General features: G+C 32.2%; 2 protein-coding genes and 2 long non-coding RNA genes across 13 annotated transcripts in view; 3 read left to right on the top strand and 1 right to left on the bottom strand.

The window, feature by feature from the left end:
* The first annotated feature begins 12020 nt into the window (after window positions 1-12020).
* On the top strand, window positions 12021-15372 carry LOC134708280 (glyoxalase domain-containing protein 5-like). The gene is made up of 3 exons (XM_063568699.1): window positions 12021-12291; window positions 12571-12726; window positions 15208-15372. Exons 1-3 carry the CDS (start codon window positions 12127-12129, stop codon window positions 15325-15327), a joined length of 441 nt encoding a protein of 146 aa, XP_063424769.1. The 5' UTR covers window positions 12021-12126; the 3' UTR covers window positions 15328-15372.
* A 1596-nt stretch (window positions 15373-16968) lies between these two features.
* Window positions 16969-58084, top strand: LOC134725805 (heat shock 70 kDa protein 12A-like). Of its 10 annotated transcripts, none has more exons than XM_063589983.1 (13): window positions 16969-16999; window positions 41192-41308; window positions 41874-41954; window positions 42397-42462; window positions 42944-43009; window positions 44591-44656; window positions 45450-45515; window positions 47155-47211; window positions 48957-49022; window positions 50391-50707; window positions 51409-51627; window positions 56395-56542; window positions 56821-58084. In XM_063589983.1, the coding sequence occupies exons 2-13, from the start codon at window positions 41212-41214 to the stop codon at window positions 57876-57878; spliced, it is 2307 nt and encodes a 768-aa protein (XP_063446053.1). In that variant the 5' UTR covers window positions 16969-16999; window positions 41192-41211; the 3' UTR covers window positions 57879-58084. The 10 variants fall into 10 exon arrangements, with proteins under 10 accessions (XP_063446053.1, XP_063446093.1, XP_063446082.1 ...); XM_063590023.1 differs by lacking the exon at window positions 16969-16999 and adding an exon at window positions 39058-39154; XM_063590012.1 differs by lacking the exon at window positions 16969-16999 and adding an exon at window positions 39386-39567.
* Window positions 17848-52934, bottom strand: LOC134725845 (uncharacterized). The gene is made up of 3 exons (XR_010108606.1): window positions 52739-52934; window positions 32474-32551; window positions 17848-18362 (listed from the first exon to the last, which is right to left on the bottom strand). It is a non-coding gene; the product is annotated as an uncharacterized LOC134725845 (long non-coding RNA).
* Window positions 58085-63481: 5397 nt separating the features above from the next.
* Window positions 63482-64923, top strand: part of LOC134708274 (uncharacterized) — a 3165-nt gene continuing 1723 nt past the window's right edge. The window contains exon 1 of the long non-coding RNA XR_010105825.1: window positions 63482-63594. This is a non-coding gene — a long non-coding RNA (uncharacterized LOC134708274). The remainder of the gene's footprint in view (window positions 63595-64923) is intronic.

Here is a 64923-nt window from a genome sequence, read left to right as displayed (position 1 = left end):
AATTCATCATATGCTAGAATAATTTTTGACCTTGATTTCTCGCCATAAATATGCAAAAAATTATTGCCATTGGATGTTAGCAAGCTGAAATGAATGATTCATTCATTTCAGCTTGCTAACATCCAATGGCAATGATTCATTCATTTCAGCTTGCTAACATCCAATGGCAATAATTTTTTGCATATTTATGGCGAGAAATCAAGGTCAAAAATGGAAAGCCTGACCCAAAATTAAAAACTTTTGTATACTAGCCTCAAATTTTGATGTAAATCACATTGAAATTTTTATCTTGAAAAACTATCATTCATTTAGAGAAACTTTAATAGAAATAATCGGCAAGATGGGATCTGCATATATTAAACATGGTCAAAAGTGAGTCGACTACTTATAGGAGTTATTGCCCTTGAATGATAATTTTGTTTATAATTTTTTTTAATTTTTGCCTTCTTATCTTGAAAATGATAATTGATAGAGAGAGAAATTCTAATAGCAAAATTAATCAGCAAGGCATGATCTTAAAAAGAAGGCAGAAAATGATCAGCAAGATAGCTAGGATCTACAAATAAGTAAACATGGACAATAACGTTAGTAGACTCCTTATATTAAGAGTTATTGGCCTAAATGACAATTTTTTAAAAACATGTGCAAACATGGACAAAAATTACTTCAACTTCTTAACTAAAAAAAAATATATAAAAAAAGATGATGGAGAGAAACTTTGATAGCAAAAATTATCAGAAAGACAAGATCTAAAAATAAGTAAAGAAGGCTGAAAAATGATCAGCAAGAAACTGAACAAGACACAATATTTTCGAATAAGATACATAGAAAAATGTGTCAGTCACCTCCTTATTTTGTCTTAAATGATGAATATTTTACCCATATTTAGCATTTAAACAGCAAAAAACATTAGCTATGTTAAGATAATGTTGGTGAGGGCAATTCACTGTTTAAGAATATAATTTGCATTTTAGGTAGTGTTTTCAAATGTGTATGTACTAAAACATTAGAATTGGCTAATAATGTCCTAAACCATTAAATATCAACTAATAATTTGTCATTATTTGTGACGTCATTTTCTTTTTGGTGTATAAATGAAATCACCAATATTTCTTTAGATTCTAAAAAGATGAATTGTTGAAGATGCACACTGATCAACATGAGAACATCCTGCTCTTCAGACCTGATGTGAAGTCTGCTTACTAGATGTAAAGTATAGAGTGCCACTCAATTGTAACTTCACTCTTGTTGACATACTCCCTTTAGTTTTATCATACTAGCAAGATGTCTGTTCATTAGTTAATGCTATTACACAATATCTTTTTTCGCTATATGCAATAGGAACCTAAATGTTTGCTAGTGTTGTAGTGATTGTTTGTTTAATTGTTGATGGGAAGTGCATATTAATACAAAATATTTTGACTTGTGTAAAAAATATTCTTGGGAAGGTTTGAATGATTACGCACCTATTTCTAAGGGATGCTTATTTCAAAAAGCAAGAAAAAATTATGCAAGCCATCATAATTAGTTTATGAGTAATAGGTCGACATAGGCTCTTCCAATGTTTAAACTTGCATTTAATCCTGTAAATGACATTTAATTTTGTTTTTTTAGGAGTGAATGTTTTGTTAAACACTAATAAATGAAAAGATCATTAGATGATATATGAAAGGGATATAATCTAAGTTGTGATTAGTATTTCAATTGCATATCACTGATTTATCTCTCTTTGATATAAGATTTATTTAGTAAAACTTATTCACATGACAAGAACATAATGACATTTTATAAGAAAACATTTAAAACCAGGTTTAATCCACCATTTTCTACATTTGAAAATGCCTGTACCAAGTCAGGAATATGACAGTTGTTGTCCATTCGTTTTTGATGTGTTTTGTCATTTGATTTTGCCATGTGAGTAGGGACTTTCCGATTTGATTTTCCTCTGAGTTCAGTATTTTTGTGACTTTATGATTTTATAACTCAATGGATAGTTTTCATTATAAAACTTATGTACATATACTTTATTCTAAAGAAAATTCTTTAATTTTTTTATTTTCATTGTTTCTTCCAGGAGGCAATTCTCCAACATATTTCCATATTCAAAATTACCTCCGTGTGACCCCTCTCGTAAAAATCCGGTGAACGCAATACGCATGGATGTCCTTGAAATAAACTATTATCTGAATGTACATGTTAAACAAGTGCTCTATATCCATGCTTGTTGATTGTTGACAAACAGGTGACAATCGTTAAACTTCGGCTTCAAAACACGAACTTCAATTACCTGCCATATTTTCACAACACTGACCAATTGAAAAAAAAATTGACGATTATACGAAATTTATGCAAAAAAAATGATTAAATCGTGCACAGAAGAGTAAGCTTATGATGTTTGTATGCATTGGTTCAAGAAGTGGAATAACATTATTTTTCACTGGTCACTCGTTTATTATGACTTTAATGCTCAAAACAGTATGTATGTATTAATGGAAAGAAACAATAAAAGCCAAGTCACATTACTAAAAAGTAATTGTGTACAAAAACTAATTAAAAAAAAACACTACATGCAGTTATCAAATCAACAAAGTAGCAACAGAACAACATGTATTTCCTGTCCTTTATCTCCATATTTATTGAAGTTGTCAACTTGAAGCAAATGCATTACTGTGAGTTCAGATGCAACTCAGGAGGTATGGTATCAATTTTATAATAATTGTTATGCATACAAGTAAGATAAAAAATTGTGTTTAATAGCATTCCTCATTTCCCAGCCAATATAAAAAGTTTCAAAATTTAAAAAAATAAATAAAAAATAATAACAAAAAAACGCCAGCTACCATTCGATTTTTAGGGGTAGGGAAGAAATTAATTAAATGCCGGATAAGATTTTTGAGTAAAAAAAAAAAGGCAGGATAAGCAGCTTTGCCAAAAAAAGGAAGGATGACAATTTAAAAAAAAAAATCGAGATAAACTAATAAAATAATGACAGGACTGAAATAGACTGAAAAATAATAAGACAGGACAGAGATTACAAGTAAAAAAAGATGCAGACACGATTTTTCATCCTCCCCCTCCACCCCCCCAAAAAAATAAAAAATAAAATTAGATTGAAAATCCCTTAATTAATTAGTTTCTTGTTTTCCAATCATCATATAGCTTGCATCCATATACATGTTTTTGTTTTTGTAAAAAATGAACAAATATTGAAGTTTAAATACTTAAAGCATTTTAAAAGCAGCAAAATTTTCATACACTTTATTATTTACTCAACATATTTAACTGTTTTTCAGGATTAGGGATCGGGGTCCAAATCTTCGTCTACATAATGAAACAGCTGTTTGAGATATACAAGATCAAAACAACTAGATTCTACAATTTTGTTCAATGACGCCTAAATGTTTCCGTAGATAATTATATAAACCACTGACATCAATGTACCTACACAAAAGTATTTCTCGGGTAAACTCTGCTTTTATCGTGAAATATTACAAATAAATAAACAGAAAAAGAAACTGAAAATAGGTCACAGCGTTCTGTTAATGCAGTATAGAACGATATGTAATTTTGTGTTTAAAATATGCCAGGCTATTTAATTTTCATGCGCTAGCTGTCATTCAGTGTCATTCAGGATCGAAATCTTTTATCAGTTGTCTCCCCTATGAATATTCAAGGATGGACTGTCACCAAATTGCATTTGGTTGAAGTAAATAAAATGAGATATGAGTGTATGTTAATGCGACTGCAATCCAACTATACACACTAATAACCCAAAATAGTGTCTTTTTTGAAACACGTCCGTCAAAAGTATACTCAGAAATTTGATATAAGAACAGTTCAACTTGTACTTCAATTAGGTTACTTATTAGTTACATCCGCAAGCAGAAATTCCACGAAGGACTATTTACATACGCGTATACCAGTGCCTTAATTTAAATAAAAGATTAATCGTATTTACACTAGACAATAATTTGAAATTTAGAATACTCCCTTGACCGCCACATTAAATGCGTCTAATTTAGGGATGTCTATCACAGGTTGGGGTAGTTAGTCCCATAAATTGATTGAACGAGGAAAGAACGAGTATATGTACGCATTTACGTTTGTCCCAATTGTCTGTTATTTCCTTTCATGGCTGTAACAAGTTGATTTTATTTCTGCTATAGAAGGGTGATGTTGAATAGGCACGGCGATCGTTGTGGTGGACTGCCTTATATATGAGGATAATGTCTGATGTTTCGAGTCAGTTTTTTGTACTCGTACTCCAAAAATCAACCAATCACGGCAAAATGTTGTATTTTATGTTTAAAGCATGATTTAAGTGATCTAAGCACTGAGCAAAGTTTTATGACTTCTGATCTTACGTTTTCCAATATTTTTATTTACAATTTCTGTTGTGCCGTCTGTGTTTTTGTAATTATGTGGTTTATTGAGAACAGATCTTGCTGCGTTCTTTTTGACATATTCTAATTTATTGATGTTTGTCTGTTTGTATAAGGATTTCAAATTCTAAAGCAGTTATTCAATTTTGATGAATTTTTGTAAGTTTGGTCAATCTGCAAAATGCACTTCAGATTGTTGCTATGGTTGATAGCTAACGTTTTCAAGAGTTTTGCCTCTCATTTTTTAAGGGAGTTCTGTCTTTGATCTTTTGTGTGTGGGTTGCATTATTGTGCCATTGGAAACGTTTAATTCCATTTCCCATGTACTGGACCAATTTACAAGTGTGTCAAGATCTTCTTGTAGTAACTGATGTTATTGGTGAACACAAGCAATAATGCGGATTCAAGTACTGTTCCCCGGGGAACCCCCGATTACATTGTCGTTTTTTTTTTTTTTCACTTCAGTGTTTCTGTTGTTTCGTTGCCGATATGTACTATATTGCATTGTTTATTTGCATTTTTCTCTGTCCTGAATGTTCGTGCATTTATTTGTACTGTACAAAATTGCCATACAAGCGGGAGGTTTGGCTAGCCACAAAAAAAGGTTCAACCCATCATTTTCCCTCTTAAATGTCCTGTACCAAGTGAGGAAAATGGCCATTGTTATATTATGGTTTGTTTCTGTGTGTGTTACATTTTAGTGTTGTTGTTTTTCTGTTGTGTCGTAGTTCTCATATGTTTGATGTGTTTCCCTCAGTTTTAGTTTGTAACCCGCATTTGTTTTTTTTTTCTCAATCGATTTATGAATCTCGAACAGCGGTATACTACTGTTGCCTTTTTTTTTTAACAAAGGAACACATGGAAGATTCCCCATCTAAAACTCTAAAACTACCTTTTGGGTTCTGTAACTGCGGAATGTGTTCATCCATATTCTGGTTGTTTCGCCAATGCCATAATATTGTATTTTCTCTGATAGCCTTTTGTGAGCAACTTTGGCGAAGGCTTTTGCTTAGTCTAGGATTGCTATGTCGATTTGGATATTGTCGTTTATCCATTTGTTGATGTCGTCGATGGTCATCCGGAGTGGGCTTTTGCATTACCTTTTTGCTCTAAACCTATGTTTTTTTTTATTGAGGATAATTTGATCGTCTAAATAATTCATATTTTATGCTACTAGTATGTGTTCTAAAACTTTTGATGACACTGATGTTAATGACACTGACCTACAGTAAGATGGGTTTGAACGATTTCGTTTTTTAAATACTGGAACAAATTTGGCATTTTTCTAGTCCTGTGGGATTTGGCCTTTGTTACTAGTAAGTGACTGTTGATAAATTCTTATAAGTATTGGTGCAATGATTTTAACTGTTTCAATAAGTAGTGTTAGTGAAATTTTATCAGGTCCGGTTGTTTACCCGGATTAAGTCGATTAAGCAAGTACATTATCTTCTTCTTTTTCACAAATTTTGACGTCATTGGTATAAATGGCGAGTTTCCTCAAATTGATATATGTTTTGTTTTAACGTTGTTAATTCTATGTTAACTGTTAATCAGCATTCGAGCCCTCTCTGTGCCTTTTCCGCTGATACTTCGTTGAGCACCAATTTCCATTGAGTCCTGTTTCTTTTTTATATATTTTCAAATCATATTGGTGTCTTTTTTCAAGTCTAACGTTTCATTTAGCGAGTCCAAGTAGATTTTGTGTAGTTTGTATCGTATCTAGCTTGTGCTGTCTTTGAAGCCTCTTCGTGTGATGTTTTTTGCATTTTTTGCTTTTCTTGTACAAGTGTGGCTTTTCCTGATGAGTCCTTTGATCTCCGTTGTCATGCATGGTGCGTCGTGGTGTTTCAATGGCCTATTTAAACTGTGTCTAGTTTTCTCTACTGAGTGTTTATTTCTAACTGATTCGAATTTTAACATAAATTTGTTTCTCAGTGATGTCAGATCCTGTGTGATTCCTTCCCATTTGTTTTTATAGTTGGATGCGGCTGATCTACTACTCAGCTTTTTAATACTTGTAATTTTCGGTGTTTTTTAATTTGATACTGATAGTATGTCTTGGTAACTTTTCCCAACGGGTGGACATGTGGTGGTTTTTACCATGTGTTGGAAGTGACGTTATCAAGAGATCTTATATATATTTCGTGTGGGTAATTTGTTGATTTGTCCCATGTTAAAGTTGGTCCGTGTGTTTATAGAGATGTTGCTTTGCTATTTGTTTCTTCCTCCAGGGTCTGTTCTTCCTGTCTCCAAGTTGATGTCATTAAGTTTAAGTCACCTCCATTGAATATTTTGGCATTTTGATTTTATAAAGCGATTTTCTAGTTCTTGTAGGGCTTTCGAAAGTTTTCACAAAACCCGAATTAACCCTAATACTGGTAACTGATGTTGGAAGTAATTTTAAATGATTAGGTTGACAATAAAAATAATGTCCATGTTGAAATCAAGGACTTGTATTATATTAGTGAAGGATAGTTAGAAAAATATGATGGGATTGTTATTATAATTCAGAATACACTTTTTTTTATAATACATGTTTCAGTGACCTCAATCATATTGTCTTGATAAATGCAGAACATACAATTCTTGTAAAAATTGCAAATCAACACCCAAGTTTCATTACTGATATTTTATGAAATACATAAAGTTCGATTTTATATTGTTACACAGTATACCAAGAATGACAGGACGTTTCAAGATAGACCATATAGACCACTTTGTTATCACAGTAAAAGATTCTATCAAAACATGTGAATTTTACTCCGAGGTGCTTGGGATGGAAGTAAACACATTCGAGGTACTAGTAATTTAATTGATAGCAGGAACTACTATATTTCGTAGTATATAATATTGACCAAAAAGCCACAGAAACAAATTTTTAAAGTAACAACTTTGTTTTTTGTGCCGTCAAAATGCATTGAACTTATACAGTTTAGCTTTATATAATACTATAATATTGTGGATAACAAAACGGTAATTTTGATGTCATATTAATGGGCACAAAACATTGTGTGATCTTAGAAAATGAGGTATTGCGATCTATCGCGATAATGATACACTCGATCCTTCGTTTCAGGGCACTAGGAAAGCTTTAACATTTGGCAACCAGAAGATAAACATTCACGAATATGGTAAAGAGTTTGAACCTAAAGCGCATGCTCCTACTCCAGGCTCTGCAGATATTTGTTTCATCACAAAACACAGTTTAGACCATGTTATTGAACATTTAAAGGTGATTCGTACTATTTCAATTTCAAGTAATTAACTCAAAGTTTGTGTCGACATAATATAATCAAAAGAGTTTAAGGATAAAAAAGAATTAAATATTGACATAGAAAGTGGGTATCCCTAGTTGAACAAGGAAAGGGTTTATTTCTGGAGGGACACAACTTGTTACTGTAATACCCCAAACAAAGAGCATATTAGTCATTAATTCCCTGGAAATTGTAATCAAAGATAAATGACTGCTATTTCATATTAGGTTTAAAAAATGCTTTACCCACTTTGAGAGATGCTATTTGAGTTTTTTGCTGGCAGACCATTTCGGAACATGTTTTTTGTATTATTTTGGTAAATTTAAAAAATGAATTAAGTGAACCATTGATTGACTGTGTCCGTTGGGTTGTTTTTCTTTAGGATAGGCAGGATAAGCAGCTTTGCCAAAAAAAGGAAGGATGACAATTTAAAAAAATAAATCGAGATAAACTAATAAAAAAATGACAGGACTGAAATAGACTGAAAAATAGTAAGACAGGACAGAGATAACAAGTAAAAAAAGATGCAGACACGATTTTTCATCCTCCCCCTCCACCCCCCCAAAAAAATAAAAAATAAAATTGATTGAAAATCCCTTAATTAATTAGTTTCTTGTTTTCCAATCATCATATAGCTTGCATCCATATACATGTTTTTGTTTTTGTAAAAAATGAACAAATATTGAAGTTTAAATACTTAAAGCATTTTAAAAGCAGCAAAATTTTCATACACTTTATTATTTACTCAACATATTTAACTGTTTTTCAGGATTAGGGATCGGGGTCCAAATCTTCGTCTACATAATGAAACAGCTGTTTGAGATATACAAGATCAAAACAACTAGATTCTACAATTTTGTTCAATGACGCCTAAATGTTTCCGTAGATAATTATATAAACCACTGACATCAATGTACCTACACAAAAGTATTTCTCGGGTAAACTCTGCTTTTATCGTGAAATATTACAAATAAATAAACAGAAAAAGAAACTGAAAATAGGTCACAGCGTTCTGTTAATGCAGTATAGAACGATATGTAATTTTGTGTTTAAAATATGCCAGGCTATTTAATTTTCATGCGCTAGCTGTCATTCAGTGTCATTCAGGATCGAAATCTTTTATCAGTTGTCTCCCCTATGAATATTCAAGGATGGACTGTCACCAAATTGCATTTGGTTGAAGTAAATAAAATGAGATATGAGTGTATGTTAATGCGACTGCAATCCAACTATACACACTAATAACCCAAAATAGTGTCTTTTTTGAAACACGTCCGTCAAAAGTATACTCAGAAATTTGATATAAGAACAGTTCAACTTGTACTTCAATTAGGTTACTTATTAGTTACATCCGCAAGCAGAAATTCCACGAAGGACTATTTACATACGCGTATACCAGTGCCTTAATTTAAATAAAAGATTAATCGTATTTACACTAGACAATAATTTGAAATTTAGAATACTCCCTTGACCGCCACATTAAATGCGTCTAATTTAGGGATGTCTATCACAGGTTGGGGTAGTTAGTCCCATAAATTGATTGAACGAGGAAAGAACGAGTATATGTACGCATTTACGTTTGTCCCAATTGTCTGTTATTTCCTTTCATGGCTGTAACAAGTTGATTTTATTTCTGCTATAGAAGGGTGATGTTGAATAGGCACGGCGATCGTTGTGGTGGACTGCCTTATATATGAGGATAATGTCTGATGTTTCGAGTCAGTTTTTTGTACTCGTACTCCAAAAATCAACCAATCACGGCAAAATGTTGTATTTTATGTTTAAAGCATGATTTAAGTGATCTAAGCACTGAGCAAAGTTTTATGACTTCTGATCTTACGTTTTCCAATATTTTTATTTACAATTTCTGTTGTGCCGTCTGTGTTTTTGTAATTATGTGGTTTATTGAGAACAGATCTTGCTGCGTTCTTTTTGACATATTCTAATTTATTGATGTTTGTCTGTTTGTATAAGGATTTCAAATTCTAAAGCAGTTATTCAATTTTGATGAATTTTTGTAAGTTTGGTCAATCTGCAAAATGCACTTCAGATTGTTGCTATGGTTGATAGCTAACGTTTTCAAGAGTTTTGCCTCTCATTTTTTAAGGGAGTTCTGTCTTTGATCTTTTGTGTGTGGGTTGCATTATTGTGCCATTGGAAACGTTTAATTCCATTTCCCATGTACTGGACCAATTTACAAGTGTGTCAAGATCTTCTTGTAGTAACTGATGTTATTGGTGAACACAAGCAATAATGCGGATTCAAGTACTGTTCCCCGGGGAACCCCCGATTACATTGTCGTTTTTTTTTTTTTCACTTCAGTGTTTCTGTTGTTTCGTTGCCGATATGTACTATATTGCATTGTTTATTTGCATTTTTCTCTGTCCTGAATGTTCGTGCATTTATTTGTACTGTACAAAATTGCCATACAAGCGGGAGGTTTGGCTAGCCACAAAAAAAGGTTCAACCCATCATTTTCCCTCTTAAATGTCCTGTACCAAGTGAGGAAAATGGCCATTGTTATATTATGGTTTGTTTCTGTGTGTGTTACATTTTAGTGTTGTTGTTTTTCTGTTGTGTCGTAGTTCTCATATGTTTGATGTGTTTCCCTCAGTTTTAGTTTGTAACCCGCATTTGTTTTTTTTTTCTCAATCGATTTATGAATCTCGAACAGCGGTATACTACTGTTGCCTTTTTTTTTTAACAAAGGAACACATGGAAGATTCCCCATCTAAAACTCTAAAACTACCTTTTGGGTTCTGTAACTGCGGAATGTGTTCATCCATATTCTGGTTGTTTCGCCAATGCCATAATATTGTATTTTCTCTGATAGCCTTTTGTGAGCAACTTTGGCGAAGGCTTTTGCTTAGTCTAGGATTGCTATGTCGATTTGGATATTGTCGTTTATCCATTTGTTGATGTCGTCGATGGTCATCCGGAGTGGGCTTTTGCATTACCTTTTTGCTCTAAACCTATGTTTTTTTTTATTGAGGATAATTTGATCGTCTAAATAATTCATATTTTATGCTACTAGTATGTGTTCTAAAACTTTTGATGACACTGATGTTAATGACACTGACCTACAGTAAGATGGGTTTGAACGATTTCGTTTTTTAAATACTGGAACAAATTTGGCATTTTTCTAGTCCTGTGGGATTTGGCCTTTGTTACTAGTAAGTGACTGTTGATAAATTCTTATAAGTATTGGTGCAATGATTTTAACTGTTTCAATAAGTAGTGTTAGTGAAATTTTATCAGGTCCGGTTGTTTACCCGGATTAAGTCGATTAAGCAAGTACATTATCTTCTTCTTTTTCACAAATTTTGACGTCATTGGTATAAATGGCGAGTTTCCTCAAATTGATATATGTTTTGTTTTAACGTTGTTAATTCTATGTTAACTGTTAATCAGCATTCGAGCCCTCTCTGTGCCTTTTCCGCTGATACTTCGTTGAGCACCAATTTCCATTGAGTCCTGTTTCTTTTTTATATATTTTCAAATCATATTGGTGTCTTTTTTCAAGTCTAACGTTTCATTTAGCGAGTCCAAGTAGATTTTGTGTAGTTTGTATCGTATCTAGCTTGTGCTGTCTTTGAAGCCTCTTCGTGTGATGTTTTTTGCATTTTTTGCTTTTCTTGTACAAGTGTGGCTTTTCCTGATGAGTCCTTTGATCTCCGTTGTCATGCATGGTGCGTCGTGGTGTTTCAATGGCCTATTTAAACTGTGTCTAGTTTTCTCTACTGAGTGTTTATTTCTAACTGATTCGAATTTTAACATAAATTTGTTTCTCAGTGATGTCAGATCCTGTGTGATTCCTTCCCATTTGTTTTTATAGTTGGATGCGGCTGATCTACTACTCAGCTTTTTAATACTTGTAATTTTCGGTGTTTTTTAATTTGATACTGATAGTATGTCTTGGTAACTTTTCCCAACGGGTGGACATGTGGTGGTTTTTACCATGTGTTGGAAGTGACGTTATCAAGAGATCTTATATATATTTCGTGTGGGTAATTTGTTGATTTGTCCCATGTTAAAGTTGGTCCGTGTGTTTATAGAGATGTTGCTTTGCTATTTGTTTCTTCCTCCAGGGTCTGTTCTTCCTGTCTCCAAGTTGATGTCATTAAGTTTAAGTCACCTCCATTGAATATTTTGGCATTTTGATTTTATAAAGCGATTTTCTAGTTCTTGTAGGGCTTTCGAAAGTTTTCACAAAACCCGAATTAACCCTAATACTGGTAACTGATGTTGGAAGTAATTTTAAATGATTAGGTTGACAATAAAAATAATGTCCATGTTGAAATCAAGGACTTGTATTATATTAGTGAAGGATAGTTAGAAAAATATGATGGGATTGTTATTATAATTCAGAATACACTTTTTTTTTATAATACCTGTTTCAGTGACCTCAATCGTATTGTCTTGATAAATGCAGAACATACAATTCTTGTAAAAATTGCAAATCAACACCCAAGTTTCATTACTGATATTTTATGAAATACATAAAGTTCGATTTTATATTGTTACACAGTATACCAAGAATGACAGGACGTTTCAAGATAGACCATATAGACCACTTTGTTATCACAGTAAAAGATTCTATCAAAACATGTGAATTTTACTCCGAGGTGCTTGGGATGGAAGTAAACACATTCGAGGTACTAGTAATTTAATTGATAGCAGGAACTACTATATTTCGTAGTATATAATATTGACCAAAAAGCCACAGAAACAAATTTTTAAAGTAACAACTTTGTTTTTTGTGCCGTCAAAATGCATTGAACTTATACAGTTTAGCTTTATATAATACTATAATATTGTGGATAACAAAACGGTAATTTTGATGTCATATTAATGGGCACAAAACATTGTGTGATCTTAGAAAATGAGGTATTGCGATCTATCGCGATAATGATACACTCGATCCTTCGTTTCAGGGCACTAGGAAAGCTTTAACATTTGGCAACCAGAAGATAAACATTCACGAATATGGTAAAGAGTTTGAACCTAAAGCGCATGCTCCTACTCCAGGCTCTGCAGATATTTGTTTCATCACAAAACACAGTTTAGACCATGTTATTGAACATTTAAAGGTGATTCGTACTATTTCAATTTCAAGTAATTAACTCAAAGTTTGTGTCGACATAATATAATCAAAAGAGTTTAAGGATAAAAAAGAATTAAATATTGACATAGAAAGTGGGTATCCCTAGTTGAACAAGGAAAGGGTTTATTTCTGGAGGGACACAACTTGTTACTGTAATACCCCAAACAAAGAGCATATTAGTCATTAATTCCCTGGAAATTGTAATCAAAGATAAATGACTGCTATTTCATATTAGGTTTAAAAAATGCTTTACCCACTTTGAGAGATGCTATTTGAGTTTTTTGCTGGCAGACCATTTCGGAACATGTTTTTTGTATTATTTTGGTAAATTTAAAAAATGAATTAAGTGAACCATTGATTGACTGTGTCCGTTGGGTTGTTTTTCTTTATTTTGTTCGAAACTCCCTGAATACAAAATATTGCAAATGATTGGATATGATGAAAGAGCCAAAATGTTAAAAACCTTAAAATTTTCAATGCATTATAGCCTGTGTTTTTGTCGAGCCTTCGACTTTAGTCGAAAAAGCGAGACTAAGCGATCCTACATTCCGTCGTCGTCGTCGTCGTCGGCGGCGTCCACAAATATTCAATCTGTGGTTAAAGTTTTTGAAATTTTAATAACTTTCTTAAACTATACTGGATTTCTACCAAACTTGGACAGAAGCTTGTTTATGATCATAAGATAGTATTCAGAAGTAAATTTTGTAAAAATAAAATTCCTTTTTTTCAATATTTTACTTGTAAATGGACTTAGTTTTTTCTGCGGGAAAACATTGCATTTTCATCTGTGGTTAAAGTTTTTAAAATTTTAATAACTTTCTTAAACTATCCTGGGTTTGTACCAAACTTGGACAGAAGCTTGATTATGATCATAAGATAGTATCCAGAAGTAAATTTTGTAAAAATATAATTCCATTTTTTCCATATTTTACATTTGAATGGACTTAGTTTTTCTGCGGGGAAACATTACATTCACTCTGTGGTTAAAGTTTTTTAAAATTTTAATAACTTACTTAAAACTATCCTGGGTTTGTACCAAAATTGGACAGAAGCTTGTTTATGATCATAAGATAGTAAACAGAAGTAAATTTTGTAAAAAAATAAATCCACTTTTTCCGTATTTTACTTTTAAATGGACTTAGATTTTCTTCCAGTTAACATTACATACGTGTAAAGTCTGCAGTTGAAGTTTTTAAAGCATTGATAAGATTCATAAAGTATGCTGTATATTTACCAAACTTGGACAGAAGCTTCTTACAATCAAAAGATTGTATCAAGAGGAATATTTTTATTGATTTTTTCCCTCATTTTTGTTGAGCCTGCCATTTACAGCAAAAGTAGGCGAGACACTGGGTTCCGCGGAACCCTTACAAATTTTTTGAATATCCATTTTAAACTACTCGAAGCCAAAAGTTAAGGAAATCATAACAAAGACATTTTAAAACCAAATGAAGGGCTTTCAATTGTAAACTAACATTATATTTTTTCATTTTGTATTCTTGAATAAGAAATACGATAGAATCCTATTTAAAACAGTGTGGCTGTGGCCATTGTTTGACGACCCAAATTATCCCATTGACTGGGACAGATTAGGTGAACTTTTGTCTGTAACGACCACTGCTCACTACTTACTTATTATAGAATTTAAACTGTGGGGGTCACCAAAGGTTCTAAACGCCTTTAATATTAAAATAATTCGAAAAATTAATCCGGAATAACTTTATGTTTTGATTTATATTATTGATATAAATCAAAACATCGTGTTATTCCTGATTAGTTTTTCTAATTACTTTCTTTAGGTGTTGAGAACCTTTTGTGACCCAACAGTTTAAGTGTCTTCAACAAGTGCATAGTGAGCAGCGGTCGTTATAGACAAACGTTCACATAATCTGTCCCAGTCAATGGGATAATTTAGGTCGTCAATCAATGACCACAGTCACACTGTTTTGAATATGATTCTAAAATAAATGTTTGCGTTATACTTATTAGTTGACCTGAAATAAACCAAATTGTGTGTTAATCTAGCAGAAAAAAAACCCAGGAGATAACACAAGCGATTACGTATATCAGGACTAAGCACTTAGGGCTAATTCTTTTTGGCTGAAAAATGTCTACTATATGTAGTTTTATAACAACAGGTGTACAGAAGAAATCAGTATTTAGAGTCCCTATGTAATATTGATATTAAAAGCAACAAACCGAAAGTAAAAAACAAAATACATTGTACTTATAATTTCTTTTGATCAAAAGAAAGCTGACAGTCACTGAAAGCATGTTCATAGGACATTTACAGATGTAGAAATTATGCCTTATATTCCTACTTGTGTAAATACATCAAAGTCTACTTTAAGTCCAAGAAGATATCATACGTGATCTAATGAACATACACATATTACAAAATAGAAGTCTTGTGCGAAGTATAATTTTGAGCAGAATTTCCCTATTTATTAATTAATTCTTATTCCAGAGTTGTAATGTGGATATTGTAGAAGGACCTGTGGAACGGACGGGTGCCAAGGGACCAATAAAGTCAGTGTACATAAGAGACCCGGACAACAACTTGATTGAGCTTTCCAATTACATGTAAAAATAGACGTGTACATCAGTTATAGATTGTAGCCGTTTAAGTGTCAAGAAAATACTACGTATATATAAGACCATCAGTAAAAAGATGTAGACTTATAAAGTTTTGTTAACTTGTTATTGACCAAACAAATATAATTCCTTACATCTCTCAACCCAAACATTGCTTTTTTTTCTTTAAATTGTTAACCCCAGAATTCCAGTCACGTGTATCGTGCAATTATATATAAACATGGTGGTGTTATTGGTTGCAAACCAAGGAAATGTTTGGGTTGAGAGATGTAAGGAATTATATTTGTTCTTGACGATATTGATGTGAAACTATGCCGCTGTCGCACAATTAGATTCCGAATTAGATCATTAAATTTTTGCGAGTAACATTAAACACACCGTTTTCTGGTAACTAGTTTTTTTACCCTTATATGCCTTGACATTTCGATATAAAATTCTTTATGAACACAAAAGTAAGCATGTAAAAATATTTATTAGCGATGAATAAAATCCACCAAGTCTTGGTTAGTTATATCATAGATATCATTTCGACACAGGTTTGCAGTATATTTTATTGATTAATTTGGCCTGAAGATATCTACTAGTATTTGAATGTGATTTATCTTTTTGCGATTTCCTTGGTTTGCAACCAATAACACCACCATGTTTATATATGTGATATATAATTGCACGATACACGTGACTGGAATTCTGGGGTTAACAATTTAAAGAAAAAAATAGCAATGTTTGGGTTGAGAGATGTAAGGAATTATATTTGTTCTTGATGGTATTGATGTGAAACTATGCCGCTGTCGCAAAAACGTTTATCAGTTTGTAAATGAATCACCAACGTTTCATTACTTATGTTGGTAGATTGTTAATCCGATGGTATCTACCATCAGATCACTTGTCAGTGCTTTACATGGATGAAGATTATAACACAATGTTGACTGCTGTACCCCTTATTTGTTATTTATACCTTTTATCAAATTATGTCTGTTTATTGTGTTCACACATCATTTACCTTTTATGTCTGTTTATTGTGTTCACACATCATGGTCAATATAATGGATTGGTCTTCTACAGTCATAAAAGTGAAAGGTTAAGCTAGTTTTAAAACAAGGTTATTCAAAATTTTCTGTATAAGAAAATGCCTATATCAAGTCAGGAATATGCAAGTTGTTTTCCATCCGTTTGATGTGTTTGACCTTTTGAATAAAAACACATAACCTTCGGTAGAAAAACAGACACTCCCAGTAAATTAAGATTGGAGTCTAGATCACCTGTCACATGCGAGTTTCCAAATCACAACCTCGGTGTTGACAGCAGTTCGACTACTAAGAATACTCCCCACTGAGTATAAACATGGAGCATAGGAACCATCCAGTCAAATAAGTGCAATTTGTTTTGAATGATGATGATGATGTGTTTTGGTAAAGAATACTACTTAAATTGTAAAATAAGAAACAATTAAAACTTTTTATCGCCAAATCTAGTGAACTATATTTACAAAACAAAATACACAATGAATGATGAAATACACTAGCATATTTACCTGAACATATCTGGATGTTGGTATTTAGTCAAATCTTAACCGGGATTTGTGATAAGTTTTAAAATTTCCAAGATGGATTTTAATGTAAACAAATACAAAATGATTTGGCTTTTTATACATATATATTTGGGTAAGTTGATGCTAGTATACGAGGTCATATTGAATCTCATACTGTTATAGATTTATAATGTTTAACCACCATATTTTATCAATGTGTAAACATGTTAATTTTGATCTATGGAAATCAAGTAGTTTGTGCATTTTTACGAGTAGGTTTTAAAAAATTCTAACAAATGTATTTCACTGTGGGTTAGCATTCATTAGCTGTCACTATTCTATAGATTTACAACTGTTGGTCATAATGATAGTTTAGAATCGTTATTGAAGGTGGCGCACGAATTCGTGTTTAATAATTCTTTTGATGTATCTTTTGTATGCAAGAGTTGCATTCCTTTGTACTATGTTCAATTCCAAAAAAGTCAATGTTGATTGTCTACCTTGAACTGGTCTTTATGTCTATTTTATTGAGCTTTAAATTGCTCCAAAATTTATAAATGTACTACATCTTAGTGTTCTTTATTGGTTTATAAAAAAAATATATATAATTTCATTTATTTGTTTTGTAATGTATAAAATTAATCTATACCAACATAAAGAATTTTTTTTTTAAAAGACTATAAATGAACAATGAGGTATGTATATCCAGTCAAGGTCGTTGAATACTTCCATCATCGAAATATTTTATCTCCCCCTAATGAAAGAGTGATTGGGAAAATTGACCAGAGTTATCTTACATTAATCACAGAGAGGGTTTAGCAAACATTTTTTAATTATAGCTTAATTAACGTTAAAACAATTTTCCACTAAAAATGAATGTTACTTCATTCAAATATAAGGACTTTGATAGCTAATTCTAATAATTTTATTTGGTATAATGATTTTTTAAGACAATAGATAAACACGCTACATGATACACTTCTAAATACATTGACATACCATCACATGTCTATGAATCACTAAATAAACTAGTCAGACAAAAAACGTTTTTCATACAAATGTCTCCACTGAAATAAATTTAGATTTATTTACTTTTATTGCATTTCCCTATAAAACCCTTTCTTGCGACTAACAATATTTCCAAATCTTTGCATCCATCACCAACTTCAGAAGTCATAGGCAATTCGCTGACTATATTTTTTTGGCTTTCTTGTTCTTTTTACAGCTGATTCCTGAACTCCCCGCCTCAGATACATTGATGCTAATTTTAAAGTCGCAATACTTGCAAAAACCTCACCATCGGACGCGTTTTCGGAAACTAACCCATTTACCTTCATTGCTTCCACATGTGCAGGTAAAGTGATTTTTATGTCTTTGTGATCTGTAGGGAACGAGTCGATGATCGGATTTCCATGCAATGCAACCTTTTCAACAATGCGGAAGTATTTTTCAAAAAAGTTTGGTCTGTATCCTATTCCTGCCATGATATATATAACCTAAAAAATAACAAAATACTTTTTTTCATTATATCTAAACAAGCATGCACTGGTATGATTTATAATTTTAACAATTTTTTAGACATGAGGTGTATCAATAAACTCATCATAGATACAAGGACTAAATTTAGTATATACGCCAGACGCGCGTTTCGTCTAAAAAGGACTCATCAGTGACGCTCGAATCCAAAAAAGTTAAAAAGGCCTAATAAAGTACGAAATTGAAGAGCATTGGGGACCAAAGTTCCTAAAAGTTTTGCCAAATACAGCTAAGGTAATCTATGCCTGAGGTAGAAAAGCATTAGTATTTAAAAAAATTCAAAAATTTGTAAACAGTAAATTTATAAATATAACCATATCAATGACAATTCATGTCAGCACAAAAGTGCTGACTACTGGGCTAGTGATACCCTCGGGGAAATAAATCTCCACCAGCATGGGCATCGACCCAGTGGTAGTAATTAAACTCATCATAGATACCAGGACTAAATTTTGTATATACGCCAGACGCGCGTTTCGTCTACAAAAGACTCATCAGTGACGCTCGAATAAAAAAAGTTAAATAGGCCAAATAAAGTACGAAGTTGAAGAGCATTGAGAACCGAAATTCCTAAAAGTTTTGCCAAATACTATGCCTGAGGTAGAAATTGTCCATTAGATTGACTAAAATTATGACCGCAGTTAAAGAGGGTCTTCAGAAATACTGTGAAACTGTTTACTCGCGCAAATGTGGATTCTTAAAAATTCTAAAGAACTTCTAAACAATTCGGTCTTTCTCTGAAATTAGTTTTATCAAAACTTTTGATTTTTCAACCCTGTATACCACCATAGCCCATGTGAAATTGAAAAATCGCCTAAAAGAAATAATCCACAATGCCTTTCAAAAAAAAAAATGGTAGCATACGTTATAAATTTATTACTTTGGGATATCATAAGGCATATTTCGTTAATAGTGCCAAACAAAAAGATAAAACATGCTACACAGAAGTACAAGTGGTCAGTATGCTGGAGTTTCTTATCGACAACATATTTGTTGAGTTTTGAGGTAGACTTTTCCAACAAATTGTCGGCATTCCTATGGAAACTTACTGTGCGCCTCTTCCTGACGACCGCTTATTATTTTCATATGAATCGGAGTTCCTTCAGACACTTGTCAATAACAAGAGGATCAACGAAGCCAGATTTATTTAATTTCACTTTCAGATATATTGATTATGTTCTTTCCATAAACAATCCGAACTTTTCTGATTGGGTTCCATTACTATATCCCCCAGAACTAGAAATTAAAGAAACAACAGACACGGCTTCCTCCGCCTCATTTTTAGACTTATATCTCAAATTTGACTTACACTGTCATCTCAGTACCATGATCTATGACAAACGAGACGATTTTAATTATGAAATTATAAATTTCCCCCACTTTAGTAGCAATATACCAACTTCACCGGCATATGGGATATACATTTCCCAACTAATTCGATATTCAAGAGCTTGAAGCTCCTACTCAGACTTTATAAAACGTCATCAGTGTCTGAGTAGAAAATTGATGAACCTGGGGTATGTCAATGAAAGTCTCGTCCTTTTTCTAAAAAAAGTTCATCAGAAGGTCCCAAGACCTTGTTGATAAATATTCCTTATCAACTTCACAAATAATACATGATGGTCTTGATGTATAGATTATGCGTTCTGATGTTGTTTATCATCTTAACAACGTGTTATATTGTTCTTTCATTTGTCTTTGTTCTATTATTAATAATACTTTTACTGTTGGATTGTTTCATGTGATATTCATTTAACGTGGTTCGGTACTTACACATCCCGTCAATGTATTTGTATTATCTTTCATTTTTTACTGGTGTATTTTGTGTATGCGACTTTTTGTGTTTCTTGGGTTCTTATAACGTGATTCTGTACTTTAAAAGATCCCGTCAGTATGATATTGTTCTATTATATGTCATTATGATATATTTCTATTATCAATTCTATATAACTTTTGGACTATTTTAAATCTCGGGTCTATTTCTGAAATTAATTCTTACATACCTCTAATTTTAACCCTGTATGCTAACATTGCCCGTTTAAAAATTGTTTGTATATACATTGAACGACAAATATATGTGACGTATACGATTTTCTGACGTCAGACACGCGGAGCAATGAATGTGTTTGTAGATAGATGTTTTTTTGTTCTGTTAATTTCTTCCTTTTAAAATTGTTACACGATGATGACTGCTGTACCCATATTGTGACTATTTAATTTATTATGTCTGTTCAGTTCTTGTCCATTCGTTTTTGAGATATGTTTTGTTATTTGATTTTGCCATGTGATTATGGACTTTCCAATTAGATTTTCCTCTGAGTTCAGTATTTTTGTGATTTTACTTTTTAATTCAAGTCAATAAAAGATTGGAATCGAATTCACCTGTCAAGTGCGGGAATCGCACTTACAACATCAGTGTTGACAGGATAGTGATACTGTAGTTAACTTCTTAGACGACTCGAAAACTGAGGGCCCTGTGTAGACACTGAGGTTGTGCGTTCGAATTTCGCACGAAACAGGTGTTTGTTACTCCGATCTTAACTGACGAGGATTGTAAGTGTTCCATGTTCCAGCCGGTCAGCAGTGCTGAAAATGATAATAAGCACTAGCAATATATCAATCATGAAAACGTTTAAGAAATGATATACACCAAAAGAAAGCAAAAGAAGAACAGTTATTCATCATCATAATATTTGTTACTAATCTATTGCTTTTCGAATATGTATTTTATCTTTATGTTAGAAGGGAATACACTCTTCATTTGAAAAGGGATCTCTAAAAAAATAACCAAAATGCCCTCATCAGACGTCATGATTATCTGAAATAAAATGAATTTCTTTCAGTTTAAGTATAAGATGTAAGATGTCATCGATACAGGTATAATACTCACCCTTCGAAAACACGAAAGCCTCTATATATCCCGTTTTAACTTCGAATTAAATAAATACTTACTAGAACGCTTCATTGGCGCAGTACACGTTTTGTTTACTAGTAACATTTATATCTTATTTGTTTTGAAGCTTTAAATCACGATATCAGATGTTTCACTCAATTTATTTCATCCGCTATGTTTAATTTTCAACGAGCAATTAAAAATTTGATCTGCATGACATGTTTAATTTTAATGCTTATTTTACAACAAAATTTGAGATAGTTTTATATAATGATGGCTTTAATTGTTCAGATGATGCATGCACAGGTGATATAGTCTCCGTAACGGTGATTTGTTAATTTTACTGTTATGAAAAAAAAATGTCTGTTTGTCTGTCTGTTTATGTACCACGAAACGCTCCTAATAATCAGCTGGTCGGCTATAATTGACAAGTTACACAGTTGTATAATAATATTTCGTTATGTGAATAAATATGTTATAAATATAAATTCACAAAACACTTAAAATACTTCGTTTATTGTGATTATTTCCCCTTATTTAATACCTAGTAATAAAAGGCTGGCGCGATGGTAGATGATGTTGTCGTAGAATTGCGGTGTAATAGAGGCTCACAAGAGCCTGTGTCGCTCACCTGCATCTACTGTTGTTATGGAAATCATGTATAAATCGATGTTTGGGAAAAGATACATGGCCACGAGCTCAATAATACTATAGATGATAACAAACATTTTAAGTGGTACTTGAAATCATAGCGTTTAATAAATATTAATAAATATGACTTAGTTTCTTCCACACCAGTAGATATTTACATACTTTGCGAGATACCATCTGGAACAGGTCAGTTACTTTTTGGGGTATTCAGACAGTGCGATTCCAATTTGCCAATGGATCTGCACTTAATTTTACTTATCTATTTTTAAATAAGCTAAAATGCCAGGTCAAATTGCAATTGTTAATATGTTTTGAATAGCAATCTATGTATATTTCCAAACTATCAATACTGTCCGATTCAAATAAAGGCAACAGTAGTATACACTGTTCGAAACTCATAAATCGATAGAGAAATTTAAAAAACAAAATCCGGGTTACAAACTGAAACTGAGGGAAACGCATCAAATATAAGAGGAGAACAACGACACAACAAAAACACAACATGAAAATGTAAGACACAGAGAAACGAACTATAATACAACAATGGCCATTTTCCTTACCTGGCACAGGACAACCCAAGAACAAATTGGTGGGTTGAACCTGGTTTTGTGGCATGCCAAACCTCCTGCTTCCATGGCAATGTTTAATATAACATTAGAATGACAACATCACATGACAGGACTACAATACAAATAAATGTGTGAACAAATAGGACAGCGAAACACACGAATAATAGCCAACAAAAGGTACAGGGTTTAAAATTTAATACACCAGACGTGCGCTTCGTCCACACAAGACCAACCAGTGACGCTCAGATTAAAAAAGCCCGAAAACTAAAACAAGTACAAAGCCGAGGAGCACTAGGACCAAAAGCGTAAAAAAAGTCGTGCCTAACACGACCAGGGCCCCCTGCCCGGGGCAAGAACATCAAACAGCTTACAAAAAAAATAATCGTTTATTCAAATTCAGATTGTAAGTATGGTTTTTATGACATACATGAGAGTTATAAACAGGGCAGGTTGTGGTTAACCAATAAATTGGGCATTGTTCCCCAAATGAGAACCTACTTTTATAGTGTTAATTTATTCCTAAATAAACATTTTATACTTCATGTGGCACACATTCATGTCAAATACAGCATTTTTTTCATACGACTTAATTGTCCTAACCTGATTTATTGAGAAGTTACAAGCCTATTAAAAGTTTAACAAATTGGCAATTTTCAAGGCCACTAAGTTTTTAAAGGGGCACTAGCTACGAGATGCATCAAATTAAAAGTATGATTTGTTTTTGTTTAATCAATAATAAAAGTGAAGTAGTGAAATAATAATTCGCTTTTAGCAGCCAAAATGGTTCAATTTTGTCAAATTAAGCTAGATAATATTGATAATGACTTATTCACTTCCAAGTGAATAAGTCGACCTCATTAAATCCGTTTTCATGTAACCCCTTAACTAGAGATGGACAACGCATGCTTTGTACGTGTATTGTTTATTTAAAGGAATGGAATGTCAACATTGAAAGTGAAACAAAGGTAAATCATTTGATGACCGATTCGATCCACTAAAAATCTTTCTTCTACATGTAAAAACGACAAGAAACATATTTTTAATCTATAAAATTAAATTAAACAGACCTATAAAAATTCAAATGCACGTGTTGGCTTAATCTATTTATATCTAATCATCAGTATATTTATGTTTATCGCTTATATGGTCATCTGAGGTCAACTCGATATTTAATTAGATGGAGTGTAGACTAAAATACACACGAAACGAAACTACATATTATTGACCCTATGTTCTGTAAACTGTTTATTTCACACTTTTGATAGTTTGAATAAATGTTTTACATTTTTATAAATAAAATATGAAAATTTGAGTCAAATCGGTAACCATGAATTTGACAGCTAGTGTCCCTTTAAAATTCCAAAATAAAAATATGGAACTTTGGAAAAATAAAATGAAAAAACGAGTCGTGGAGTGTTTTGAAATGAGATAACTACCAACGTTCAAATGAAGTGGATGTAGGTAACTATAGGCAATCGTACGGGGTTCAACATGAGATAAACCTATACCACAAAGTCGACTATAAAAGGCCCGACATGAAACAAAAGAAACATTTCAATTTACGAAAGAAAAAAACCAATGCCAGACATGAACCAACAAAAAAACCTAAAGTACTAGTAAATGGTCTTGACTTGGGACAGGCACATACAAAATGAGGCGGCATTAAACATGTTTTGATCGTCAACCCTCCCGAAACCTTGAATAGTGGTGTTATAGCACAACATAAAAACTGGAGAGTTGTCTGATTGGCAATCATACCATATCTTCTTTTTTATATACAAAATGCAGCTAAAACTTTTAACGGGCTTAACATATCGATACAAATCAGACACCCATCTACAAATCACACTGATGTGTCAGGTTTTTATAATTTAAAATTGCTGGAAAATATTACATCTTCATGAAAGGCCCCCTTTCATTGAAAAACCTCAATTTGTAGGCCCAGGCTGATATAAATTTGACTTTTGAATAATTATGCTAAGTCTGATAAATCAAATCTATTGCTTTATGTACATAATAAATGATATATTAAGGCATTTAAATGGAAGTTTTTTGCAATATTTTAATTTTTAAAGCCCAACATGTTGATTGTTGAAATTTTCCAATTTTAACGTCAAAATTTAACACGCAAAGATGAGTATAGAATTTAACATATTGTCTATTATGTATATCCTATTGTTGTGAAACTTTGCAAGCAGTGTTATAATTTATTAAGCTTTGGTCATACCAAGTGTTTTTAAGATTTGTCAACTCTTTCTATCCTATTAGGTCCGAGACCACAATTGTCGTCCCTTGATTTTCATTGTTCACGAATATAGTCCCTAGTGTTAATAGTGGGTTACTTGCCATTAATTTTAATACCCCTTCCATATTAATTTCTCCATGCCTCAAATTGTAAGTAGGGGGGTGAAATTACACTTTAAAAAAATTTGGGTCCCGAACTTTAAAGGAAAGTAGTGATTTGGTCCAGGTGAAAAAGGTTGAAATATAGGACTTCGGAAGCTGTCAAAAGATTTCAAGACGCCCTAAAGATAAAATTGTCCATATTTTTAGTTAGAGACGATGAAGTTTTCTTTAATTTTGATATAATTTGTCCCAAAAGTAGTACAACACACTGTAAAAGTTTCATTGAGAAAGCGCGGGTAGGATTTTTTAAATTTTCATATATGTTCTAAAAGAAATGCACTACAAATTAATTGTGTTCTCTAACCAAATAGCAATAAGGTGTTTAGGAAAACATGACCTAAAAAGTTAACCTCCTTCATATAAGACAAAAAACTTGGGAAGTCATACTGAATGGTCAAATGTGTTCAATATGAAAATTGCAGTTAAGATGGTAAAATCACAAATCGGCCATTAATGTAAATGGACTAAAAGTATGACTTTTGCGCAAATTTAAAGGGAAATGACGGGGAAGGGGCAAATTAGTGTTCAAGGGGAGCAAATGCTGTTTAAATTAGTATGCGGTTTTATATATAGAGGGAAAGTGGAGATATCTTTTTAGACTTTAAGTTAAATATAACTTAGGCATATTTAGGCACTGATTACGGTTACATGGAAATGTAACAATAATAAAAATATTATTGTTACATTGGAGACTAATTGCCGGAATGCAAAGTTGGGTTAGGAACTGATTAATTACGAATGTAAAAATAATTATTGAGGCTACAGGTACATTGCGTTATTGTTACATGAAAAACAGCAATGTACGCTAGATTTATTTAACTTAAATCTTCTATAGGTTTGTTGCTTAATTCTTTCATATGTACTAAATAATACTTGTTATAATGATAAATAATAAATTATATCATTATTCAACAAATGGTGTTTAAATAGTTTTACGGTCGTATTAATGGTTTGGATGTTCTTAAAGATATACTACTTCAGATAAGTATAGTGCCCAAGGCGATTCATATATTTATGATGGTTTGTTGTTACGATGATGTATCCATCCTCAATCTCGTCCATGGAGGACGTAATATCGTTTCCAATGCAAAACGATACGAACATTAATCAGTATTGCTTGGAGTTGTTTCATAAAAAAATTGTCGAACTTAAACATGCTCCATGTTATTATTGTATATATTGTATATAAAATAAATGTCTTTAACTTTTATTATCATTATTACTTATTACTAGTGTTATGATATTGTAATTATTATGTTTATTTATGTTGGCCTAATTTGTGTTGTATGGCCTGATAGATGTTTACCAAATAATCTTATAATTGTGCAGTTTAGGAATCACTGGAACAATCACAGAATGATTGGAACTTTCTAGAATGATCCTTATAAAAGATGCGTAATTTAAACTTCTACGTTATTCCAGAAACTTCCGTTGTAACTTTCCAGGATTTTCCACAATGTTCCATTATAGAGTGTTCTAGAATTTTCCATGACAACACTATATATACAGACACTAAAGTTAAACTCTCATAATTAAACTTGGACATAGACATTGATAGACATTAGTATTCACAGCATTTGGATTGACACTTTTATTCTACAAACAACATCATACTGGATTGTGACCTTAGTAGTGAACATAATATTCAGATTGGATTCCGAAAGATTTCCGGATACAGATAAAAGAGTGGACTCATATTTTGACAGTTAAGTTAACATTTATATTTGTAAAATACTTCTTGTAAACTTTTGTATAATAAATATTGTTAAATTTTACTATTGATTTGTGTCTTTTGTTGGCTACAATTTAAAGGCGATTTCTGGCCGTAACAGAAATGGGGGGCTCGTCCGGGAGACTGAACATATTTTATTCAAAATTTGTTTAGTATTTTTATTATTACTAGCCAACAAAATTCTACAAAATGGCATTTGATGCTGGTAAATTTTTGAAAACGCCAGACCTGGAGAGTTTTGATAATTTAAAGAAAGAGGAATTAGTGTTGCTTGCTAAAGAACTGAAATTCGTTTTTAAAGTATCTATGAGAAAACAAATTATAAAAAATTTGGTTATAGACAAATTAGTTGACGCAGAAATTTTAGGTGAAGAGGCTCTTGATCTTAAGGTCGAAAATGTTGACACCTTTAAATTAAAGCAGCTTGAATTAGAACATGAGTTTAAATTAAAACAATTACAAGCAGAATTGGAAATGAAGGAAAGGTTAGAAATGGAGAAAAAAGAAAAAGAAGATGAATTTAAATTAAAAGAATTGGAAATGAAGGAGAGGGAAAAAATAAAAGCAGATGAATTAAAATTAAAAGAACTAGAAATGAGAGAAAGGCTAGAGATGGAAAAACTGAAAATTGAAATGGTCAAAGAAGAAAGCAACACTAAAGTTCACTTGAAATCAGATTATTTTGATGCAGCAAAAAATATACGTTTGGTTCCGAAATTTTGTGAAAAAACAGTTGATAAATATTTTCCACAGTTTGAGAAAATTGCAAATAATTTGAAATGGCCGAAGCCATATTGGACTACGATGCTGCAAAGTGTTTTTGAGGGTAAGGCCGCTGAAATTTATTCCGCACTTCCATCAGAAAAAAGTTCTGATTATGATATGGTAAAACAGGAAGTTTTGAAAGCTTATGAACTAGTACCAGAAGCATATAGACAGAAATTTAGATCTTATAAAAAGTTTGATTCACAAACTTATGTGGAATTTGCTCGGGAAAAAGAAGATCTATTTGATAAATGGCTTACGTCAAAGAAAACAGATAACAATTTTGATAACCTTAGACAATTGATGTTATTAGAAGAGTTCAAACAATGCGTTCATTTAGACTTAAAAACACATTTAGACGACAAAACTGTTGAGTCAATACATGATGCAGCTGTTATTTCAGATAATTATACTCTTTCACATAAAAGAAGTTTCAGGAGTCAAAATGTTAATACTTCCAGTGGAAATTACAAAAATCAAAGCACTGAGCGTACTGATAGTAAGCCTGTTCCACAGAATAAGAGTCAGTCCAGTTATAATATGTCTAGTCCAAAATTTGATACTTTTGAGAAGTCACTGACTTGTGCTTATTGAAAGAAGATTGGTCACCTGATGGCTGATTGTTTTAGACTCCAGAAGAAGAATGAACGAGATAATAAGCCGAAGACCAGTGCTTGTACGACACCTTATATTACCAGTACATTGGAATGTCCTGCGAGTCAGGCTTTTAAGTCCAGTTTTTGTGATTATATGGAGGAATATAAACCCTTTATGTCTGATGGGTTTGTTGCTATTGTTGATGATACCACTCTTCAGCCTATTAAGATTTTACGGGACACTGGAGCTTCTCAGTCTTTATTGTTAGAAGGTGTGTTGCCTTTGTCTGAGAAGACTTCTGTTGGTGCCTCCGTTTTGTTACAAGGTGTAGAGTTAGGTTGTATAGATGTTCCTCTCCATCGTATTTATCTGAAGTCAGATTTAATAACTGGACCAGTTATTGTGGGTGTTCGCCCTAATCTCCCTGTTGAGGGTGTTACATTATTGCTAGGAAATGATCTAGCTAGGAACAAAGTGGTTGCTGAACCAATTGTTACCAGTGAACCGGTGGTGGATTTTAAATCACCTGAAGATGATGCTGAATTGTATCCAGCTTGTGTTGTTTCTAGGGCGATGGCTAGAAAACAACAAGATGATAATTTGAAAGAAGACAAATTTGATTACATGGACCTTTCTGACACTTTTATAGCTGATATTGAAGATCCTGGTTACTCAGAAAAGGCCATTATAAAACCACCTAGTGTTGACAAAAATGTTATTATGCCATGGCCAGATGTAAACAGCCATTCATTAGACCGAAAGAATTTACTCGAAGAACAACATAAAGACCCTGAGGTTCTTCAGCTCAGCCAGAGAGCTCAACCACAGGAGGAAGCAGACAAAGTGGCCGAATGCTATTACCATCAGGACGGCATTTTAATGAGAAAGTGGAGGCCTCCTGATGCCACCCCAGAGGAGGAATGGAGAGTGCTATACCAAGTGGTGGTGCCTAAAGTTTATAGGCAAGACATTATTGGTCTTGCCCATGACACCCCCTTGGCTGGGCACTTAGGTATAAGGAAGACTTGCCTAAAAATATTGCAACATTTCTACTGGCCCAGACTTAGAAATGATGTCGCAGAATACTGCAAATCATGCCATATATGCCAGGTTGTTGGTAAACCTAACCAGAAAATACCACCAGCACCACTTCTGCCTATTCCAGCCTTTGACGAACCTTTCAGCAGAGTTCTAATTGACTGTGTTGGACCTTTACCAAAGACCAAGACTGGAAATGCATATTTATTGACAATCATGTGTACATCTACCCGCTTTCCTGAAGCTATTCCGCTCAGAAATATCAAGACACCTACTATCGTCAAAGCTTTGATCAAATTTTTCACATTAGTAGGACTTCCTAAGTCTATACAGTCCGACCAGGGATCAAATTTCATGTCAGGTTTATTTCAGCAAGTCGTATACAAGTTAGGGATTGCTCAGTACAGATCAAGTGCTTATCATCCAGAATCTCAAGGTGCCTTAGAACGTTTTCATCAAACATTGAAGAACATGATTAGAACTTTTTGTCTTCAATTTGACAGAGACTGGGATGATGGAGTTCACTTTCTACTTTTTGCGGTTCGAGAGGCTGTTCAAGAATCCCTTGGATTTAGTCCCTTTGAGTTGGTATTTGGTCATACTGTAAGGGGACCGTTAAAATTGATTAAGGAAAAGTGGCTTACTGAACATACTGACTTGAATCTTTTAGACTATGTATCTAGATTTAAAGAAAAATTGTATACTGCTTGTCAAATTGCTCAGAAAAACTTAAAAAATGTACAGAACAAGATGAAAATATGGTATGATAAAGCTGCCAGGGACAGAGTTTTTGAGCCTGGTGATAAGGTACTTGTATTTCTACCTGTCCCTGGACATCCTTTACAGGCTAAATATTGTGGTCCTTATACAATAGAGAGTAAAATTAATGATTTGAATTATATTGTAAAAACTCCAGGTCGGCGCAAACAAAATAGAGTGTGTCATATTAATATGTTAAAACCATATTTTGAGCGTACTAATGTACTATGTGATAGTAAACCAGTTGCCACTTTAGGCATGGTTAAATTTGAGAACAATCATGACAAACCAGATGTAATTGAACCAACTTTTAGTTGTAAAACTATGGAAGAGACAGTTAGATTGAAAAATTCAGAAATTTTGTCAAATTTAGATTCAAAACTTGCACATCTGTCTTTTGATCGTAGAGAAGAAATAAAAACTTTGGTATTTTCTTTTAAAAATCTTTTTCCAGATGTGCCAAACAAAACCACTGCTGTTTGTCATGGTGTTGATGTCGGAGATGCTTCTCCAATTAAGCAACATCCTTACAGGCTCAATCCACTCAAACTTGAAGTTATGAGAAAAGAAATTAAATATATGCTTGACAATGATATTATTGAGCCGAGTAACAGTGAATGGAGCTCTCCTTGTCTCCTTGTGCCAAAACCAGATAAAACTTTTCGTTTCGTGACTGATTTCAGAAAAGTAAATTCAGTCTCAAAATCGGATTCCTATCCGATTCCAAGGATAGACGATTGTATTGACAATATTGGTCAAGCAAAATTTGTGAGCAAATTTGATTTATTGAAAGGTTATTGGCAAGTTCCATTGACACAGAGAGCTCGTGAAATATCAGCTTTTGTTACACCAGATGGCTTATTTCAATATACTGTAATGCCATTTGGCATGAAAAGTGCTCCAGCTACATTTCAAAGAATGATCAATAATGTTATAAAAGATTTAGACTGTTGTTATGCTTATATTGATGATCTTATTGTATGTAGTGATAGCTGGGAACAGCATTTAAAACATTTGTATGATACTTTTGATAGATTGTCAAAATCAAATTTGACTGTTAATCTTGGTAAAAGTGAATTTTGTCAGGCCACTGTTGATTATTTAGGGCATACAGTTGGCCAAGGTCAAGTAAAACCTAATATGGCTAAAGTGGAAGCTATTTCCAAATTTCCACCTCCTACAAATAGAAAACAACTTATGAGATATTTAGGCATGATTGGATTTTACAGAAAATTTTGTTCAAATTTTGCTACTGTTGTTCAACCATTGACTCATCTTTTACGGAAAGATTCTAAATTTATCTGGAGCGAAAATTGTCAAAAAGCTTTTGAAAATAGCAAATCACTTTTAATTAATAGTCCAGTTCTGATTACTCCAGACTTTGAAAATTGAAAAACAATTTAAACTTGCCGTTGATGCAAGCGATGTAGGAATAGGAGCTGTTTTATATCAAGAGACAGATGATAATGTTGAAAAACCTATATCATATTTTTCTAAGAAATTAGATAAACATCAGAAAAATTATTCAACTATTGAAAAAGAGTGTTTTGCAATGTTGTCAGCACTTCAACATTTTGATGTATATTTGAATCCAACTGTGCATCCTATTCTTGTGTATACTGATCATAATCCTCTCACCTTCATGCATAAAATGAGAAACAAGAATCAGAGGTTGACTAGGTGGAGTTTATTGTTACAGGAATATGATGTAATTGTAAAGCATATTAAGGGTAAAGATAATGTAATAGCAGATGCTTTATCTAGAGCTTATTAAATCACTTTGTATATATTATGTATTTTTGTTCATATTATTCATGATAAGTTTTTGTTACACTAAAACTTCTTTTAAGGGGGGAGGTGTTATGATATTGTAATTATTATGTTTATTTATGTTGGCCTAATTTGTGTTGTATGGCCTGATAGATGTTTACCAAATAATCTTATAATTGTGCAGTTTAGGAATCACTGGAACAATCACATAATGATTGGAACTTTCTAGAATGATCCTTATAAAAGATGCGTAATTTAAACTTCTACGTTATTCCAGAAACTTCCGTTGTAACTTTCCAGGATTTTCCACAATGTTCCATTATAGAGTGTTCTAGAATTTTCCATGACAACACTATATATACAGACACTAAAGTTAAACTCTCATAATTAAACTTGGACATAGACATTGATAGACATTAGTATTCACAGCATTTGGATTGACACTTTTATTCTACAAACAACATCATACTGGATTGTGACCTTAGTAGTGAACATAATATTCAGATTGGATTCCGAAAGATTTCCGGATACAGATAAAAGAGTGGACTCATATTTTGACAGTTAAGTTAACATTTATATTTGTAAAATACTTCTTGTAAACTTTTGTATAATAAATATTGTTAAATTTTACTATTGATTTGTGTCTTTTGTTGGCTACAATTTAAAGGCGATTTCTGGCCGTAACACTAGCCCCACCGTACATTGCTGTTTTTCATGTAACAATAACGCCATGTAACCGTAGCCTCAATAATTATTGTTACATTCGTAATTAATCGGTTCCGTACCCAACAATGCATTCCGGCAATTAGTCTCCAATGTAACAATAATATTTTTATTATTGTTACATTTCCATGTAACCGTAGCCAGTGCCTATAACTTATGTAGACTTACCTTCTAATTCTATATAAAAAAAAACCCACACAACTCAGAACTATTACTAATTCACTTGGACTATACTGATATGCAGACCTAAAAACAAAAAGAAATATATCATAAAATAGTGATTGACAGATTTATAACACTTTGAAAGGATAATTCAGACACGTGTTACACGGGGAGCATGTTTGTTTACAAATAATAATGTCACGTGATCGCGCACTGACCTCGCATGTTGCATCGCCCTTACAATTCACTTATAAATAACCATTTTCATGCAAACATGCAACGTGAATTTGATTGGTTATCAAATGATACAGAAATAATGCATGAACCGTTGAAGAAGAAATTATTTCATCAAATAGATGCGATTTTCACTTTCTGAAAGCTATTACAATGGGCTATAAGATTAAATTAAAAAAAAAAATATTTGAATATGCTTTTTTACCGAAAAGTTGACCGGAAGTGTTTCTTAGTGTGACTCTGACAACACATTTTTGAACAGTAAAACTTATATTCACGAAAAAGCATATAACCCGGTCAAAGTCTGTAAATTGATTCTTAAAGACATTTGAATGACGAATAATATGATATAAAGAAAAAAATAAATATATTGCTATAAAAGGGCAAAAAGTTGACCGGAAGTCACCCTTGTATATAAATGATGAAGTCAAATTTTCAACTTTGAATTAAAATTCAAAAAAAAATAAAAATCCCGGTTAAAGTCTGTAAATTGATTCTTAAAGACATTTAAATGACAAATAATAAGATATAAAGAAAAAAATAAATATATTACTATAAAAGGGCAAAAAGTTGACCGGAAGTCACCCTGGTATACCAATATTGAAGTGAAATTTTCAACTTTGAACTAAAATTCACAAAAATATAAAAAGCCCGGTCAAAATCCAGAACATGATTCTTAAAGACAATTTAATAATAAATGATTTGATATAAATAACAATAAAAATATATCAAACTAAAATTGCAGAAACTTGACCTTTGTCCTAGCTTGTGTTTTAATCTTGACCCCCTTTTATGAAAAAAAAAATAATGACTAAAACTAGATATAAAATACTTGTCATTTTTATTTCATTATATCAAATTTCAAAAGTTTTATAGCATACTTATCATTTCTGATATTTCATATTTTTCATTTAGATATTAACAACCCTCCTCCTTTTTCACCCGGGCTTGGGACCGGCGTTGGCGGAGTTATTGGGTTTTTTTCTTTTTTTTTTCTTCTTATTTTGTTTTATTATTTATTGATACACTACACTCTTTGACATTAATTTATCTATTTATTATCTATTTTATGAAGGAAAAATAATGTTCAAATTAATTTCAAGAATAGGTATTGTGATTAATTTACATTTTTTTAAATTAACGTTTTTAAAAATTTATTTCAAATTTATCAAAACTGTATATTGTTGCCTGTAAATTTCTTTAAAATTTCAGTTAAACTATTTATGTACTTCGCAGAACCAGCTGTTTCCTTTCATATTTTTTGCACAAGACCGATGTGCCCAGACATCACACATTTTACGCCCTGTTTTTCCTTCACAACCTACCATATCCTCTATTGTATCGGGTTTTCCACAGTCACAGTTTATTAAGTTTATGTGGGTTTTAGTTTTCAGATTTTTTTGGAGTTTTACCGAAATAATTTTTTGGAAAATGTGTGAATTTACCATTTTCAAGACAATGAATTAAATGTTCTCTCATATATTTTTGCTCGTATGTGATATGAGTACCTCCTTTAAACCCAGTTTGACAAAATTAAAGAGCATTTGCAATTGCAGAAAGTCCACAATCTATGCTGTTTTGTTGTTTTTGGACATCGGGTATTCTTATTATTAATTTTTTCTTGTCTTTACCATAGATTTGCGTTAACTGATATTCTAATGAAGTTGTTGAATTTAGTGATAAGCTGTCTAGAAGATAGATGTTTCCATCTCTAGTTTGAAGAGACAAAACCCAATGAGCGTTACCATTATGGTGTATTTGTACACTTGGTGACTCTTGTGATTGAAAACCTGTTCCACTTACCCATTTACCATCTACCTTAACAGGCGCTAAAGTTGTTTCCTGGAACCCATTTATTTCTGGAAACTCAAATTTCAGAAGATTTTGTGTCGAAATAATGATATCAGAACAAAGATACTTATTATTTAAAATATTTTGTTTGTGCTGTTGACTGCAATACCCTATCCACGGGAGATTTGATTGAGTTTTTGATTTTTTAGTGGGGGTTTCCATTTCATCTAAGTTGATATCATCTATCTTTCTTTTTTTCACAGGGAGTGATTTATTAATTTCGATCGATTTTTTTTCTCATCTATAATTTGTGTTTCCCCCGCATCTTCTTCGATTACACTTAGTTCAAGTTTTTTTTCGATTTAGGAGTTGAAAATTCGGTTGATATCTTAGGCGTTTTATTAGGTTTTATGCTACCATTCGTTGAAGGTGTTGTCATCAATTTTTGCTTTAAGGAAGTATTTATTGAAAATTGTGAATCTGGCGCAGGTTCGAATTCAATTCCATAATCATTTGCTCTTGGTTGTTTTCTTCCTGATTTTTTGTCAATTTTTTTCTTGCTATTTTTTGAAAGGGCCCTTAAACTAACGACATTATTTGTTTGTGTTGACTCTAACCCTATACTAATTTTTGCAGCCAAAATATGAAAACAAGTAGAAGAGGATTCACATTGACATGTTTCTTTTGGAAAAAGAGTTACACAGTATTTTCCTTTCCTGCCATTTACAATAAACGCACCTTGTTGTGGAACCAAAGTTATTAAATTATTGTCAACAATAAATCGTGCCAAACTTTGTTGACTGCTATCCGTCGGGTATTCTATGACAGGTTGTTGATTAGCTACTACCTCATTATTTTCTAATTTGACCTGATTAGTACTAGACGTGTTCTCATCAGAGTTTGTTTGTTTTATGATTTCCTGTGAATTTAAATTGCCTAAAGGATCAGTGTCAGATTTGAAAGAATTAGACTGAAAAAATGGCTTGTCGTTTTTTAAATATTCAATTACTTCATCAGGACTTACAATTCTTTTTGGAAAAATAACATCTGATGGTGAAATAAATGCTCTACTACACTCTTTTTTCAAATGATAATTTCCTAAACCAGAACGTCCACGTAAAATTTCATAATTCTCAAAATTTTGTATGTAATAAAAACCCAAAGCCAGTAAATCTACTGGTAGCTCTTTCCAATCATTTTCTCTTTTTAAAACGGCATTCATACTCTCGGAAAGATTGTTTGTTATTCCAGAATAAGGATCAAACATGCCGGGATATTTTTCAATTAACCATTTACCAGAGTGATTTTGAATTGCCGGACATATATGTTTATTGAAATGTTCTAAAACTACGGGAGTCCATTTTGATGTTTATTTCAATTTTGTGTCTAAAAATTCTTCTTCATTATCCGAATGCAACATCTGATTCAAATGATCTATATAGATTTTAATATTATCACTATCAACTTTGCCTTTTAACCAGAATTTAAAATCTTCTTTTATATGATTCCAACAAAACATAATCGGACAATTTGGAAACGTATCTCGAATAGCTTTTTTTAAACCTGGTTCTTGGTCAATGACAAAAGGAATTTGTTTTTTATCTATTCTAGGAATTTTATCTTTCAAAAATTTAAACAAAACTTCATGCCATTTAGCGTGTTTACGTTCATGGATCAAAAATGCAAAAGGAACAAGTGGCGTTTCGTCAAATATGACATGTTTGAAAACTATCGGTGATACATAAAAATCCCCAAGTTTAAAAGTTGTGTCATAAACTAAGTAAACTGGGTCTTCAGTTTTAAGCTCAATTATATCTTTGAATGCGTTTATGATTTCGGGGAGTGCCACATCAGCGTAAAGATCTGGATATACTAAAACTTCAGAAACAAACCCATCTAACTGATATGCCAAAAGTACTAAATTATATATGTCATCTTTTGATAAGGCCTTTTCTTGCCTGTCTTTACTTAAAATATTTTTTACCTGTTTTGTATTTCGGGGATTTGCTACGGCTTGGTGTGACCCGTCTACATCGTTTGTACAAATCATTTTTTTATAAACCTTATGTGGATTACCCTCTTTTTCTTTAATGGTATCAATAACTGAAGGCATAGTACGAACAAATTCAGTATCATGTTTACTATTTCCATGCGGCATTGGTTGATACAAATCTTCGTTGCCTATATAGTGAATGAGAACCAAATTTGGATTACTGTCTAACCAATAAGCTATACGTTTAAAATCTGATGTAGAACGAGGTCGCTTTCGACCACTTTTTGTATCAAAACCAGGCAATCTTAGTTTAAAGTAACATCTGTTTAATTTTACACCTACAATTTCAGAAACAAATTTACTTTCATTAATCCATGTGTACTGGTCGCATTTCCAGTCATTGGGATGTTTAGACTGAATGAGGTATATATCACCACCATTAGGTTTTACAGGAAGAAGACAACCAATTTTTTCTTTAATAGGATTCTGAAGTATATTTATGACCTTTTCATTTTCAAACAACTTTAACACCAGTCAAATAAGGTAAAATACCGCCCCCAAGTTGTGGTGAAGCGGAAATTAAATTAGAATGAACACCAGAAATAGGGACTGATGAAATAGACTGAACACTAGAAATAGGGACTGAAGGAATAGACTGAACACTAGAAATAGGGACTGATGAAATAGACTGAACACTAGAAATAGGGACTGATGAAATAGACTGAACACTAGAAATAGGGACTAAAGGAATAGACTGAACACTAGAAATAGGGACTGTCTTTTTATATTTATGTGAATTTTAGTATCAAAGTGTAAATTTCCCTTCATCATTTGTATACAAGGGTGACTTCCGGTCAACATTTTTACCATTTATAGTAATGTCAATATATTTTTCTTTATATCATATTATTTGTTATTGAATTGTCTTTAAGAATCATGTTCTGGATTTTGACCGGGCTTTTTATATTTTTGTGAATTTTAGTTCAAAGTTGAAAATTTCACTTCAATATTGGTATACCAGGGTGACTTCCGGTCAACTTTTTGCCCTTTTATAGTAATATATTTTTTTTTTCTTTATATCATATTATTTGTCATTTAAATGTCTTTAAGAATCAATTAACAGACTTTGACCGGGATTTTTATTTTTTTTTGAATTTTAGTTCAAAGTTGAAAATTTGACTTCATCATTTATATACAAGGGTGACTTCCGGTCAACTTTTTGCCCTTTTATAGTAATATATTTTTTTTTTCTTTCTATCATATTATTTGTCATTTAAATGTCTTTAAGAATCAATTTACAGACTTTGACCGGGTTATATGCTTTTTCGTGAATATAAGTTTCAATGTTCAAAAATGTGTTGTCAGAGTCACACTAAGAAACACTTCCGGTCAACTTTTCGGTTAAAAAGCATATTCAAATTTTTACTTTTATTTATTGATTTAGCTTAAGCGGTTCCAGAGATATTAGTTATAATACACCAATTTTTCACTTCCGCGTTTTAGACCTTCCCGGATAAAACGGACCGTCAAAAAGGTCTAGAAAAGCACATCAGTAGAACCTTAACATGAATAAGTAATACTTACCAAAAATTCTCTAATTGATAAACTATATGACTAAAATTTCACGAAAATAACAATAAATAATTTTGTTGATGGTGATGAAGCTGCTTAAATTGGCGCGAAAAAATATTCTTACTCCTATTGCTTCACGTAAAAAAAAATGTATAGAATTGAATTCGACTACAGTTCAGCATAAAAAAACGTGAATATGCAAAAGTCTGGTAATATGTTAATGAAAACGTGTGTATAAATTTTCGTAAACGAAGTTACCTGTATACTTCACCAAGAATTACATTTGAGCGCAAAGATATGTATGTGTGATTCGGCTTATGTAACATCTTCAATCGGAACTACTCGGCTATTCACTTCGTGCAACCAGAAAGGCCGAGTAGTTCCGACTGGTAACAAAGTACAACATGATTAATGGAATTTTTTGCGTTGCTATTAAATCATTGAGGCCACGTGATTGAGGCCATCTATTTTTATTGCGGGTTCCACATATTTAAATCGGAATTATAGAAAAAATGGAATGTTGTGAGCAGAATCAAAATAGAAATGATGAACACTGCAACATTTCCAGCAAAATATAAATAGGATGGAGGATCTGTGTATTCACACTATTTGTAAAACTATCCTTATTCCTGTGAAGCGTGTGCTTTACATCGAGGCTTATTATGCTAAGCATCGACGCCACAGTACGTACGTACTTCAACCAATCAGACAATGTTTATTTGGGGCATTCGATCTATTTTTACTCAGATTTTGGAATATTTTAATCGAAATTATAGAAAAATTGAATATTGTTAGTACATATAAAATAGAAAAAGATGAATACTTTTAGCTAGAGATAATTTGGATGGGGGTTCTGTGTATTCACATTATTTGCACAACTCTCCTTACTGATGCCATATTTTGGAATTTCCGTGACCTAAATGGTTCGCGAAAATTAATATTTTTATATATAGTATAGTAATTAAAATACCTTGTTCTCGAAAAGTTTAAATAGCACGTATGTTGATCCAGATTAACCGTTTTTGTGATTTTGATTTACTACACACAGTTTATAGAGATATATAAGCCTTTTGATACTAAATTTAGGTTATGAAAAGGTAAGTTCAAAATGCATGGTAACTGTTTTTAATTTCAGGTTAAAAATTGTTGTTAAACGAAACTTTCTCTTAAATTTGAATTTAAATATCTGTAAAATTTTGAATTAATTAAGGACAAGGACACTATTTGTTTAACATAAATAAGAATGAATATGTTGATAAAGGTTAGTATAAGCACTTGCATGGTTATATTTGTTTTGCAAAATAAATCAATATTTCAGGTGCAGAATGGGTTGCATTCTTAGAAATTTATGTAAGAACACAAATGAAACTCAAGTCCAATGACTTTATATACATAACAATACAATGGGTAGGATCAGATTTTAAAGGTATTTGTAACAAGTCTACCGGTAAACTTTTTAGTTATGTGGCTATATTTAGATCGAAGTACACAATTGTAACTCGGCCGACAGGTAAGACATCTACTTTCGATATTTCATAAACATCATTGATAATTATTTCAATGAATTTACAGTTTAAGGATATTAAAATCTTGATAAAATACATTTTTTTGTTAGGTTTAGTATTGTTTTAACATTCATACTTGTGTATACTGGTTTCGTTTTCAGATTGTGACAATGTCAAGTTCAAATGTAGTTTTACATTCTCTACCATTACCAAATAATGATCCCAAAAATACCGTTCGTCTTCGATCTTTTATCATGATTTTTAGTTATGGTGAGTATGGACCACCCCATGCAATTCAAACTATTCCCTGCTAATAGATGAGTTGTAACAAAAGATTGGCCGTCCTGTCCTGTGCTGATTAGACAATATTCATAGTCTATTTATGTAATATAAACCAATATAAAATCCCTGAATCGTTAACTTCTTTTTACAAGGTTTCATTAACTTCGGGTAGTGACTGTACTCTCAGATTTGTACTTTGTGTATGCAATGTTTGTATTGGTTGTTTTGTGTTTTATATCGTTTTGATTGACTTAGGCATCTTTAAACAATTTTTATAGTTTGTTATCATGTTGTGCCATGGCACCACTGTCCTAGGTTAGGAGCTGTTCCAAATCATAAACCTGTAATTCTGTGATGACCGTTTGTTGTTGTTCATCAAGTTTGTTTTTCTTTTTTTTGTTTTGTACATAATGCGTGCCCTTAGTTTTTCTTGTTTTTACGTTTGTCATCTCGGGGCCTTATAGCTTACTTTGCAGACAAAATAATAGTCTCTAAAGGGATAAGCGCACATTAGATAAACGAACAAAAACAAAATAACTCTAATCTCTTTCGATTAAAAATCATAAAATTGAGAATGGAAATAGGAAATGTGTCAAAGAGACAACAATATACATATACATACCATATTTTCACATGTTCTTATTTTTATCTTCATTTGGATTAGTGATCACCTCTCTAAAAGCACCCTTTTATTCTTGATTCTTAGTATTCTAGCACCCCTCTGTCTCTATCTTTATGTTTTATAGGCTAATTATTCTCTTTATTTTTTTTGTGCGTGTCTATGATAGTCTATTTCTTTTATTTCTTTTATTCATGTATTCTTTATTCTCTTGTCCATTAACCCCCACCCATACCCTCTCAGACGTTAATGATATCCTGTCGAGAACTTTTTAGTTTGTATGTTAACTAAGTTCTGCATTTAATTTTTCTAAATGTTTTTCTCGAGTAAATAACATGAAGATGAATAATGGGAAGTGTAAGGTTTGCTCACATTCCATAATGCCCAACCACATCATTATTGCGTCTGTCATACTTTCATAACGGCATATCGGTAATAAAACCACTTGAAACCCTTGATATAAAGATTACTTCAGGCAGTGTTTAAAGAAATCACGACAGGAACTCTAGCTATGAAATATTGTACCAATTGGCACATATACGCCCAAATGCGGGCGATTCTGGAATGTTGGTACATATAAATGGAAATGTAAAACTTGTTAAAATTGAAATCCACTTTTTTGTCATTAAACTATAATAAATTCAAAGTAGTTTTTATTAATTGCAGCGTTTGACGTATAACATCATGCAGGCATTTTCTTATGTTTCTCCTCGAGTTGTTCTTTGCAGGTCGCATAGTTTAAACAACGATGTGGGTGTGTCTCAACTGTCACGATTTCAATGACGCTAGTAAAGAAAAGTGCGGAAAATGTGAAATGCCGAGGCAACAAAAAGAAAAACACAAAGGTAATATGTGAACAAATGTATTTTTTTGTGAAAATCATGCTACATGTCTAACGAAATAAGCTTAAAATCAAATGTTATCGTTGAAGGCCTTTATTTGATAACGATGCATACATATTGAACGGATGAATTACATTATTAATTGGACTAAAGTTAACATGCAGTAAATTTTTTAGTCATCTTTAGAAAACTGTTGACAAGAATCTTTAAGCACAAACAATGAAAATCTTAAGGTTTATTTACAAATATGTAGCAGCAATGTTGAATACTTATATGGTCATTGCGTCTAGTTATTCAAACAAAGCACAGACCGAAAACCATTCGTTCTAGATGACAAGATGGACAATGCAGCGGCCATATGTCTCTGCAATTTTTCTAATTTTTTGTTGGAGCATCAAACGAAAGTCTTATGTAAGACGATTTATTAAATAGTTTGTTTTTTGTTCTTCCGTCAGTTTGAACTAATACTACAATATGTTTCGTGTTTAATTTGTATCCAAAATGATCTGTTCATTGAAACGATTTAACGATCTTTTCGTATGTATATATTATAGGTTTATCTTTTTAGGCAAATTTGAACACAAGAATGCCAATTTGTTTAATCGGAAAACAATGTACACAAGAGGGAACGCAAAAGGATGGCAGAAGGGTAGGACTTATTAGTATGAAAAACCTCACTCTTTAAAGCGACAATTAACAATGTACCTGTATTGACGCATGTTAATCAAATCCCAAATATTCTGAAGCTGAGTATTTAATCTTATCAAACTAAATAACAAATAATGATTCTGCGAATGGTTTTAATTTTACAAATAACTCTCTTTGTACTACAGCCATAAATCATATACTAGGAAATACAAAGACAAACGGAAATGTACTACTTTTGCTGAAAACTTACTACCATTTCTGTTTAAAAAAATGTTATGACGCTACTATTACATTTTTCAAATAATTTACGTTTAGACTACATGTGTAAATTTTACAACATAAACCTATTATTTTGTCAAATTAAGATGACTAAAGAAAATAAAATGAAAAATGAAAAAGATGAATGTTGTAACTTTTAACATTTTGTTGGGTTCTTGTAACAGCTATTCAGTCAGGAAACGAACGACAAAGTGTTGTGAGAAGAGTTGAGGCAACATCCCCAAATCCAAGTAAGAATCGTATAAAGTAGATTGAGAATAAAAGTTAAGGTACATTTAGAAATAGGTATAAATAGAAACGCGGTGCAAAATATATTCACCTATGCGGCCGAAACAAACGTCTTTGATACCATTTTATAACCAGGACGTTTTATAGGTGGATTTGGATAAATTCAAATATCCAAAGAAGATATAGTCTTTATAGTACTTTTTGGTTTCCAAGAATTTTAATTATCGGGGAAATAACATGACTGTTGTCATAAATTCGACGTGAACTGCAAAATTACTACTATTTACTCAAAATATCTTCAATTCAGTTTAATTTAGACCATTATGATATTTCAGTGTTTAATTGATTTTCGTTTCGTCTACATGTGAAATATTTTAATCAACATACTATGTTCTCACATAGAGATAATAACTTTCAAGAAAAATGAAATGAAAAAGATAAATTGTATGTCATTCTCACATGTAATTCAATCTTTTGTATTAGCAGTTCAGCCAGAATACCAACGAAAAAGTGCTGTTGGACGACTAGAATCAACATCCTCATTTCCAAGTAAGAAAATAAAACAAACAAAAAACAAAAAACAAAAATAAAAACAAAAACAAAAACAAAGAGCATTTGAATATAAGAAATATAAAAAAAATGTGTAACTAATAATTATAATTATGTAGATGAAAAGGCGTCTGACGCACTAAATAAAAAACGTTTATCTTGGTTTTTTTTTTACCCAAGTTGTGAATGGATTCATCGGATACGAATTTTATAAAATATCTGAAATCGGTTTATCGTTCTTTAAATGGTCGAACACATTTAAACATAACAGGCAGGTAATCAAAAATGTTCATTTAAATGTAGACTTAAATAGCACCGATTGGTTTCAAAGGGTCTTCATTCGTTAACTTCTCGTATGTACATCACTTTGCTATGGATATGAACAGCACACATAAATGACATGATTGACGCTATACAGTTATTCCTACATACATATGCCATGTATGCATGTATCTATAATACTAAAATTACGAGGTCCAATTTATCAGCCGGCATCACGTTAAAACGATGAATCAAAGAATTCAACTTTATTTATAACTAATAAAGTACAATGGTTTAGATTAAAAATTACACCACTCCAGACCCTTTTGTTTTCCAGATAATTAATATTGCCAATAATTAACAAGTTCCGGGTCGAATCCGATACCGATATCAATTTAGTATATTCACCTGTTACTTTAACCTTATATGTACGTTCCGCATCTGACAGGCGCACCACCAAATGGTGTATTTGATTTTGCTTTAAACACGGGTCATAATCACAGGGTCGACACAACTAAATTCAATCATTGTCAAATTGTTCCCTATTGTAGTTTTTTAATTAGTAAGACTTTCTAAGATAACAATACGAATACTAAAAATGTGGACTTAACTTGAAATAAGGCGTATAGGTACAGTTTTCAATTTGTTAGCGGGCATGACGTAAAACAGCGAATCAAAGAATTGAACTTTATTGGACAATGCTGTTGATTAAAAATACTCAATTCAAGGACCTGAATATTACCAATAATTGAAGAGTTCTAGGTCGACGGGTTCAAACAGAAAGATTTGAAAGCAGAGCAACTGTATCTTATAATCGGCACGACTTTTATCAGATGATAATACCAATACTAAAATAAGGCTTACGCATAGTTATATACTTTAATTCAGTCACGGACTCGCGATATCACGGGTGTGTTCTTGTATATTTAAATTCTCCTTCATTAACATGTACGAATTTTAAACATTTCTAGTCTTGATAAATAAGAAGCAAGTCAAAAAGTATACTTGATTTGCACGCAGTAACTTTTTATGTTCTGTGTAGTACAACATTAAATAAAGTTATAATTACTTAACACACAAATTTCAACAGCAAAAGTACTACTACTTGCTGGAAGTATCTAGAATACAATTCTTTTGATTAAGAGCATTTGATTTATGATCTTTCAATTTGTGATCTCTTCGTTTTGCCTGAATGTGTAATTTTGTATAAACATGAATCCATTATTTTATCACATAGAGATGAATTTTAAGAAAATTAAACGAAATAGATAAATTGTGTATATGCCCTTCTCATATTTTGATTGATTATTTTCATATCAGTCATTCAACCAGGATACGAACGAAAGAGTGCTGTTGGACGATTAGAGGCAAGATCCTCAGCTCCAAGTAAGAATCGTAAAAAAAATAACTAGAGTGAATTTTAATGTTTCCACAAAGATTTATCCATACCATCTGGAATGAAAATATTTAAAAATTAGAAATAAACCAAAACGTGGTGAGAAAGATGACGAGTCGTACGTAGACGATAGCGGGATATGACTGTTTTTAGATCTCAAACCAAGATATTGTTTTTAAACGTTCGAAAATCTAGACATGAAAACAGAATTTTTAATAGTCGAGTTTGATTGAACTCCAAAATAAATTAAGGCTGATATTGTATTTAATGCTTGCAAAGGGTGTGAATCCATCACCCCACCTTTGCACATTATTTTGCTACGGTTATGATCAACGAAAACAAAACGACACGAATAATGTTAAGTGAACCCTTAATTTACATATATAATAGACTTTGGATAAAATATAAACTGAACACAAAATCTTTTAAAAAATGTCCATTTGTTTTGTGTGGTGTTTTTGTTCCATGAAATGTATTGTCTAATTGCACCTTTTGTTCAAATCCACTGAAAATAAAATGTCTGGACGAAAACAATACTGCAGAAATTAATCTAAAAAAGTACGTCAACATTAAATGTACAACTACTTGCTCAAAATATTTAGAATGCGATTCATTTAATTAAGATCATAATGATATTTTATGTTTTTAATAGATGTTTCTTTTGGTTACCTGCGTTATTTTGAATAAACCAAAGCCCAGTATTTTTACTTTAACTCATAATTAAACGAAAAGTATAAATGTTATGCCAAGTTTCTGTGTGTTAGATTTTTGTTTTTGTTTCAGTCATTCAGCCAGGAATTGAACAAAAGACTGTTGCTCAAAGACTACAGGAATTATCGTTAGCTGGAAGTAAGAACCCTAAAAAGTGACTATTAGAAGATTCAAGGTTTGGAGGTGTCTGTATACATATCACCCAAAATGAAAAAAAAGAAAGTTCATTAAAAACAATATATATAGAAAAGTGGGATATAAATTTAGAAATTTAGCACAGAAAAATTACTGTGGTTGTACAATATTTATCAGCTGTAGATTTACATTCTATGTCTTTCATTCAGAGACATTGCACTTTATTTTTTCATATACATGAGTTTTTGAAAAATACTAGATTTGTTAGTTAGTCTACCTAATGAGGTGATCAAGGGTTTTGATAAAGCAAAACTTTGTGTTGTTAAGACAATGATTTATCATGTTTTGTGTACAAAATATGTGAGAGAATTCAACTAAGTCTTTTCGTAAAGTTTAGATAGTTAGAGAGAGTTCTAATTTTAGCCGAGGTTTTTTAAGGTTTACTCATTTAGAGGAACCTCTTCATACGTGCATTTAGCTTCAGGATGTTCTATTAAAGACATTATGGCAACAGCTTAGTCTGGCCATATGGTCAAACTTTGTATAAGTTCTATAACAGGAAAGTGAATAATATCAGTACTAAAATACTTTTCTTCAGTTGTAGTTACTGGATGATCTTGTGATTTCTATGCTTTATTAAATGTTGGCATTTATATAAAAATTGTTTTTAGTTTGTGTCTACACTTTAAACAAGCTAATTCATTACTTGAGACCGAAGGCGAAATATGAATAAGAATGTTCCTTTATCCAAGCATATCTTGGATGTGCAGGATGAAGGCCATTCTTAGAATATGAGCCTGAGGCTCGAAAGTAAATAATTCCCACCCTAGGGATTATCAGTCAGACCCACCCTTTTCCAATGGGTTTTATATTTGGTCGACACAAACTTGCTTTAAATTATGACAAGCTATTATGGAACAGGTTCTTATATACTAGGGTCAAGGTCACTGGCCAGCTATGGTCTGGTGGTTATAGTTTGTTTCTTTAAACAGAGATATTACATGTAAGCTTCACCCCTCATAGAGAAGTACAAATCAAGTATACACATCACAAAAAGCTTAGTTTTCTCTGTTAAAGATTAAAAGCAATATGTTGAACCGAATATATAATTTCAAGTATTATATGATATAATAATAATTTCTACTTCAAATTGTGACTCCGAGCTGTTCCAAGTTCTCTTTTATTTAAAATTTTAGTTATTTAAAATGCTCTAACGTTAAATACAACAATAACAAGTTAAGCAGCAACGGAAAGTTTGTCGGGAGTTTGTTAATTGAAAATTTAATTCAAAGCAGATGTAAATCACCACAACTTTTGTGCCAATTTTATAATCTGCATTAGCTAAAATTGTGACCTGGATTTGTTTCAGTTAAATCAATTTATGACTATTGAACGGCGTAATATCACTATATCCTTTGTTTATAATCAATTTACAAAATCTCTTTCACGAAAAGATTTACCATTTGGAAACAGGGAGGAAAAGAAAGTCAAAATCTGATGTATTTCCAAAAGAGTAAAACAAATATATTTTGTTTATTAATTTAGCCGATACAAAAACATTTACACAAGGCTTAGCACGCAGAAATAATAGAGAAGAAAAAATTACGTCAATGCGAACACAGTGTTTTATTTGTACTTGCAGTCTCACAGTCTGGACCTACACCAAAAGTTAGCAGCAAAATGGAACCAGGAACTCAAAGTAAGAATCCTTGAAACATAGCTTGCTTGAATTGACATATTTTAGATGGCTAGAATATTGAAAGGAGATAACCAATATCAAGTTAAGTAAAAAAAAGTATAAGGTATGAAGTTTTGAAACTGAAGAAGAGCAAAGTTTACCGCCCCCTTCAACATGTTCGTGCCAAATACAAAAATCTTGATATTTTGCTGACATTGATCTATCATGTTTATTTAATTGCAGCTAACAAAGGTTACACACATAGTCTTTTAAATGATAACACAAAAAACACACTTATTTTTCAACCCTCGATATCGAAGAATGTATAACTGTGTAACTACATTTTGTTATTTTTTTTTATTTATAGTGTGGGAGTTTTTCATTTCAAAAGAAAGTTCCTTAAATTCAGTTTATTTTTTCCATTTCCATTCTTAATTTTATTATCTATAAGTTTAATATCAAAGTTGTATTACATTAAAGCCTTTAAATACGTTTCGGATTTTCAAACATTACTGAAGTGATATTGATACATCTGGTTTTTAAAGTTTAAAAGTTAATATTACTATCAATTCATTCTACAAATATACGTCTCCAAGATTGTTTTGAAAGACATACATACACTCTGGTTATCTTGAATCTAAAGTTAAATCTTATATCTCTTCTAAAGAAAATTTCTCTTATATAGTTCTAGTATTGATTTTTAATTTCGCCTGCTAGTGCTTTTTCCTGTATAACACAGTCCATTACTTGCAACTGATTTAGATAAACTGTTATCCCAGAGATATGTCTCGCTTTTTTGTAATTTTGTTTAAACAAATGTTTAAATTAAAATAGGGCAAAAATTCATAGTCAATGAACCATGACTGAGGTACATGGTTAAACAATTTCCATGTAAATGAGATGTGCCAATGCTATAAATAAAAAACTGCATACCAAATACAATTGACTTGTTATAAGTCGTTCCCTTTAATCAAATCAAAACACAAACATTAACTTGTAAACTATGTAAAAGTTTCAAAGTCAATTAACCATGAAGAGGGGGTGGGCTATATAATCTCTATGGAAGAAATACTTGCAAATTCAAAACAAATTGTATACCAAATATCATTGACTAAAAGTTTTAAAATCAATAGACCATGACTTAGATGACAGAGCCAAATAATCTCTATGGAAATGAGGTATGCCAATGCTTATACAACTGCATGCCAAATACCATTGACCTACCTCCAGTGGTTCCGAATAATCTGACCTAGTCATAAACTAATACTTGTAAAATGAGCATTAGTTTCAAAGTAAATAGACCATGACTGAGGGGGCAGGGCCAAATGATAAAAAGGAATATTTTTGCTCACTTAAGATTGATTAACCAGCACTACATATTGTAGCCGTATCAAATAAGTCTATCTATCAAAACCATGTTTTATTATAGGTCTTTTGTTTGTGTTTCTGATTTCCCTTTGAACGAGTCGGGTATTGATAAATAAAGTGTGTTGTACCACGGTCTTTATATAACGATCACAATATTATGACCAATTTACCAAACTAACGAACAATTCAAGGTATTGATTATCTTTATAAAAATCAGGAAAGGAAATAAGAAGATGATTACGTTTTTTCTGCTTTCCATAAGTGTAAAAAGAAATTACTTGGTAGTTTAGTCTCGAATTGATACTGGTTTTGCAGATGTTTTTCTAATTTACCCTAGCATACGAAGTCTAAGTTATTTGGATACAAATATATATATATATGTTTTGTTGTATTCACAGCCTCACAGCCGACACATGGTCCTAAGGCAGTTAGCAACAAACTGACATCAGTACCGTTACCTCCAAGTAAGAATCATTCAACATTGCGTCAGTGAGTTGACTTGTTTCAATTAACTAACATATTGAAAATAATTATACAATACTTAGTCAATGTCAGAAAATATCGGTTCTCGTACAACAAAGTTGTTTTATTTAAAATATATAGTATTTACGGGTTTAATTGTAGCTTGCAATTTTTAGTTGGTTAATTTTCTATTTCTTTTTGTATTACACACTTTAGGTACGTGTTACTGATTCTCGAATGTTTGTGATATATTCACATTTCTTGATCGGTGTGAGAAAACGATTTCTCCTCACGAGAGAAATATCTGTTCTCGGTAAATGATTAGTCTTAATTTAATTATGACGTCAAATTTTCTTGGTACCGTCTGAATTTCCTGACGTAATGAAAATAAAACGCGACCATGCCTGATGAGGTCACATTTAAAGAACCCAACTTTCTGCAAATCTATGAAAAGGAAGCATAACAATTATGAGAGAAACAGATTCCACTACTATAACTCGTGTTTAGCGATATGTCTCCACTGTCAACAGTTAATTTTTTTTTTAAACTGATAATGAAATCGAACTGTCTCGAGTGGTGAAATATCGTAAAACACTTGTTGCAATAATGAAATCTGTATTTAAAGGGACTCTAGCTAGGAGATATATAAAAAATCTAAAATATGATTTGTTTTTGTTCAATCATTAATGAACGTGAAAAAGTGAAATAATTATTCGCTTTCAGCAGCCAATATGGTTCAATTTTGTCAAAATAGGGTAAGAAATCTTGTTGATGAATTATTCACTTGTAAGTCAATAATACGACCTCATTGAATCCGTATTCATGTGAATGTCAATAAAACCCCTCAGCTAGACATGGAAAACGCATGAAATGTCCGTGTAAAGTTATTTAAACGAATAGAATGACAACATTGAAAGTGAAACACAGGTAGATCATTTGATTGACTGATTCGATCAACCAAAAAATCATTCTAATACAGGTAAAATCGATGATAAACAAATATTTTTAATCTAAAATATGAAATTAAACAGAACTAGAAAAATCTTATTGCACGAGTTCGTGTAATCTATGTATATCTATATATATATATGTTTATATCGCTTATATGGCCATCTGAGATGAACTCGATAGTCAATTAGATGGCATATAGCCTAAAAAGTACAAGAAACAAAGCTTCATATAATCGCGGTCACGCCCTGTAAACTGTTTATTCGTTTATTCAAGACTTTCAATAGTTTGGATAAATGTTTTACATTGTTATAAATCAAATATGAGAATTTGAGTGAAATCGGTGAACATGAATGTGAAAGCTAGTGCCCCTTTGACACTATTGGTATTTATAACTAAACAAAAGATATTTTCATTCAAAGGTAAAAAACAGCACGAACCTGATTACTTAATAGTAGCAGCATTGGACTTTGGAACAGCATATTCAGGTTATGCCTTTTCAATGCGAAGCAATTTCAAAACTAACCCTTTGAAAATCCATGCAAATCAAGCATGGAATGCAGGCGGCAGACAGTTGCTTTCACTGAAAACACCCACAACATTGTTATTAAATGCTGATAAGCAGTTTAAAGCTTTTGGATACGAAGCAGAAAATACATACGCAGACCTTGCAATTGAAGATGAGCACTCTGACTATTTTCTTTTCCGAAGATTTAAAATGAATTTACATAACAAGAAGGTATTATTTATTCTATCTTGAACATGTAAAATACTTTGACTTCTAATTAACATACGTCATGTTTGTACATCTTTTCATCTGCAATATGATTATAAAATTGACGTAATTGAACAAATATAATATCAGTAAAAAAAACCACTTCTGATCTCTAACAATAGACCAGAAATGTAAATTTATAATGCACCACAACTCCACACAAGTGTTCAACCCTATGAACAAAGTACTTTACAAGTCTGTGATGAATAAAATAAAACTGCAAGAACAAACAAAAAACTCCCTCCTGTTTTCCGATAAATTAAAAAATATACGAGTAGTAGTATGCTCAACAAGATAATTATATTCTCACAACACGTTGTTGTATGTTTAGCACGATCGTGTTATGCATATCATGGCAACACGTTCATGATTTTCAATCTTATTCAATGACATTTCTAAAGGAATAATTTTAAATGCTTAATATTTATAAAAAAAAACTTTTGCACAATTTGACATTCATTTTTTCCAAATAATTTCATTTTAGAAAAATAAGTTACAAAAAATAGTTTATCAAATTCTTATGTGTAAAGCAGAGGTTAACGTGTACGTACATTTATATATTTCCGTACTCTTTTATTATATAGTTCTTCGCTTTGAAAGATATCGATCGAATACTTGCCGATAGTCTATGAAATAGTTGATTATGATTTTTTTCAAATACCTAGAAAATAGGAAACGATCTGATCATAGAAGACATAACAGGAAAACCAATGGCAGCTTTATTTGTTTTCACGCTCTCAATTGAAGCACTTGTCAAGCATTTGATGGCACTACTAGAAAGGGAAGGTACTGGTGTACAAATGAAAGAAATACGATGGGTTCTGACTGTGCCTGCTATCTGGACTGATAGTGCTAAGCAGTTTATGAGAAAAGGTGCAGTTCAGGTAGTTAAATTCAGTTTATTTTCAATTAAATAGATCAGACATGAGGAATGCATATGTAGGTATAAGATGTATGTTTGTTTGCTTCTTTGTAAAATTTATTAACTGTTTTCGTTTGATGCGCATTTCAACAATGCCTCTTGAGAGATGCTCGGGGCCAAAGTATTTGAAAGTCCAAACCTAATACAATCGTTAAGCAGCTGATAAAACCAAAGTTAATATAAAAAGTAATGCACGTTTCCACTGCATAACTCAGTTATTAAAAAGGGACAAACATGTAATTTTGTCAATTACAAACTTTGGGTAGTTAAATCAAACTGATAAAATTACTCTTTCGACTAGTTTTGCAGTAACTTCGAGTACTCGTAGAATGGTACTATCTTGCGTCTATCTGCAAGTTGCTTTTTAACTCAGTGTCAATCTCAAGGTCAAAGAGTTTTCAACTTTTTTTTTACAATTTGTGTCAAATGTTTTTCCTGGTGCTCACTTTTCCTTGCTTAAGGGTTGGATTGTGTTCTCGTTAACATTGTATTGTGTCTGACAAGCTTTTTTGATGTGGAGCTTAGTCATGTTAAAAATATATTCTCTTAGAAAACTCTAGCATAGACGTGCGTATATTTTTATGACCCTTTTCAAAATAATGAAAGAATAAAAATGCATGAACTGTGACGTTCTGCAAATTTCAGAAGCATCATACTTCTATTAATTTTGTAGAATTTCTCTGTATAATTTCTCATACCTTTTCACCGTGTGGGAACAGAACTGTACGGTTTTATAATGTTTTAGTCATTCGGGAGACTGTCAAGCGGGGTTCCGACATTCGAAACAATAACAAGTTGCTTGATGGAAAGTTTGATGAACTCAAAAGATACTATAGAACGTTTCTGCTTCAAGTTTCTGTAATCAAAACATTCCATATGTATATATGAACCAATGAAATAATGAAATAATAAAAACGACATATGCATCCAAACGTTTTCCTTAGAATGGTGGGCTCCGAGTAAATCGATAAAAATTGTCACGGAGCAGCGATCAAAAACATTAGATAAACGACGAAAACCCCATCGTTACCACCAGCATTTTCACATGTACCTTTTCTGATATATAGTCTTACCTGTCTGAAAGTTTAAAAGTCATTGTCCAAGTAGAAATCTAAATATTTTCATCCTAACGTCTCCTCAGCGGTTACAAAGCACTTTCCTAAATCAATTTAGATTTCAATCAGGATAACACAGTCACAATAGTAAAGTAAATAGTCTTTCATGTTAAAAGACAATGTCATATTACTATGACCATGTCATTTACACTGTTCAAACATCACTGCTCGTTAAACTTTGTAAAACAGATAAGCTGATTGGACATTAGTAACAACTTGTAACCCCCATGAATTTGCGTACGTCCTATCAAATACCTTCAGAACGCTTCCATTAGAATAATTTTACACACAAGAAACTATTTTCTTAACAAAACAAAAACATGTTGCATTCTATTTTGCGTTAAAAGTGTAATGAAGACACGGATTCGTAATCTTCAAAAATAGTTCACTTACGGTTGATAAAATGTAGAAAGTCTGAATAGAATTATAACAATTATGTCCAGTTTGTGTTGGCCATTGAGGATATGAGTCTGGCTGATGCTGTATGATTTCCAGAATATAGAGAATCAGATGGTGTGCCTCTCTCCTCCTTCAGACGAATCACAAGTCTATAAATTTTCATTTTGTAGGAAGGAAATTGGTTTGCGACTCTGTTTGTGACATTCATGCTTCCAACATGCCAATGGCTAATACCCTCTCATCTTGACTTTGACGGTTGACTTATGTGTAACTATCTATCGATTTCAAATTCCCCTTTTGTTAACCGATTTAAACGACACAATTGTGACCTCCATAAAAAAAACACACTCGGATGAACAGTGTATGTAAAGTGCGGATCCTAAAATATCATTTTTACTGTATATGCAATAAATGTCTAATGTAGAATGATAAATAAACAGACGAACTTTTTTTAATTTTTGAAGAAAATGAAGAAAATAAGTTAAAATGTATATGTTCAGAAATACATAATACTAATAAAACGAAGTAAAAGATGCGAGCGGGGTTTTATCGCGCCTAAAGCCATCCAGCTGTGAAATATATACCCAAATAGGTGAATATTTATGACATTTCACGAACAGATCGTGCAGGTGCTTTATAACTAACAAGTAAGATGTTGTTGCAGTAAAAAATATTCATTTTAATACAATTAATAAAGTTGTATAACGTAGAATATGTTTTGTCATTCAGTTTCTTCATATTTAACTAAACTCCACTATGATGATTTCGTAATGCTAGTCATGTTTACTGTCGAATAATGATACTATTCTTTCATTTTTACTGTGGAGCGAATCATTAGTATTGTATATGCGGTGCATTTTCACTGTATAATTTTTTTTTTTTTTTTAATCTATTACAGCTCATTTCTTTAAACATGTAGAGCAAGACTTTAGTTGACTTGCTTGCTTTTCTTTTATTGGATAATCATTATGATAACACCCAATTTAATTCAAATATTAAAAATACAGGTTAAACTATCATATGCCTATTCATATTGTTAACAAATGTCAATCTTATTTACATAGTCTTACCTGTCTGAAAGTTTAAAAGTCATTGTCCAAGTAGAAATCTAAATATTTTCATCCTAACGTCTCCTCAGCGGTTACAAAGCACTTTCCTAAATCAATTTAGATTTCAATCAGGATAACACAGTCACAATAGTAAAGTAAATAGTCTTTCATGTTTTGTATAAACAATTAAACAAACAAAGCGAGCAAGCCAACCAAAGTTTTGCTTTGCATGCATTATGAAATTAGCGGTAAAGCCTTAATTTAGCCGACTTGCTCAAACAATAGATAAAGTAAGAGAAAGATTTGATAAAATTTAACTTACGGAGGAAAGTTTGGTTTTAAAACACTCTAATAAATTCAATAGAAATAACATTTATTTCAAATGTATTCCATTTAGTTTCTTATAAAGCGTATAGGGATCTTTATCCTTATTTTTTTATCCGTGTGCATGACACTTCACCACTAATTACATACATATTGATATAGATTGAACCTTTGTTTCCCCGTTTAAAAGGTTTTACACTGGAGCCCTTTATAACTTGCTGTTCGGTGTGAGCCAAGAATCCATGTTGAAGACCGTATTTTGACGTATAATGGTCTACTTTTATAAATTGTGACTCGGATGGAGAGTTGTCTCATTGTCACATACGACATCTATATATGGCTCAAAAACGAAACGAGACGGGATAAAAAGGGATAAAAAATCCACGCTACTTTTTAATAAGCGGAATACGGGAATCTGCCAAAACAGTAAGCGGGATCCGGGATCAGAACCCCCAATGAGACCCCCAGAATAAGATATTTTTGTATATTCATCCTATTGTTACAGTCATGCCTTCAATAACAAATGTATCCGATGCATGCATTTTTTTTTATATTTTTGGTACCTTTTTCAGTTTTGTGGGGTCCAAATTTATAGACAAAAGTCCTTTAATATAGATATTTGGGATTCGTTGACATGCTGAATCTAACCGTGTATCTAGTTTGGGGATTTTTTGCCTAGTTGCTGAAATAGCCCACATAGAGTTCCAAAGGGTCTAAAATCAACAAAAATGAATTGTAGCAATCATTTCGTGTACAATAACCTAAATGTATATGGTTTTACCTCTGCGGTAGTATCCATTCGCGGATCTAGAATTTTTCATTTTGAGAATCGCTTTTGTTACAAGTTTGAAAAGCTATATATTTGAAGAAGAATGAATGAGGAGTTTGTATTTCAATTTGAAAATACATGTATCATAAATCCTAAAGTCATCAACTATGTTTTTTCGTTTGTTGCAAGTGCATTTATAACATAATTCTACAATAAAAATTCCTCGCATCTTTGAAAATTCTACATTAATAATGACTGCACTAACAGTGACAATTCATCGCATATATAGTTAAAATGGATCGCTTTCAATAATCGATATGCTATATTATGATGCTTTTATAACACTTATTTGAACTTTAATGTTATGTTTGTATATTATAAAGACATATCACAATGAAAATACGTTAAAACTTATCTTCAAATCACTTAACTTGATATTTTCAAAACATAAACAAATACAGTTTTCCCATGATCCTTTATTCTACAATAGACATACCCGCATAAAACAGTAAAAATGAACTGGCTGGATTCGCACTTTATATACACTGGATGAAGATAAATTTAGAATTTAGTTAAACAAAACTTTAATTTTAGAAATTGACGTTCCAACATTCGAAAACATATTCAAACGACTGAAATCGAGAAGAATACAACACAACTTTTTAATGTTCAGACACATTTATAAAAGAGAAGATGTGGTGAAATGTATGATTGCCAATGAGACAACTCTCCACAAGATACCAAAATGACACAGAAATTAACTATAGGTCACCGTACGGCCTTCAACAATACGCAAAGCCCATACCGCATGGTCAGCTATAAAAGGCTCCGAAATGACAATGTAAAACAATTTAAATGAGAAAACTAACGGCCTAGTGTATGTACAAAAAAAAACGAAAATCGAAAATATAACAAGATAATTTAATTTTTCAAAAAGTTTCCGAAAATAAATAAACGCTTATGTACCGTTTCTTTTTTTATTTGCTAGTATTTTCAGTTATATAAGAGGTTATTCATTTGATAGATATTTAATATAGAGTAAACTATTTATCTCTTTTTATGCTTTGTTAAAGGCTGGAATACCAGAAAATAATCTATACATAGCTTTAGAACCTGAAGCAGCATCTATATTCTGTCAATACCTACCAATAGAACATCTTCATGGAGCTGATTTTAAGATGGCCGAAGCTGGAACACAATACATGGTCGTTGATCTTGGAGGTATGTTAACATGCGCTTTTAAAGGGCAGATCATACTGTAAATGCTTTCTTGGTTAAAATTTACAAACTTTTAAGTGGAATGTTACTTGATTATCATTTACCACTATTCATACGGGTTTTCAAAAAAAAAAAATCTACACGATAAAATTGTTCCATATGAAATACATTACTTTGGACAAATCAAAAGTCTTGAAACGTTAAGAATGACCTTTCAATTCATTAATATCTTTAGAAGTACCAATTGAAGTAAAGTTTAAAGTAAATCTTTTTTCATACAGGTGGCACAGCTGATATAACTGTTCATGAAAAGGTTTCAAATGAACACCTGAAAGAGTTATCTAGTGCGACAGGAAACAATTGTGGAGGTACGTCTGTTGATGAAAGATTTTTGCAGATGTTTGTGGATATATTTGGACGCCCAGTAATGAACTCATTAAAAGAAGAAGACCCCTCTGCGTATTTGGATCTGTTTCACGAATTTGAAACAGTCAAACGAGTAATTGGACCGGACAAAGATAAAAAAGTTAACATAGGCATACCTTATGTATCAATAAATAAATGTTGTTTGACACTTCTTGATCAAGACATTGATTCTGTTCTAAGTGCGTCCAAGTATGCCAACGAAATATATATTAAAGGTGCCAAAATGCGAATTGACCCTCAAATCATCAAAGATATTTTCAATCCAACAATCCGAAGTATTGTGACTCTCATGAAAGACATTTTTGACAGGGAGCAATCATCTGAGGTCAATCAGATTTTACTGGTTGGGGGCTTTTCTGAATGTTCTCTTGTTCAAGATGCAATTAAACGGGCGTTTCCAGATAAAAGAATTATAAACCCAGATGAAGCTGGTTTGGCTGTTCTGAAAGGAGCTTGTCTTTTCGGTCACAAACCAGATTATATTACATCTCGTGTCATGCGGTTCACCTACGGCACAGGAATAAGTTTGCCCTTTGATGCGAAAATTCACGACAAGGCACATCTTGTCAAAGAGGAAGATGGAGAAGAATTTTGTGATGGCCTATTCGATGTTATAGTACGCAAAAATGACACAGTTGATATCGGTACCGCAATTGAACACAATTTCACTGTAGATTGCAATGATGAAGAGCCGTGGGAACTGTCCCTTTATGCATCGACGAATGAGAAACCGATGTACGTGGACGAAAAAGGTTGTACTCTCCTCGGTTCTATGAAGATTTCGTTTTCAAAAGCAAGTGATACAGAACGAGAATTGAGAGTAGCGTTTCTGTTCGGTAATACTGAGTTGGGTGTTACAGCGACAGATATACTTACTGGAGAAACAGTTTCGTCTACATTTAATCTGAACTGATATATTAAATACATTTTAATTCTAAATTTATTCAAATTGTAAATTGAACAATATACATCAATAAATATATATTAAGGTACATGTATTACGATGATAGTTTCGTTGCTTGACACGTAAATTTCTTGCAAATAGCAATAGTACTATCTACATACTATCGAGCAATAACCTTAGAGAGTTTTTATAAAAATAAATTCATTTAACCTCAATTCTTTTCTAATTATATAGGGACTACTTGCTTATACGAATTCATTAATGAGGAAAAACAACCAAATATTTCGTAATTTTTTTACGCGTATATTGTCACTAGTCACGTTTTACTTGAACTCCTCACAAAATTTAAAACGAAACATAGTAAGTTCCGAGTAAAGAACAACACGGACCGTCTATTAAGAAAAACGTCGGTATGCCTAAAGAGACTGGTCGGTCCATTCGGCCTTAACATTAAGAAAATAAACTCTATGCTTCGGCATGTTGACAAGTGAACCAATTTAAACGACAAAACCCTAGAACTGATTTACGATAAAAACAAAAACCCTATAGTTAAATATAACATGCCGCACATAAACGACAATACTAAATTATAGTCTCCTGACTTTGGACAACATGTGTCGGGTTTTATCGTTTTTCTGAGCCTTAAGTAGGTTGCCTCTCGCTGGCCTGTGGTATAACAGCATAATACAACAAAAAATCAGTTGGAATGGGCTTGATTTATCTGATGAATGACCAAGAGACTAAAGCTATTGAACACAATAGTGCATCTCACTACAAGTAACAAATACATTTTTTGTAAATCAGACTTTTTAAAAATATCAATCAAAACACTAATTGAAAAAACTTCAAGAGTAAACCATGACTCTTTACAACGCCAAAAGTTGTGTATCGATGATAGGCCGGTAAGTATCACCAACTGTATAAATATTACCAAGTGATTTTTGTCTCGCCTGCGACGCAAGTCGTAGTAAGCGAGACATAGATATTACTAGGCGGCGGTGTAAACTATTTGTATAAAGCTTTATATTTCAGAAGGTAGACCACCTGGATGCTTCATTTTGTGCATGCAGATACCTTATGTTACGATTTTTTCGTCTGCCATATGTCCAATGTCCTTGACGTCATTTTCATGGTTCTGTTTGGGTGTCCTGACTTTTCCTCAAATTGGAAATGTTTACACGATAGGTGTCGGCAAAATTTCACTTCAAATTTGGTGAAGTAATTTTCATTTCTAAGGATCAATAAATGTCTGTCATTTTTGTTTTTCGTAAATTATCTGGTTATAAACTAAGGTGTTAGTTTTTTTGTTTGGATTTTTTACCATTTTTTATGTGAGGGCCTTTATAACCCCTTGAACTCGCGGCATGAGTCCGTGAAGTTCGGCACGGGTTACATTAAAGTTTTTAGGTCTATAATCGACACTATGGCTGCTTTAAACGCAAGACCGTATAAAACTATATACAAATTTATTAACACAAGTTTACAGTTCGAAAGCTAGGGGAAGACTGCCCAAGCAACAGTTTACAAAACATAAATTAAGTCAAAGATAAGGGTTTTAAAACATTATAAAAGGTTCTCATAAAATATAAATATAATAGTCCAATCTTATGTAATAATAAGCTGATCATTGTCCTCCGGCTTAACTTTATAAAATAGCGATAATTGCTTTTTTAGTTCAAGTGTTAGAAACATGTATTATCTCTCACACTCTTGACAGCCATCGGATTAAGTTGTAAAATAGTAAATCTATAATCTCTTTGGATATTTGAAAGAAGAAACATTATATTTAAGAATAAATCAATTTAAAACGAAAACTCATATAAATATTCAAAACGAGAGTTCATATAACTATTCAAGACGAGAGTTCATATACATATTCAATTCAAAACGAGAGTTCCGAAAAAGCACTAAGCAATTTATAGTAAAAGTTCCCATTGTCACTTTTCTTCCGGTTATATTCTCCACTACTTCACCGAAGTGCTCGTCCCGAGCACAAATTGCTACATTTCGTTTTTGGGTTTGTAATGTTATTTCATCTATTGGTAATTCGTCTTGTGATAAATCGTCTTTTGGGTAATTCGTCTTTGGGTAATTCGTCTATGGGTGATTCGTCTATGGGTAATTCGTCTATGGGTAATTCATCTATGGGTAATTCCTCTTTCTGGTTGCTGAAAGTGTGTACATACTGAAAACATCACGAACATAGAAAATGCACATATATTGGACCTTTTCATTAATATACACAGGGGGTATGAGGATGGGACTTTAAAAATATATAAATACTCTGACTGGGAGAGGGACTACAACAAATATACTTAATATTCTGAGGAGTGGGACTACTGACATAAGTATACTAAAACGCTCTGAGTAGGGGGACTACTGACATAAATATAATAACGCTCTGAGGAGCGGGACTCCTGATATAAGTATACTAACTCTGAGGAGGGGGACTACTGACATAAATATACTAACGCTCTGAGGAGCGGGACTCCTGATATAAGTATACTAACTCTGAGGAGGGGGACTACTGACATAAGTTTACTGTACTCTGAATAGGGGGACTTCTGACATAAGTATATTATACTCTGAGGAGGGGGACTTCTGACATAAGTATACTATACTCCGAGGAGGGGAAGTACTGACATAAGTAAACTAACGCTCTGAGGAGCGGGACTCCTGATCTAAATATACTAAAACACTCTGAGTATAGGGGGACTCCTGACATAAATATACTAAAATGTCTATTTCAACTTAACAACTCAAAAGAGCATGACTTCATTATATGTATAGATCTATAAAACAAATTGCGGCTGCTTTTACTATAATCATAAAAGTAGGACTAAATATTCAAAGAATTGGAGGAAAATAAAAAGGAGTTGGCAATAATTAGCATTGGCCCGTTTATGATTCCAACAAAACTACACTATACTGGAAGGTTTTCGAAAACACAATCAAGAATTTTAACCGATTATCAGATTATCAGTGGATATTTCTACCTTGTAAGCAGGCTTTGATCAAACATAATAATGCATTTTCTGACATGTAGTATACAGATCGTCACTCCTGTACACCCAACGGAAACAAGACCACAAGATAGATGACGAGTCCATCTTGCATTCTTGTTTCGCACCAAAATTGTATTATAAAATGATTTTGTTACACCACCGATAATCCATTTATGAACAAGCTCAACCGTGTAAATTTGCCTACTTATAGCATGTTGTATTAAATGATACAATAACGACAACTAAAACAATAATTGTGGTTATTTCAGTATACTATAGTCAGTGATCCTTGTTCAAAGTTACAACCTTCACTTGTGTAAAACACTAGGTTCTATGATACAACAAAGATACACAGACTTTAGCTTGATTTATGGAGGTGTTCTTACTACCATTGGCAAATATCTCAGAAAAAAGTGGTAATTCATCATAGAAATAATGAAATCGGTTCTTAATAAATTCTAAATGTAAAAATGAAAATCGAAAACAGAACCTATTTTTACATTTATTGAACAATCGGCCCTTGAACAGTTTGTAATTGCAAACAGATTAAAAATATTTGGATTGGGAAACTTTTTCTAGAATTTACAACCTGTCTTTGGTTTATGTATAAGGGACTTGTGGAACTTAGCACTACTATGATAAAAAATGAATTGTCTATTCTGATATATTATATTTAGGGGCGGTTATGGATTAAATATATTAAAATAATAGGGATAATGTAAAACTGTGCATTCTCAAAATGTTCGTAACTATGACAGCATGTACCACACTTACCATCACTTGTGGGTTGGGTTTGTGGTTTAGGATTTTCTTGATAGCACTGTTGATTTTGACTGGTTCTGACTCCGATCCTATCTGAATGGTAATGTCTGCTAGCAAAGCACATGGAGCAACATACTCTGGTCTAAGTCCACGATATGTAAACCGGTCCGCCATTGCCGTTGTTCCAACTAGAAAACACAGTCTGCATTTTCGGTTTCGAATGCTTTAAAATGTTCCATTTTCGGAAATTCCATTTTTAAATTTTCTTATACTGGGACTAGTTCATAAATAAAACACTCGCTTGGCTGCTTAAGGTTACGGTAATCGAGGAGTCCTTCCCAATTATAACCCCGTGAACTTGCAGCATGAGTCCGTGAAGTTCGGCACGGGTTACATTCAAGTTTTTAGGTCTATAATCGACACTATGGCTGCTTTAAACGCAAGACCGTATAAAAATATATACAAATTTATTAACACAAGTTTACAGTTCGAAAGCTAGGGGAAGACTGCCCAAGCAACAGTTTACAAAACATAAATTAAGTCAAAGATAAGGGTTTTAAAACAATATAAAAGGTTCTCATAAAATATAAATATAATTGTCCAATCTTATGTAATAATAAGCTGATCATTGTCCTCCGGCTTAACTTTATAAAATAGCAATAATTGCTTTTGTAGTTCAAGTGTTAGAAACATGTATTATCTCTCACACTCTTGACAGCCATCGGATTAAGTTGTAAAATAGTAAATCTATAATCTCTTTGGATATTTGAAAGAAGAAACATTATATTTAAGAATAAATCAATTTAAAACGAAAACTCATATAAATATTCAAAACGAGAGTTCATATAACTATTCAAGACGAGAGTTCATATACATATTCAATTCAAAACGAGAGTTCCGAAAAAGCACTTTGCAATTTATAGTAAAAGTTCCCATTGTCACTTTTCTTCCGGTTATACCTTTTTTAAAATTTTATAGCTGACAATACGGTATGTTTTTTTCATCTCATTGTTTAGGGGTTATGATGGCCTTCACTTGCTCCCTATCTCATCATTTAAACTCTGGTGGATAGTTGTAGCATTTGTTCAATAGTTTTCGATGCCTAATACACACGCTCAGAAACTAGTTCCACGTGATTTTACAAGATACTCTATTGTAAAAACTAAAGTTCATTTTGTTCTACCGACATTTCCGGCTGCTCAAATATAGATATGGATTGATCATTTATATATCTTATAAACTATAATAAATAATATATACAGTGCAAAAATCCGAATATTTATTTTTACTTAAACCAATAGTCAATCATGGTGATTATAACCAAGAGTATCACTCTGCTGAAAAATGTATTCCTCAAAATCAATATCTTTATGAATTAATTTGTATTTCATACTTCTATAACCATTACTCGCCACATGTATCCCGAATTAATCGTTACCATTTTATTTCTACGATTGTTAATTGGTTCTTTCTATTAACGTCCTGTTGCAAATATCCTTTACAACAGAAGACTGAAAACATTTATTATCAAGTGTTTAATTATATGTTATAAATATCAAAATAAACAAATTTTTATGTATAAAGGGACACATGGGCAGCACAACCTGACAGCAACCAATCATCATAAATAACTAAAAGTAATATAGAGGGCAACACAATGTGTTTCCAAAATCGACATGTCGACAAGTTTCAATACAATATGTCAAAATCGTCCCGCGTCTGAAAAGGTGGCGCTTGATAAATTAAACCAAAAACCGTCAAAGAACATTCATTAACACCAATTGTTTCATATATTACACAACACCATATTATCCAAAACACATCTATGATTTTTTTTTTATGTTAGAAAGGTTCTTATAGGACGAAAGCGGTATTATAAAGAGCACTGCAGTAAGTCAGAGATTTTGAATTGCCGATATGTGTCTACATGTATTACATGGTAATTTGGCGTATTTATAGTAAGTACCATAGATCGATTTGGCTTGACAGTGCGAAGCAGACATCTGGTCATGATCTTATATGCTAGATGAATGTAATTATAAGTAGTTTTGACACATATAAAGGCATTAATATATATACCATTGACATTTTACGATCATTTATTTTAGAAATGATGATCATATCATACAGTGAATTACCCTTGCACTAATATTAGATTTCATTCAGGTTAGAAAGTAATGCATTTTCAAGCTCTTCCCTTGTCGTTGCTTCTTGTTTTTATACTCCGGTTTCTTCTTACCTATTTGACTCATCGTTAGTTGTCATTGAACAGGGGTCAGCTGAACAATAAGATCATATGATTATTCATCCAACACATCTTTGTGTTTTTGTTTTTTCTTAATATAAAAAAAATAAGGAGATGTGGTATAATTGCCAATGAAACAGCTTTTCACCCAGGTTCAAATGGAGTGGATGTAAGTACTTATAAGCAACCATGGGGCCTTCAACAAAGGGAGAAAAAAAACCAAACCGTATGAATGGTCGGCTCCGAAACGAAAAATATGGAATAATTCAATTGAGAAAACTAATGAATGGTTGCCTCTATATTGTGGTAATTTCTTGTTCAGTTTTTCCTTTCGGTTGTATTTTAGCTATACGTTAAGCCATAGGAACTGAAACAGAATTAATTCCTATTTTTTCTGAAAAACATACATGCTTAAAAAGCTTTATAGCCTTTGAAGTAAGCAATTAAAATCAAGCCATATACCACGAGTCCCACTATTGTATCTATGAGATGTTAGTTGAATAACAAAGGACATCATCTCGACAAGTTATCGTGCAATTTAAAAAAGTTTTTATGATGTAAATCTATTTTCACACTAGATAAACTAGATAAACTAGATAAACTAGATAAACCTGTTAGCTGGTTAGCAACATTTTTTATTGTCATAAGGACAAGAGTTTGCATCATGTTCACGACGGTCATTTACTAAGGCTTTCTACCTCAGGCATAGATTACCTTAACTGGATTTGGCAAAACTTTTAGGAATTTTGGTCCTTAATGCTCTTCAACTTTGTACTTTATTTGGCCTTTTAACTTTTTTGGATTCGAGCGTCACTGATGAGTCTGTTGTAGACGAAACGCGCGTCTGGCGTATATACAAAATTTAGTCCTGGTATCTATGATGAATTTATTTGATTATAATTTTTGGTAGCCAACATCCTATAGGAAAATTGGATCTTAAATAACGTAAAATTTAATGATAAGTAATTATGATATGATAACAATGTGACCACTGGGAATCTGGCCACAGTTTAATGTCCGTTTCAAAATTATGCCACTTAAA

Source organism: Mytilus trossulus, chromosome 1, assembly GCF_036588685.1.
Source record: "Mytilus trossulus isolate FHL-02 chromosome 1, PNRI_Mtr1.1.1.hap1, whole genome shotgun sequence".
NCBI lineage: Eukaryota > Metazoa > Mollusca > Bivalvia > Mytilida > Mytilidae > Mytilus > Mytilus trossulus.
This window is presented reverse-complemented; position numbering and strand designations above follow the sequence as displayed.

Excerpts from the sequence above, each read along its gene's own strand:
- LOC134708280 (XM_063568699.1), top strand. The coding sequence starts at position 12,127 with ATGAAATACATAAAGTTCGATTTTATATTGTTACACAGTATACCAAGA. Across the intron at positions 12,292-12,570 it reads TGGAAGTAAACACATTCGAG|GGCACTAGGAAAGCTTTAAC; the intron begins GTACTAGTAATT and ends CCTTCGTTTCAG. Across the intron at positions 12,727-15,207 it reads ATGTTATTGAACATTTAAAG|AGTTGTAATGTGGATATTGT; the intron begins GTGATTCGTACT and ends TTCTTATTCCAG.
- LOC134725805 (XM_063589983.1), top strand. The coding sequence starts at position 41,212 with ATGTGGGTGTGTCTCAACTGTCACGATTTCAATGACGCTAGTAAAGAA. Across the intron at positions 47,212-48,956 it reads AATGGAACCAGGAACTCAAA|CCTCACAGCCGACACATGGT; the intron begins GTAAGAATCCTT and ends TTGTATTCACAG. Across the intron at positions 49,023-50,390 it reads ATCAGTACCGTTACCTCCAA|GTAAAAAACAGCACGAACCT; the intron begins GTAAGAATCATT and ends TTTCATTCAAAG.